The following is a 53393-nucleotide window of genomic DNA, read 5'->3' as shown; positions in this document are numbered from 1 at the left end:
CACACTGGTACATGGCGGGATTCGAACCCAGGACCTGTAGATTGCAAGTCAAGTGTGCCACCGACCTTCTCAATTTTTCGAAATTCGTATAGCTGTTTAAAAAAATCTTATGATTTTTTAATCTTTCGCCCTGAAGATGGACCTCCGACGGGTCCGAAACTAGTCGGTACCGTCACCGGACGATCATATAGTTGAGCCGTTCAAATTTCGGACAATGGGCGACCACTAGTATATTTTAAGCCAAGTACTACGACAATGGTATCTAAAGGTTAGAAGACTTACTATCGTTAAAAGACTAAGTAACATGATTGCCTAAATTAAAGTGATAAAGGTAACAATACAAAAATATTTCTATTGTAATTATTTTTAACTATTCATTTGATGGGGATCATTTCACAACTTTAATTTTTAATTGAAAATTGTTAGTTTCTTTGATTTAATTTCTTAGTTTATAGTAATACGCTTGTCTCTATTGTGTGTTTTTGGGAGAACGGTAGATTAAGAAGTTTTAAAAAATGATTTATACCCAAAACTTATATCAAATTATTCTATAAAAGTTCAAATATAAAGTGTTTTCTTAAGCAAATCTCTTTGAATGCTATATAAATTTAATGTTTTTTTTTCTATCACATTGGATCGGATTTCCATGGCAAAATATCTGTACAATTCATATTGTTATCACTGATATTTTTTAAAAGAGAATAAAAGAGTTAATACGTTTTTACTGTTCCACAGCAGTGGAGTTCCACCGTTATAATGCATTAAATTGGCAGAATGTTTAATTTTTAATTCAAAATTTTACAATTAAATCTTCTGTAAAGTCAGCTGCATAAATATGTATAAATTTATAAAGTTTCAGAAAAATGTATACATTTTTATGCAGCTGACTGTACTTGTGTTTTATATGTTATTGTTATTATGCATATATGGTTTGTTGTAATTTTAATATACATTTAATTTTTTATTCACTATGGGTATTAAAACTGTATATGGATAAAAATGTATTTTAATTCGTAATAGTAAGTATACTACCTAGGATTTTAGTTGGCACGTCATGCAAAAGATTACTCTTGTTCCAGACGTGCCAATTCGATTGCCGGGTGTTACACGCAATTTTGCTCAGTTATTATTTAAGAATTATGATTATGGAATATTTAAATAAGATGTTGAATAATTTGCCATCGACAAATAAAGTTTTTTTTGTAATAATTTGTGAGCCTTTTATTTAAGTCAAGTTAACTTATTTTTATATATCTTACATTATTAATGTTTGCTTCAATTTTATTATGTATGTATATAAGTTAAATAAAGGAATAAGAAATTTAACTTATAACTGCTAAGTCGGTAATGAGTACGTATTGAAGGTGGTTTGTATGAAATTGACAGCCGAAACAAATTTGTGATTTTTTGCTTTCGCTACGAAATTAATTCATTGTTGGTTTGTTGAGTTTTACTTATTGATGTGAAACATCGATAGGATCACTTGTAAACCGAATTGTTGGCGTGACGACGCTTGCCGTGGCGACGGGTCGCCACGCTATACTAAGGTATACATATATATATAACATATACATACATACATATATATATATATATATATATATATATATATATATATATATATATATATATATATATATATATATATATATATATATATATATATATATATATATATGTTTTATTTTAATATATTATTTATTATTATTATTGTTATTATGTATTTATTTAATAATAATATTTAATATTTTATGCAAATTACTTGTACACACACGATGTTTCACATCTGCCAGGCGTCCCATGACGGCTCACATTTTTTTTTGTTAAAAGTATTTTTTTAAATAGACAAAAGTATGATTTAATGGACACTAATGATTTAACTATACTTTTTGTATTAGTTTAATTCGTTCGTTAAAAATTAAGAATAAAATAATATTATATATTATATTAACACAAATACATTGAAACGAAATTTTTTTGGTAGTTTTATGTAAAGTACATTTTTTCTCCAACTTTAGTTACCATCGATGCGTGACATCACGAGGCTGTCAGCAAAGCTTCTGCGCTGGTGTAATAAATAGCTCTTATTGTATCCATTATCGAAACACGAAACACTTAGCCCAATCTTGTACGATGATCCAAAGTAAGAGCTAATTTTTGTAAATAAAAAATACCAAATTGTAGAAGGCCGTCAGCGTAAGCTGACGCCATCGGAAATATTGTAATTTTATGGAAATTGATATGAAGTTATTTAAAGAAGCAACAAAAAAGTTACAAAGCAAAAAGTTTACATTAAGGAGTAGTTAATATTGCACATATTAAAATATCTGTGGATAGTAAATTGTCTACTGACATTTCAATATGGTTTTGAAATGACAACAGATGAATTTTTACAAATGTATTTTATTTATAATTTATATATATTTATCTAAATTCATTATCGCTTTAGAGAGTGGTCTTAAATTGTTAGGTACAGGTCTTGAGTCTGTTTCTCCGTGCGCTATTGGATTGCAGTTTTATGTTGTGATCAACAACACATCGGAAAGAGATTACGAAGTGCAGTTGTCATCTGAACAGTGCTGTTTGAAGTCTGATTATAATTTGGATTGTGATACAATTAATATTGAAGGCAACTGTCTAGATAATATTCCAAAAGGTAGGAGTTTTAAGTATTTAAAACCAGTAGTACATAAAAGTTTAACTAAAAGTTCCAAGCGCTCGTTCGTTCTGTACCGCTTGCCCCTAAGTTGTCGAAAGCGAGTTATGAAATAATTTGGCAATTATAAGGAATTCCAACAACCTTGCAATAAACATATTCCCTTCTGCGATTCCATTGATTAAGTTGTTTAAAAAATTTACAACCACACTTGAAACACCATTGCTGTATTCATGTATGTTCATATGCATATTCATAAAAATAAATCTTCTGATATGTTTGTATGTACAGTCTAATAGTAATTATAATAAATGTTTGAAGGACATCAAGTGCCAGATGTGAATTTATTCCCTGCTATCGTCGGAGCCCACAACAATTTTTTTTCCTTCATAAATGTAGTTAACTGCGGTATTAAAATCAACTAACTGATTAAACATATTATTAAGATCAATATTTATTCATTGCAGGTACAAAAAAAATATTAAAGCTAGTCGCTCCAATCTTAGGACCCTATCAACGACGTGGATTTTGCATTATAAATTTTGATTCAAAATTAACGAACGAACATAAGCGTTTAGAAAGGCAAATAATTAAAATTGATTTTAATACTTATGTAGAAAATAAGAAGCAGTCAATGGATCTACCTTATAATATTAAGATATGTAATAATGTCGATGAAGATCCTTTAAACAATTGTAATCCAGTAGAATGCGATAATTATTATAATGGAAGGAAACCGTATTATTCTAAAAGAACAAAGCAATGTATACAAAGTCCTATCTGTGTTTCCAATTTCATATCGGAGTTACCAGAAGTAATTTTAGATCCAATATCAAATACATGTGTTCGAGGTCGATCTATTTTAGATGAAGATATTGAATTCATTAAAAGTTTAGAAAAACCGAGAAATTGCTCCGCAGGAACAACATCGTGTAATGATAAGAATAATTTAACTGAACAGAACCATAATAAAGTAACTGGAAGCAAGGTTTCCAATGATACTAGTTGTACAACTAAATTCAGCATCTGTGAAAAAATACATAGCTACATGGTAAATAATAAATTAACAATCATAGTTTTAATCACCGTCGTCTTTATGCAATGTTGTTTAATATGCGCTCTTATATTTTACGTAACAAGTAAATGCGAATGCTTTTCAAAGAGAAAACTTGTGAATAAATTGTATAATTTTACTACAGATGTATCTATGACCACTCCTTTAATTTTTAGTAATACCGATACTGAAACTACAGGTTATAAATATGTAAGCGATTCATCTAATAATATTGACAAAAGAATAAAGAGTTACAAATCCTGTCAGAAGGATCGAAACGGATTAAAAGTGAGTATGTCCGACGACATACTTTCGAAATGTTTAACCAGAAGAGACTGGATAGATAACAAGTATACTAAATCCGAAGCAATACCAGAAATGTCACAGAGACTAAACGCAGAGACTTCCAACAAAACGGGGCCAACGATAGAATATGAAGCTAAGAAAGATGAGAAAAATGAAAACGATGAAATTGTACATCGCCCTTCACGAAAAATAAGTGAAGCTAAAGTTGTCTTCGAAGATGAACGTTCTGACAAAAATCAAAATAATTTAAAAAGCGATAGAATTATTAAGAACATTGTTCAAAAAGTTGATTACCAATGCGATAAATCGAGCAAAAAAAATGATAAAAAAGGAAGCGATTCATCGGAAAGAGAAATCAAATGCCACAGTTACGATTGCTTAAATACAAGTGATCCTAAAATCACTAAAAGGCATGATTTACATTCTGCAGGAAATAAAAGAAAGGGAGCAATATCCTTATCCACCGATAAAGGAGCACAAGCTTGCTTTTCAAATGATTCTATAGATGATTTTCTTTCAGAAAGAGGCATGATGTTTCTTGGGGGTGATGATATTTCAAAGTATACATTTTCTTATACATCCAATCAACCTAAGCCTACATCGTCATCAGAAGTATCGAGCAAGACGTCGAAAAATAATCTTGTTAAGAATATGTTGACAATGTTGCATAAACGTTCTAAACACGGTATATCATCAGATCCAGGAATATCGATGACGGACAACATAGATATTGAATTATTACACATGTCACATGCTTCTGTATTCACTTCGAGTAACGAATCCGAATGTATCAAAGAATTGACGAAACAGCACGACTCAAGAACTTCATTGTAATTTAAGTTTTAGGATATATTTAGCAATTTAGACTACCTTTTTATTGTTGTAGGTGAAATAAAGCATTTTTAGGATCAACTTATTGTTTTTATTAAACAATTGGAACGCCAAAGTACAATGAGATATGATATAATGCTTTTTATTTTAGGTTTATATTAATGTAATTGAATATTAATATTACAAAATACTTAAGAACAATATTGAGTCTTAATAAAATAAACCCTTATTTCAATAAGTAGGGTATCCCCCCATATCGGAACTCTTGATACATGACGGGCAAACACAGGGCGGGCACACGGTAGACATTGGTTCAGTCGGCAGGGACACGAAGGTACCGGGTGTTACCTGAAAAGATATTAAAATAACTTAAAAACATTTTATATCTTATTAAATTAAATTACTTAGTATTTGCATGGATTTGGAAGGACATCTTTCTACGAACTTTTCTTTAAATGGAACCACGAAGAACCATGAAGTGTTGACTCTTGACAAATTCGCAGATGTTTTTATGTATGCAAGTTTGAATGGAAGTATGGCAATTTTATTAGTAGCCTAAAAGGCTACATGAACTCACAATAAAATTTCCAAAGGTAAAAAGTTAATAAAACCTTGTGCGCCGACCTCATGTCAGTGGGATAAGCCCAAGAAGATGATGTAGCCTAAAAGACTGAACCAATTTTTGTGAATGAGATGTTTTTCAATTCGTATTCTTACTAATGTATATAGTACAGTACGCGATCATATTTTTTTGTTTGCATTAAGAACTTTTGTAATGTATGAGACAACTGTCGTAGTTACCTTTATTTTGGGAAAGTGAATGTTTCCAATCAACTTGAATCTCGGTAATGGTCCTCTTGTGACACACATACACTGTGATAATAAGACAAAATAAGAACAATCACAAAGATTATTTAATAGTGTAAAGACAACGAATTAATACTTACGCCAACCTGTAAAAACATTTCATATATTAGATTTTTGCATTATTCCGAAAGAGCGAATTAACTTTACTAAGTATGAAACTACTTACTTTCTGTAAAATAAATCAAAAAAGACAATTTTTACTACCGATAATTTATAAATAATACATCAAATAAATGTAATTTGTAGTGAACTTACTGTTGCAGGCTGTAAAAAATAATATATTGTAAATTATATGTTGTTATTCTCATTTTTACTCCACGTTGAACAAGTTTACAGCGTAATTTTGAACTAGCGCGTATCATCGTTCGACCACATCACCATTTATTAAAGTATTGGTTTATAAAAAAATATATTCCTGGGGGTAGTTGTTCCGTTTATTGTTTCATTTCTGAGTAAGTAATTTTGATTCTTAATAAATTATAGAAAATAAACTCAAAACAAAACCCAAATACTTACTCGAGTCTGAAAAAATATGAAATTAAATTAAACGCTACTTTGTTTTTTAATTATCTATCATTTATCGGTAATAAATTTTACAATATAAACTAAAAGTAATATTAATACTTACAAAATACTGAAAATTAGAATTTAAAATTTAATTAAATAAAATTCTTACAATACGAAACTACAAAGGAAAAGGATTAAGTCATTTTTTTACTATCTTTCAGTTACATTTTACTAAAATTGTAAATAGAAAGTTTAGATAGATGGATGGATATTTAATAGCAGTTGACTCCAATATGGTTCATTGGATTTGTCACAGCTAGACTGTCTAATGGCGCATAGGCTATTTATTGACTGAGTTGTTTTTTTATTCCGCGCGGACGAAGTCGCGGGCTAGCGAAATACATTATATATAAAAATAAATGTTATGTGAACATATATAGTATATGTCTATACTTACTGTCATCTGTAAAAAATAATATACATGTAAATTTAACTTTAAATATATGAAAATTTAATACTAAATTGATATAAAATAATGATTTACCCATCTCTGAAAATAAAATAAAACGCTTAGATTCTTTGAGAAAACAAATTAACAAATAATTCAAGTCATTTTATAAATCATTTGATGTATTTACCTCAGTCTGAAAAATATTTTAAAACATTATTGTTATATATAAGCAAGTGAGCACAAATCTATATAACTATATAAAAGAAAGTCGTATTAGTTACACTATTTATAACTCAAGAACGGCTGAATCAATTTGACTGAAAATTGGTGGGCAGGTAGCTTAGAACCAGGAAACGGACATAGGATAATTTTTACCCCATTTTCTATTTTGTATTTCGCGCGGACGGAGTCGCGGGTAAAAGCTAGTCTATATATATAAAAGAAAGTCGTGTTAGTTACACTATTTATAAATCAAGAACGGCTGAATCGATTTGACTGAAAATTGGTGGGCAGGTAGCTTAGAACCAGCAAACGGACATAGGATAATTTTTACCACGTTTTTCTATTTTTTATTCCGTGCGGACGGAGTCGCGGGTAAAAGCTAGTTATGTATATATCAGTTCTTAAATACGTACGTAAATTTGCTAAAAACAGAAAGTAAACGGTAAATGTTTTAAGAAAAATTAAAAATTTTGTAGAAATGTAATCAACCAGAGCTTATATTACGATATACGCAATTTAAGTCTAAGATATTATGCGGAGAGCGATTACATAAACAAGAAAGTAATGAGATTGTATGTAGAAAAAGACTGAAGAACGTATGGATGGATTGTAAATGTGGACATATGTGCAAGAAAGACGTGAATTCAGGAATGATGGAAGAATAGTACATACAGTGCCGACCCTTGGTAGAGAAAGAGGCAGGTTGTTGATGATGATGATAAAGATATTGAAGGCTACTTTTAATATTTTAATAATAAACTAGCAATGAATCAATATCGTTGATACTAAAAATAATTATTTGGTTGCCAAAGTATAAACACTCACCAGAAGCTGCAAAAGATTTTTTTTTTACATTAATTATATGAAACAATAAATTTTTAAACTTTATTTTGATTCTTCTAAAATAGCTAATACGTAGATAAAATATACTCACTCCTCCACCCTGTTGTTAGAAAAAGTAAAAAGGAAAAAAGTTATTACAAATTCAAAATAAAATTGTAACATAAAATAAATATGAATGTGATACTTCATACAGACCTTTAACTAGAATAAGAAATTAATTCATCAATCAGCAATTTTCATGTTTTTTTATTTTAATTTCAGTTCATGGTAAAATTGAAACTTTTATTTCGTGAAATTGAATGCTATACTTACTGTTACCTAAAACAAATATTCATTTACTAATTTTTTATTAGTAATTTTTTACTTCACGTATATTTTTGTATTATAAATTTAATAAACCAAAAGATTTTTTGTATGTTTACAGGAAATAGTGACTTACGTTCATCTAGAAAAAAAATATCAAATTATTTTTAGTATCTTTTATCGGTATTTCATTGTCATTGATTTGATTTTAAATTTATAAAATACTTACAATAAGCTGTAAAATAAATTCATAAATCTAAATTACGATTCAATTAAGTTACAAACGTTTTATATGGTACATATTCATTTTCAGAAAAAAAATCAGTCGAAAAAATATCTATATATAATTAATAAAACCGGGATCAATGAATTTCATTAATTGATTATTGGGGATTAAATTTCCGAATATCAATTTGAAAAAAAAAAGACAATTATTTCTTTGAGACTGATAGAATTGAAAGTAAAATTATGTTTAACGCCAGTTATACTTACATCTTCCTGAAATATACAATTTGATAATTTATGTTGTAATAGTTTAATAGATTTTTTTTTGTAAATTTTTAGGTTATATTATTTATAGGTTGATTTTGAAACAATACGTGTAATGGGTTACATTTAATTCCCATGTGTTACTAAGTACCTGAAAGATGCGGTTAGAGAGTGTTTTCAAATAAATAGACTACATTAATTATTATTTGTAAATTTACCTTTACCTAGAATAACAAAGATAATTTGTTTATTTTACATTTTATTATTGAAGAATAATAAAAACGTTGTGTATTTAAATACAATAAATTTTACTTACTGGTTGCTGTAATATTATATTACGATAAATATAAATGGTATTGTTTAAGCATAATATCAAGCATTGATTATATTTTTTAAATTTTATATTTGTGTTTATTTGATGTTTATTAAATAAAATGTTTACTTACGCCCTATAACTGAAAAAAAAGTTATTTAAAATTTTGTTTAATGCATAATTTTCCTTTAAATGAATTTGTTTATAATGGGATTAAATGACAAGTAAAATGTTAATTGTATAAAGCGACACAAAGCTAAGGGAAATTGGAACTAGGGTCAAAAGACAGAGATTTCCCTTTTTTTCCCTGTATATTCAATACGACAGTATACTAACCAGTAAATAAGGCGGAATTATCAGTGAGCATGAAAGAAAAAATAATGAAAATGTAGTAAAAAATGTTTTTTTTTTTTTTAACTAATAATACTAAAAGGTAATAAAAAAGAAGTAAAATAATTTTATGTTTTTAAAACTCGTTTTCGAATAGACTTATTTTCGTTAAAGTGGCTTATCGAAAAAATTATATCTTTGTAATAGTGAAAAATGGACTTACATAGCGATCCTGCAATTAAATAAATACGAAAAAATAGAAAAGAATATATCCATACGTTAGTTACAAAAAAATATAATATTGTTATCTTGTTATGATCTCATACATGAATTTAAATTATTGTAGTTTGAATAGACCTCACCGTAAACTGAAATAAAAAAAAAACATATCAACAAAAAAAACATCATTAGTGCTAAAAGAAAATCCGAAAACTCGTATAACATCAATATGGAAAGTCATATAATGTTCTTGAGATCTCATATCTTTGAAGATAACGTGTTAGTACTTACCACATTCTAAAAAAAATGTTAAAGGTTATTATAAAAAAGGAACAACGACTAATTAAGATAAAAGTTTTTTTTCATTATTTAAAATCTTTAACAAACCTTTGGCTGAAAGAAATGAATTTTGGTATGAAGGAATTTATAATATTTCTGCTAATGAAATTAATAATAAAATAATAAAAACTTACTGTTGTCTAAAAACAAAAAAAAGTACAAAACTTTAATTTTCAATCGCAATATACCTTTTATGGCTCTTACACGACGCCTACAAGATTGAAATGAAATATAAAAGTCAAAAAGAAACTTACGAATTCCAGCTAAAATTTAATTAATTCAATAATTAATAAAAGTTGATCAAAATAGAAAAATCAGATAGATTATAAAAACAAATAATATTTAAAAAGTTATTTTTTTGCGTCAAACCATCTTTTCTATATTTAAATTTAATTTAGAACTCAAACACTTACCGGTAACTGTAAATGTTAAGTAAGCATTTTTTTTAAACTAGTCTATATTTTTACTTAATGTTTGAAATTCGAAAGCAGAGTTATCTAATTATAATTATAGTAGGGGAGCCCAAGCGGGGATTTCGGGATTTCCTAAAGCACGGCAGATTAATATACAGGGGGATACCTTGTACCCGGTTAAGTACCTCCACAAAACATGGGGCCCATGTATAAGGCCGAACCGTTTTTCTAATTTTTTTTTGTCAAATCAGGCGAATCCCTCTACATAATCGTCAGATTATGAGACAGTACGTTTAGAACATAAAGATAAACCATATATATCTTAATCTGACGCGCTTGAGTATTTCAAAATGGCGAATTTTTTTGCACATTATAAAAATGACCGCGAGTTTGCGTCCCATCGAAATCGTCAGATTAGTGAATGAGAGCTTTTTTTGGTGCACTTAACACTCCCTTAGAAAATCTGACGCGCTCGATAAAAAATTTTTTTTTTTACATTTTTAAAAATCTATAGCCGCTTCCCCCACTGATGTAAAGGTATATATCATATAACATTTTTTTCTTCTTATCATCTAAGCTTTGCATCCCAATAGGTCTCTACGATGCTCGAGTAAATCCCCATTTAGCCTCGTGGGCTCCCCTACTATTATGCACTATACTTACTGTAAGCTAAACAACAAAGTTAAAATAAACGTAAATTAAATATGCCATTGTTCGAGTTATAAAATTGAAAAAGAACGTTTATTTACTTACCACAACAGTACTGCCCTGAAAAGAAATAAAACTCATGTCAACAAGTGAATAACATTATGGATCTGTATGACATAAATATTGGCAAAATATATGAGTATGATATAAATATATATATGTATATAATATATATTAGTGTCGAAAGTATTTATATTCCTTAAAATAATGAAAAAAAAGTTAAAAAATCATAAGATATAAAATCAATTAAAAATATACCACTTGATCTGCATCTCCCTACAAAAATATACCAGAATTGATGAAAGCGCAATTGTAAACGTAAATAATTTAATAAAAAAAATGAAAATAAAACAACATTTATTGTGCTCTGCTTACCGACACAGTCGAACTTTCAGCCTAAATAAAATTGTACAATATATTTTTTATTTAGTATAACAACTATCTAAATTGGTAAGACAATAATAAATAAAACAACTTTCCTAAATATAAAATACTCACCGCTGGTTCAGATTGCTCCTAAAATATATAAATGTAAGGTAAAAATAGACTTAGAATATTATAGAAAAAATGTAACTGAAAATGAAACGAGCGACAATGTATAATATATAACCTCCTTCTTTTTGAAGTCGGCTAATAAATATGTAAAATACTTACCGGTGAATTAGTGCTTGCCTAAAAATACATAAAAGTTAACAAAAGGTCCAAACAAGTCTATAAAAAATCTAACTAACTAGTTTACTATAAGCGAGCTAACATAAAGTCAAGTAAATATTAGGTCCTTACATATGAAATTGGCGTTTGTATGGGAGGAACAAAAAGTCGAATTTTTTTTAATATAACATATTTAATTAATCAAAGTATGAACCATTATTTTCTATGCACTTTTGCCATCTCATAGGTAGTTCATTGATCCCTTTACTAAAAAAACCAGTCGGACGGGAATCAATAAAATCTTTGAAGGCGATTTGGACTGCCCCATCGGAGTTGAATTTTTTCCCTTGCAAGAAGTTATCCAAATTTCGAAAAAAATGGTAATCTGTTGGAGCAAGGTCCGGGGAGTACGGAGGATGTCTTAGACTTTCCAATTGAAGCTCTTCTAATTTAGTAGCCGTCTGTTGCGCAGTGTGTGGTCTAGCGTTCTCGTGAAGCAGTAGTGGCGTGGAGCGATTGACCAGCCTAGGTTGTTTAGCCGCTAGCTTTTCCATCATGGTTTGCAATTGCTGACAATAGACATCAGCCGTAATAGTCTGGCCAGATTTGAGAAAACTGTAATGAACAATACCGGCACTAGTCCACCAAACGCTTACAAGTAACTTTTTTGGGGTTAATTTTCGCTTGGGGCAGGATTTGACTGGCTGGCCAGGATCCAACCATTGCGCTGAGCGCTTCCGATTATCGTAAAGAACCCATTTTTCATCACAGGTAATGATTCGGTTTAAAATACCTTCATTATTGTGCCGGTTTAGTAATATAACGCAACAGTCGACGCGCGTTTGCCGGTTTGCTTCAGTCAATTCGTGAGGTACCCACCTTTCAAGCTTTTTAATCTTCCCAATTTGCTTCAAGTGAATTAAAACAGTTTTATCACTAACATCGCAGCCTGCAGCTAACTCGGACGTGGTTTGCGATGGATCCGCTTCCACAATAGCCTTCAACTCTTCATTATCAACTTGAGTCTCAGGCCGTCCACGGGGCTTGTTCTGCAGATCGAAATTTCCAGAACGAAAACGTTGGAACCAAAAACGAACTGTGTTTTCTTTTGCAACACGACCGCCATACACATCATTCACCCTTCGAGTCGTTTCCGCAGCACTAGTGCCACGGAGGAACTCGTACTCGTAAATAATGCGATATTTTAAGTTTTCCATTTTGTAAAATGAGTGACGCAAACAGAAAAAAACAGAAGAAAAAAAACAAATGAATGACGGTCATCGAACCACAAATACATGAGTCTATAGCTGTACAAATTTGAATTTGGAATTCCTTACCAAAGAGGAGAAATTCGTGATTAAAGTGGCCAGTACGAAAAACGCCAATTTCATATGTAAGGACCTAATATTTACGTAGTATTTTTTATTTATTAATATCATGAAAGTTATTAACTTGAAAAATAATTTCACACAAATTTAAAGTACAAGTATGTTTTATTACTCACAGGTTCAGTAGTGCTCGTTTCTGTCTAAAAATTTATATTAGCGTAAATAAAAAGCCAAATTGACTTTCTGTCACAATCAAACTTTAATGTGTCCTTAAATCATACCTAAGCGATTTTACCCAGATTTCCCCGACGAGTACTTACACTGAGTGGCGTTATGTAACAATTAAACGACTGTTACTATGCTAGTTAATATTTTAAAGTTGACAGTATTACTATAGAGTTAAGAGGTCTCCTATGTTTACCCCATACACAACAGCTTACTGTGTAACTATCTGTGGAATTCAAGAATGTCTTTTGTTCTGATATACTTACATCTTCAGCAACAGTAACAATGGCACATATCCAAATTACGTAGATAAAGGGTTGGAGCCACATTCTGCAAGGATGCGTTATATTTATTTTAAAATAAATGTATTAAAAGATTCAAATTTTATAGTAACTTGTAGTACGCTATAAGAATATGTATTCCAGGGCACAATGCAAGTGGAAAAAAGTGCGACCTGTGATTGGCTAGATTGTGATTCTGATGTGATCTAGATTTATTTTTTCGTCAGAATTATTGTATATTTAGTTGGTAAGGTTCTAAAACTATACCTAGTTTTTAACCCAATAACAAGGAATACAAATTTTTTGTATGATTTTTACTTACTTCGTTATTTTTCTCTTATTCACTAACTGTTTACGATGTAATGTTTATGTTGTAATATATTGCGATATATATTTCCACTTTTATAGTTTTCAATTTAAAATAACAGCAATGTTTTCAAAAATAAAAACTGGCACATTTGACAAAGTTCGCTACATATATACCAACATATATAGGGTTTTGTAGATTGTGCCAAGTATTAATCCATAATCTCTACCTACCTAGGTACCTTGCTAGGCTAACATTTTTCCGATTTAATTCCGAATACTATTTAATAAAATTATGTGCTACTAGTTGTCGCCTGCGACACTGTCCTCGCGGATATAAAAAAAAAACTACATTAGTAGCCTATACAATCTTCTAGACTATGTTCTACATCTAAGCCAAATTTTATTGTGATCTGTTTAGCATTTCTAGAGATACCTTCTAACAAACATCCATCCATCCATACATCTAAACATTTATAACATTATTAAGATATTAATATCTATTTTGGCAAACTTAATTATAACATGTATTAAAAACAAAAAGTGACAAAAATATGTTATTCTTTTTTATTATGTAATTTCTGTACAAAATATTATATAATCTGTTGTCATTTACTCTCCTCAGATTTTTCTTGATAAGTAATTACACCCTTTTCTATCAAGTCTGGAATTTCAACTGCCAGCCAAGGACCCAACTGAAAATTAAATAAATCCATCATCAGGTGGGATTGTGATGAAGCAAAAGTTTATTCTTTATAAAAAATAACACTTAAAGGTTACAATTAAATGAATATAAAGTGTATCTCAATGTCACCACTTAGATAAAAATGTAATAATAATAATAACTGTACTTTTTTTATAAATTTCCATAACAAGATTATTTGATTGTAAATTCCAATTTCTTCACTCATTTTTATTAACAAAAGAAACAAGCAAATAGACTTGTTACTTTGTTTAAATGCTAGAATCCCTAGTAAATCTATAAATTTGTAGATTTTTCTAACAGCAATGGTGACTTCAATATTTTAACAATATCAGGTGGCCATTGTTAAAAAAATACTTACCCCTAAAGCCATAGCATGCGCAATACCAAATTTAGGTACATTCCTGGCCCACAGAGGTTTGAAATGATCGGTGAGACAAATTTTGCCACCCCTATACATTTTAGCTGTCTTCCCATCTAGTCCTGGAAGTGCTAACTCAGGTGCTGTTGTTGGGTATGTCACCGGAATCTAGGAAAATATATGAATTTAATGAGAAAAATTAAAAATAAGTTAATACTTATAAAACAGATCATATGAAAGGAAAAGTTATTTTCTAGAAGGAAAAATGTTAAAAGCAAGAAATATGATGAGAAAACATACAGACCAACATTTACTTGTCAAACTATAACAACTATATGACTAAAATCAGTTTAACTTTTCTTGTTAAATGTATATATCTATATATATAAAAGAAAGTCGTGTTAGTTACACTATTTATAACTCAAGAACGGCTGAATCGATTTGACTGAAAATTGGTGGGCAGGTAGCTTAGAACCAGGAAACGGACATAGGATAATTTATACCCCGTTTTCTATTTTTTATTCCGCGCGGACGGAGTCGCGGGTAAAAGCTAGTTTAATATATTTAAGTTACAATTTTTTTCTTCTAAAAAGTCATTTCAATAAGACTAAATGAACTCTGTCTTCATTAGCAAAACTAGATGTAGTTTCTGTATGTTGCTATATGGTATACATAGCAATAATATAGATGATATTAGTAAAATATAGTGTTTTTTTCAATAGACTTACATCAAATTCCAAATCAAACTCATATTTGAGTAGATTATGGACATACCAACATTTGCCAAACCATCTTGTGCCTGTTTTATCAGACTCCAATCTAAACCAGTCATTGTCTGCCGATTTGTTGTTCTCTACATACTGGAACGTAGAAAAATTTTATGCGTCAGTGATACAATCAAAAGAAATTATAAAGTGAATGCATTCTTCTTCGTGATATCTGTCGTTATATAATTTCAACCAATTTCTAAGAAATTTACTCAACAATAATAAAAAAAATCGTACATTTCTGGGTTTTGTATTATCAAACGTAAGTATATTACCTTAATTAGAGCCTGATATTCTTCCTTTAATCTATTAACCCATAACTCTTTGTCTCTCGGTCCTGCCTTTGTTTTCAACAAAGGTATACTGCTGAGAGTTTTTCTGGTACTTTCATCTACCATTATTTTACTTTATTTAAATGTTTAAAAGAACATAATAAAACTATTACTTAATAAAAGTAGTGTTGGGAATGGAAAAGTGTTTACGTATACGTAGACAAATGTCAAATATGTCATTGTCAAAGTCCCACGTGTCAAAAGTTGACTACTAGAGTCAAAAAAGTTACCATTAGCAGGTTTCCCATTCACGTGAGTTTGGCGCATAAATTCCTAACTCCCACGTAAACCGGCTAAATTATTATGTGAAGTAATTTAAAAAATTTGCTGCATTTCCTTTCTCATCAGTTTACAAATTAATTTTTGTGATTTTAGAACCATATGTTTGTTGTTTGCCTGCAAACTGACGGAAAGAACAATTGTCAATTGTAAGCATAACTGTCAGTTATGTCACTCTTGTCATTGTTATTGTCAATATTTTATCAATATCAATAAATGTTTCCTAAATTATCTTTGTTCTTATAATTTGAACCGTTAAAAACTCAAATTAAGGACGGAGATTATAATTTTCGTACCATTTACATATTAGGTATATATGTGACATTTATGTTTTAAAACTTTACGAAGCTCATAATATTTTATCTAATGCATTCTTTTAACTATATTTCACAAAAAACATTGAGTTTTACAGATGTTACAGATATTAAAGAAATGCATATTCACAGATAGTTCAAAATGGGCTCTGAGCAGTCCATGCCTCCTAAGAATCAGGCACAAAGGGCCCCACCTGTTAGACGAGGCTACACGATAGCTGGCACAAATGTACCAGGTGATATTAATTTTATTAATTACCGAAATCTATGTGCGTCTTTGTTATAGTACACAGTGGTAAACAAGCAAGAAGCCATCTGATATCTCTCTGAGTATCCCTGCCCTTAGAAATCTGCAAAGGCCATTGCAATAAACAGTTTCTACATGTTTAACTGTCTTTTTTTAACAAACTAGCTTGATGGCAATCCCACCTGATGTTAAGTGTAAATGAGTTAAAATTTTTGTGATTTAAATAATGTTTTACTTCTTACGTTCTTAGTATGTTTACATACGTACATTCTAATGTTATAAGTTCTGTTTCTTACAGATTCTCATAGAAGCGGTGATGCAACAACCAGTGGTAATAACTCTCCCGGAGCCAGCATATGTTCAGACTCTGAGTTACCATATATATCATATACTGTTGATCGTCCTATTGGAGGTATTTATTTAATAACTACATAAGCATATAGATCTATTTAATGAAAACAGTTACAGCTCTAAAGGGATCATAATAAGAAATGTAACTCTTCATAGCATGAGTCAATATTTTCATTACTGATGTAACCAAAGGTGGGCATTAACTCGTTAATCCGTTAATCGTTAATTAACGAAGTTAACATTTTCCTTAACGGATTAACTTTTAAGTTAAATTCAAAAAGTGTTAACGCTCTTGTTAACTTCCGTTAAATTCTACTTCCGTTAATTTAGTCCGTTAATTGTTACAATAGACACTTATTGACGTGTTGTCATTTTATTTAAATTATGCAACAGGCTACATTCGTAAGTTCGGCTATGTTCGGGGATCGTCGGCGAGTCGAATGGTGAACGAGAACGAGAGAGAACGAGAACGAGCGAGTGTGATGCATGTTATACAATACACCGAGCGGCCGGGATAGACGTGATCAAAAGAGTACTACAGAATCCTTGTTAGAAAATAGTGACGATTTAAACAAACTTACCTCTATCAAACATTGCGAAGTTTAGGCGCTAGACACCTTCAAAGTTTAATAATTATTTCACATTTACACAAATATCTCGAAAAGTCTATTACATTTTATTCACATTAAAACTGGTTTTCATTTATTTAACATCACTTTTTTAGAACAAGACTTTGTTATAAAATCAACATAAGGTTCGAAAACACTTTACTCTTAATACAATAATTGTTATACGTGAGACGCAAAATCGATTAAAAAAGATAAACTCTGCGTTGAATAGCAATCAAAATAATCGAGTGTGCATTACTCTTCAACGTCGTACCTAAAATACAACTAAACTTTGTTGCAGACAAAAATGTTTATTTTAATGTTGGAGTTTAAAGACAACAAAAAACATAAAAAAATAGTTTATGGTTCATTTGAAAAAGCGTACAAATAGGATTTTTTTGTCATTGCGTAGATAAGAAACAAACAATGAAAAATAAATTTAAAAATTCGAAAGACGAAATGTGCACGCAATAAACGTTCCTCAAAAACAAAAGGGATTTAGGTGTTTATTACCGTCGTTTGTTTTTTTGGGGCTTCTTCATATTCTACGAAAAATAATTTTAACAACAACAAAAATATGAACAAAGGATCAAATGGACAGCCGCACAGAGAATGCGATAACGAACTCAATGGATTTATGGCCCCAACCCTTCTAATGGTCGGGGATGCACGTGCGCTGCGCAAAGACAATAGCGAAGATAATTTGTTTGTTTACAAAAAAAAGTATACGACAAAACGAGAAAGAATGAGGAAAAAGATAAAATAATTATGTTAGTGAAATAATGTTAAACTGTGTTATACTAAATTTAATAAATGAAATTTCGCCACAAGTGACCTTTAGAAAAAGACATCGATTATTTACGTATATCGAAAGTTTACTTTTAAATTAATCGAATGTCGTTGAAAATAATTCAAAACATATTCTTACTAATTAACTATAACGATTTTATAGGTGATAAGAAAAGGAGAAGACATCACCCGCGATCGGTTGTTTTCGTTATGTCGTGTAACTTATGCTCAATACACTGAGAGTAATTTAACTTGATTTAACATATAACAATAGATCGGACGATAGATCATTAGATGATAGAAGTTATCGAAGGCATCTCAGTTGTATAGTTTGATGCGTTGAGATGTATCACTGGATTGGTTTTATAGTTTATTTATCAATGTTATAATAAGTTTCCTCTGATGTTAGAAGTTTTATTAATAAATCTATATTAATTAATAAAAAGTACGTGAAAAATGATAAGTCTGTTCGTGGGCCCTTAGCTAAAATAAAATAAAAAATATTACCAAATTATACATAAAATTAAATGTTCAGTTGTTGGAGTATGAGCAAATGAATATCCGGGTGCAAATAGTAACAGATAAATGTAAATACTGCACAAAAGTTTTGATTGTTTTCTTTTGAATATTATCACATGTCTTACTGTTTAATAGAAAATTTATGTTGTCTAAATTTAGTTAGCTCTCTAATTCCGTGACGTCGAATTGTCGATAAAAAAATTGACTGAAAAAGTCAATTGTCCATCATTGTCAGTGTAGTATATAAGTGTGTGTAACTAGTGCATGCTATGTCATTATTATGGTACAGGCATTAGTACATCGCTCCAATTGTCTAAATTATATTTTAGTATATTATATAACTAAACTATAGATAGGATTAGCGATCGCCCGAGATTTCGTAAGCGCAGTAAAAAAATAGCCTAAGTTCTATTGAAAGTCTCGACAAAATAGGTCCATACGATTCGGAGATTATTCATATGGCCATTTCCCGCTTGCGCCTTATACTCGTAATATAAACAAAAATTAACTTTAACTGTTAACTTTAACTTGCGTTAAATTTTCGTAAATTAAACGCTTTAACGATTAACGAAGTTAAATTTTTATTTAACGAATTAACGATTAACGAAGTTAACTTTTTGATTAACTGTGCCCACCTATGGATGTAACTCTTTTCTCTACAGATTAAAGGGACTGAAAATATTAATTTAAAATAACCAATAGTACTTATGTTACTGATATTAGTAGATCATAGTCTGGAAGAACACATAGGCTACTCATTATGTTTTTTTTTTTAATTCCGCACGGACGGAGTCGCAGACAACAGCTAGTAAATTTATATAACCGTTATATTTAATTTAACAGATTCACCAAAGCACTCATCAAAGAATCAACGAATGGCAGAGAATAAAAAGTCTCTTCTCCAGCGGCGCCAGATGAGTCTCCAAGCGCGGAAAAACAAACGCGCCCGTGATATTGTTGTTGTCAAACCTGCATCTGATACACAGTTGGATGAAGATATACAAAGATTACAGGTATTTTGTTAACACCATTTCATTGTTAAATGTATCTAGTGAACCTACTCACGGTAGTGTGGACTAAGCCTAGTCCCCCCTAACATAGGGTAGGCTCAAGTCCCTAGCTCGGAATGTATGTAATGAACTTCAACTTTCAAATACATTACTAGTAGTCACATAAATATAGTGCCTCTATGTTTAATAAATTTATATTTTTAGGAAATCCCTACATTCCTCCCAATCATGAGGGGTACTCTAGGTTTGCCCGGTGCTCGTGATCCAGAGGTGATAGCTGGTGAGTAGGATATTTAAGTCATATTTATTCTGCAAATAATTTTTGCTTTTATACTATGTTTAATAATATAATAATGTAAAGTTTTTTTTAAAGTAATTAAAATGTTCCGTGCCACTGATTCGTGATTTAATTTACATAAAACCACAACATGTTTATGTTAGGATTAGATTATAGACCATGGGTTCGTATGACGACCCGTCTGCAAGCACATCTGTCTGCCTGCGCACAGCCCATAGCAGCAGATCAAGTCACACTCGTCACTAAAGTAAAAGAGGTATGTATATATACACTACCAAATCATTAGATATATTTAAAGTCAATTTAACTAGACCAGGATTTCCCAAAGTCCAACTTAAACATTGCTAATTCTCACTCTGTTTTCTTCTATTGACCTAAGTCAGAATGAAAAAAAAAATTGATCTTAAAAGAAGGTAATTTGGCCATGTGGGAGTCTTAGGTAATGGTTCATTTTGGAAAAGGGGGTCACTTGTCCAAAATAGTTTGGGGATCCATAAACTAGACCATTATCTGTGGTATATAACTTATTTTAAATTAGTGCGCGATAAATAAAGTACGAAATAAAAATATTAAATAATAATTTATTTAAATTGCAAACATCCCTTAACTCGTGTATATTAATTATTTAGAACTTTTAAGAACACTGCATATAATAGAAAAATATAGGGTGTTTATGTAATTTAAAAATTAATTTGAATAGATCGATGCGGAGATCTCCCGTCTCTATTCATTGTTAGTGGAGAGACAGAGAGCGAACGCGCGGCATGCAGAGCGCCTGTCACGGGTACGGGAGGTGGCACACCATTTATCTAGATGCAGGTCTCTGGTCAACCAGGTCAGTTATCTAGATCATTCTAATTAATATACATGTTTTAAATTGTTACTTTTTACTGTTTAAAGTGTTGGTCTAAACTTACTTGTGTGAAAAAAGATGGGAATTTATTGGAGAAAAGTTTCCATTGCTATTAAATTTTACAGTTAACAAAATGTGAACCCGAAAAAATTAACAGTAGATGAAAATTTGGCTCATTTTAGAACATACTATATTTTACATATGTATGTTTTTAAAACTTCAAAAAAAATTAATGATACATTTTTCTTTACAGTCATTACAAGATATTGAAGAATTGAATCTTTTACTTCCTGAGAACAAAAGATTGGAACCTTTTGTATGGAACGAAGAAAATAGCTCATAATTGATATATTATATAGCAAAGTTATATATAAATAAAAGCAATTAATCATGTGAATTATTTAAAAAAAGTCGCTTAGATCCCGCACCGTGGGAAGATCTCATCTCGTTGTTTAAATATCTGAATAAATTATATTTAATTTTTGATTTTTTTTTTATTATCTGTTGCCCGTGGCCTGTCGACCGTGCGGATTAAAAAAAAACGTAATTAGTAGTCTATGAGTTAGGCTACGTTCGTGTATGCCAAATTTCGGCGAGATCCATGCAGCCGTTCTAAAGATACCTTCTAACAAACATCCATCCATACATCAAAACAATTGGATTTATAATATTAGTAAGATTTATATTTTTTATAACCGTTTGGCTACATAATTAGTAATTGAATAGTAAGCATGTATGAATTTGGATGAAGAAAAATACTTGATTTCTGTCTTCTACGGTACAGGCGTTATTTGTATAGTAAATTTTTACTTATGTGGAAACAAAATGTCTCTGATAAATATTTGAAGAAGAATTTTCAAAACAATATTTCTTTAACTCGTAAGACAAATTTACACAATGACAATACACAGTTTGTGAACATTGTCGACGCGTAATAATCGATTGTTCCGTTTTTATGTTGTATTCTTAGAAGCTACTTTGAAATGCGCTATTCTTGCCGACAACGTATATTTTTTGCAGATTTATATTTACGACTTGAGACTGCGATGTTGAGACAAAATATCAACGATGGATTTGTATTCAAGGAAATTGAAATAACATATTCTATGTGTATGTATTCCTGGTAGATAAAGGGGTAATAGAGGGGGCATGTACACTTGGGTTTGTGTGTATTGTGACCTTGGGTAGGGTAAATGATGTTTACATGATGTCAGTACAGTAGGATAGTAGCGCAGACTGTCACTGGTACCTAATTGGTACACCAATTAGTGTTTACATTAAGTCAGCCAGTCAGTATGCCAGCGCAGATATTGAGCACTGTCCTATTGTAATTGTAATGTAAACCAGGCAAAACTGATGAACCGATTTTGTTGAGTGAACTGCCGTTCTTCTATGGGTTGAGTTAGGTGCGCAGGAATCGAGCTTACTGATTTTTAAATATTAATCACCTGTCTTTTATTACATCATGTTTATTAAACGTTATTATTTGGCTTATAAATGGTTAACAAATTTTGAAAGGTGTAGGTACAGTTTCTAATGACCCTCCTGTCTAACTTTAATAGGTGTTACAAAAAATGTTTGAACACATTTTTGTCCTACTTACCTATTTCGCCTTAACCTTAGAATTATTTCGACAGTGAGATGATGATAAAATCTGCAAAACGCAAGCAAACACCTCCGGTTAACAGCACGGCTGCGCGCAAGTAAATACGTTGATTCGAGTCAAGTTACCAAACCTTGCAAAAGCAATGTTTTGCAATACGCGCGCTATGGCCCACTCAGTTCAGATTTTCCTTGCAGTCCAGTTAAACGTGTCTATAGATTAATCGACCTAGCAGGTGAGTACAGCTTTTGTTTTTATTAACATTTTTAAAAATACGCTATTCCTCGACGTTCTTTTTTCCTTATGTGCTAGCACTTCATTAAAGAATAGGTCATATAAGTATATAAATAATTATAACGGTAATATATTTTTTTATTTTTATTAAATAAAACCTTATGTAATGATGATGCTCCAAATGCTGGAATGCATGATACATAACTCTGACCAGTTAAAATTTTGCAATTTAATTTATTGGGTAAATAGACCGAGAAAGAACCAATCGACAAATTATACAATCTGATTTGCTGCTATTTCTTGCGTGTTTAGAATTTAAATATCATATATGAAGTCAATACATTTTTTTTAACAAACACCTAAGTAATAATATGGAGTCTAGAGATTCATCGAAATAGAGTTATAAGTCGAAATCAAAGCCCATTATTTAGATTTGACCTTTTAACATTTAAAATCTGAAATCTAGTAAACAAGCATTAAAAAATTCACCGGTTTTTGTCGGTAACATCGAAAATAAACAACTCAAACAAGACAAGACAAAAAATTCTGAATATCAAACTTTAAATATTCTAATAGGTTGGCAACTAAGTGATTGCGGATTTTTTATAAAAAATCAAAGACAATTTTTTCATGGAACTAAATAACTTTATTCCGTAATGTATTACCCATTTTCATCAATGACCTTTTGACATCTTTCAGGCAGCATCATAATCCCACGTTCATAAAACTTCTGGTTTTTATTAGCAAAAAACTGAATCAGGTACGATTTGACTTCATCATCATTATTGAAATTTTAACCATTCCAGGAGTTTTGTAAAGATCGAAACAAAAAGTAATCCGATGGTGCAAGGTCAGGACTATATGGTGGATGTGGCAAAACATCCCAACCAAGCTCCAATAATTTTTGCCGAGTAACCAAAGATGTGTGTGGTCTTGCATTGTCATGATGGAATACAACACTTTTTCGATTTGCCAAGACGGGCCGCTTTTCTTCAACTGCATTGATTAATTTCGTTAATTGTTCAATGTAGAGGAACCCATGTATCAAGTTTTTGAACATAGCCAAGTTGTTTTAAGTGATTTTCAATGCATGTATGTGATACATGATGCTTCTCTGCAATCTCACGTGTTGTACTGTGACGATCCGAATCGATTATTGCTTTGATTAGGGCGTCATCAACTTCAACTGGACGATCAGCGCGTTTATCATCTTTGAGTGAAAAATCACCAGAACGAAATTTGGCAAGTCAATTTTGACACTGCCGTTCTTTTAAGGCTTCGTCACCATAAACAGCACATAACTTTTTATGAGCTTGCAATTAGTTTTTCCCCTTGCGGAAATAAAAAAACAAAATATGATTAAACGTCCCTGTTGATTTTCCCTTTTTCAATGAAGACCAAGCGAAAACTACGCAACCGATCAAAAAACTTTTTTTACTGATTGACAGCTGAATTGCCAACTATTAAATAACAAAATGTGTTTTACATTTGTACTACGTCTACAAACCTAAAAATTCAACTTAAGCCATGTATGAGTGAAATCCGCAATTACTTAGTTGCCAACCCAATATAATTTATATATTAATAGAAATAGTTTGTATATAAGTTTAAGTACCAATTTTTATATAATATGGCTCGGTTTTGCGAGTATTAACTGTTGGTAATTCGGGTCACCGTGGAGCCAAGGTTGCGGAAGTCTTGGTATGGATGTGTATTATCATTTCAAAGAATTCGTGATGAGCGTACTAAATAAACAATTTAATAGTTTGTTTATTTTTCCTTTGTTTTGTTTCTCTTTCCCTATCTCTCAGTCTCTACTTCCTAGTAGAAGATTCAAAAAAATATATTAGGAAAAAAGTCCGTGTTCTATTTCAGGATGTTAAAAAACAAAATCTATATACAGTAAAACCCGCTTAATACGATTTCTCAGGGACCCCACCTAAAACGCGTCTTAAGCGAGAAAGCGTATTATGCGGGATAGGGAAAATAAACAAACTTACTACATATTATTATGTATTTTGTTCTTATTATTTTAAATTATGTACATTCAATACATTACATATTACAATACATATTGTATTTAAAATAATCACTTATTTTGGTTTGACAGAAAGATTTTGATGCATTAGCAATTAAAAGATTTGCAACATAATGCAACTTTTGCAGTGCGTCTTCACTTTGATCCAAAGAAGCAACATAGCATCTTAAATCATTAACAGCTGATAATGCCCGGGCGTTTGATAAAACCGGAGTCAACTCATTTTCGTCTTCATCATTATCACTTATATAGGCCTCGATTTGTGTGTTATTCACATTCTCAATAAGATCTTCAATTTATTGAATTTCGTACGGTGCTACATTGTCGTCAATGGAAGAATATCCAGGAAAACCGTGCAGTACATGGGGTTCTTCTTCTTCCAACACGACGGCTCATCCTCGCCGTTAGAGCGGTCTCGGCTGGCCTCGAGTGCGGGCGTATGGCCTGAGCGAGGGCGTATTAACCGGGATGACGAATCGTATTAAGCGTTAAGAAATGTATGAGAATATGTCTCAAGTTGCAGGGACTGGCGTAAAGCGGCGTATTATGCGAGAAATCGTATTAAGCGTGATCGTATTAAACGGGTTATACTGTATATAAAAGAAAGTCGTGTTAGTTACACTATTTATAACTCAAGATCGGTCGAATTGATTTAGCTGAAAATTGATGGGGAGGTAGCTTAGAACTAGGAGACGGACATAGGATCTTTTTTATCTTGTGTGCATTTTTTTATTCCGCGCGGACGGAGTCGCGGGTAAAAGCTAGTATCTTCTAAAGTGCAAGACCCGGCTTGTAACAGTGGAGGATCTAGGATTGTGATTTTAGTGCGTTTAAGGTTGATGTAATAGCTTTCTAGAAATTATTTAAAGAATAGTATTGCTACTATTCTTCACTATTTAAATTACTCGAGTAACAGTACCAATAATCCTACAATGAGACAAGTGTGCATTTCAAAAAAAAAAACTGCTGCATTTGTTATGTATTCTAACTCGCCAGAAGAAATCAAGTTAGGAAGTAAAAAAAACCATTGGTTTCTGACACCAAAATCTCCGTTTAAAACATATTGTTATTTCTGTCTTAGATAATGAAAGGGATTACGATATGTTTTACAAAGATATTTTGGTGTCAGAAACCCACGGTAAGCGTACAAATAAAGCCTTCAGTTAGGCAAAGCTTGTAACGGCTGCGAAGGACATTTAAAGGTGACATTTAATAGACTATGCAATGACTTAGATGAAAAGAATAGATACAACACATACGGTGTATCATAGCTTGTTAATTTCTTGTCCGACAGAAGTTTTGCGTAATCTTAAAATCTCGACGCTGTGACATGATATGAAGAAAAAAATGTCGCAATCAGTTTCAACAAACATAATGTCAAGGTCTGAGCAGTTCTTTGCTACATGCGTTACCTGTTAGTGTGCGCACTAGCCGAATCCCACAAAACGTTGTTGTTTGTTGTGGACATGTTATTAGAATGAAAGTATAGCATATAATAAGGAGATCTTAAAACTAAATGTAGGATGATGATTAAGGAATAGATGAAATGGTTAAGAAGGAAGTACCTATTTGTATTTTGAATTTAGCTAATAACATTGTATTTGTTGCGGGTTATACAAAGTTTATTACTGGACCACGATAACATCAAACCTAAGTCTAATGACGTCAAGGGTCATCTAATACAAAGGTACAACAAACAAAGGAACAAAGATAACTCATTTATATGCGAGCAGGTACAAAGATTTGTTTTTATCAATTTGTAATGTTTTTACCAGTACGAGTTCCAAAAAATGGTTATATAATTTTTGCGTTATTTGTGTGGTTCACGGTCTCTAGGTGTAGTACATCAGTGAAAGATTCGCTCTATTTGTTATATAGACTAATACTGTTGAAACGTGCGAAGCTAAATTACAACAACGTTTGGGCAACAGGGAGTTACAATCCTTTGAAATCAAAATCCTATAAATACAGACTTAATGATATATTATAAAATATACCACCGGGAAGTACACACACCGGGGAAGAATACGAATAAAAAAGATTACGTGAATTGCGACTAGGGATCTACCTGTAACCCCGTACCACCACCACCATGCGCAAGAACCAGAGGAACCAAAGGGGTTTAGAGTTTAGTGGGTATGCTCCCTGTCCTCTAGTGGTTGGAGGTATAGCAAAAATAGGGGTCGACTCCAAAAAAGGTGGAAAAATGTGGAAAAAAGGTGGAAAAACGAGCTTGTATAAAATTGGCAGTCGAGGACAAAGCGAAATAGAAGAGACTAACAAGGAAAGCTGACCCCACCACAGTGTGGTAAATTAACTAGTTAGAGAGATAGATACTAACGCAGAAACTGGTGTGGTAAAAAAAAAGTAAAAAGTGTACGTCTATGGTATGCCGTCTTGACTAATCAATTGCCCCTAATATTTTAAAACGGTTGTTGCATCAGCAAGATTACGATGGACTCTATTAATACTTTCAATTCCGTCACTAACTTTTTTATAGGTAAAGCTAATATTTGACCAATTACACGCGAATAGGAATTTTTGTTTGATAATATTTGACGGTCATAATATTGTAGATTCAAGCACAGTCCAAATATTGCATAAAGAAATTTTACACAAATTACGTAGCATTGTTTGATATTTACTAACAGAAATCTCAGTGCAAAATTTATAAAAATATATTTGTACACAGGCGAGTATTTAAAAGACGTTTTTCAAAGTTCCAACTAACTAGGGTAACGCAGTGACCCGAAGTGGGCCTTGGCTCCGTCTTTTCCTGATGTTGAATTACTTGAAAAGAATTAAAAAAAATTATAGGACTAGCTTTTACCCGCGCCTCCGTCCGCGCGGAATAAAAAATAGAAAACGGGGTAAAAATTATCCTATGTCCTTTTCCTGGTTCTAAGCTACCTGCCCACCAATTTTCAGTCAAATCGATTCAGCCGTTCTTGAGTTATAAATAGTGTAACTAACACGACTTTCTTTTATATATATAGATTTTAAAGTTAAAAATGGAAATATCATCTTACATTATGAAGTTACTAGCTTTTGCCCGCGACTCCGTCCGCGCGGAATTAGAAAAAAATATAATAATTAGCCTACGTGTTCTTTCAGACTATGATCTACATCTATATCAAATTTCATCGAGATCCATTGAGCCGTTCTGAGATACCTTCAAACAAACGTCCATCCATCCATCTAAACATTCGCATTTATAATATTAGGTAGTAGGATAAACGCGGAAATGTTATTATTAAATCGAGAATAAAAATAACATCTTCACGTTCTTACACAGTAAAAACAAAAGCCATTTACAAAAACCTATTTAGTTTATTACCAAATTACATGAGATTCCACAGCAAAATTAGTGTTCATTGTATGCAAATATTTCAATGTGATACTCATCATTATATCCACATTAATACGGTGTTTTTGTTAGATTTTGTATTAATATATATTAAGCTAGTTTTTTTATTACATGAACATGTAGTTTATATGAAACAAATGAATCTTATTTAAATTGTATAAAAAGGTGTTAGTTAAGTATAGATTGTGTAGTTTTCCACAACTCTGCAGCTGCGTGTATTTATTCGTGTGATATGTATAGTTAAAACTTGACAGATATTTCGAGTATAAAATTTTGGCACCCACTTCGTATTACTTAGTAAAGCAAGAAACCTCAATAAGCGAGAGTCATTGTATAGTACCGACGGTCGCACTCCATAAGCGAGAAACTGGCATAAGAGAAATAATAATAAGCGAAAAAAATATCGTAGTACCTTGGTCCCTCGATTATCCAGGTTCGACTGTAGTTTGAAATTTAAAGTTACGGATTGCTAATTTACTTGACTTGCTATTTAATTTTCAGCCTTCAAGATGTCTTCAGAAGGCTTTACGGAGACCGAGGTGGAAGCGATGCCGGACCGGCTCGCTGAAACTTTCAGCGGCATGAACGTCTTCATCACTGGAGGCACTGGCTTCATGGGGAAAGTTCTTGTTGAGAAGTTGCTCAGGTACAGTTAAAGAAGTAAATTCGCTTCCCACTAAACCACTTAGCACAATTGATTGAAATATCTGTGACGAGAGCGTCACAGATATTTCAATCAATTAGGTAGGAAATAAACATCCTCGACTGTGCTTTTGTTCATCCTTCGGCTTTAATATGGTCTTTTACAAATAATTATTAACAGTATGTAGATCAGTTATAAATATAAGACTAGGATAAGATGCAAATAGTAATCATAAAACGAAACGCACTTCACGCGAGTAACATTTTTATAGTCATAATACTTTCTCAATCTTAGCAACTTTGTATATTAACTGCATCAATAATGTATTTAAGTTACAATACAAAAAGAGATAAGTTATGCATTGAAAAAACACTAAAAAGTATTAAATTATTCAAACTTTCGTGAGACATTATCATTAACTAGTCGGTGCCGACACCGGACATATGTACGTGAGTGTTTTAGTCATTCCTATATTAGTTAACAATAAAAAAAAGTAATTTGAAAAGTAGGTACTTTAAAAAAATATGGGTAATTCTGTGGGTAATTTATAATTAAACAATTTTGACATTTCAGTCTGTGGTCATAAGTGTGACAACTCGAAATATAAAATTAACAAGATAAAATACGTAAAAGGTGTAGTTTTATCGCGTAATAATAAGAAATCATTAATTAATATTGGTATTTATGACTTGGTATTTACTGCAACTGAAATAAAGTGAGATTTTCTTATAATAGTCGTGAGCATTATGCAAATAATATCCTTGAGAGCCATGCCAACAAGTTGACGAGTACGGAAGAAACAATGGAAAGTTAATTCTATGTCAATGTACACAAAGTTCAAATCAATTGTAGTGCATAATTAATATTATTGACAACTTAAATCAATACCTAGTAAGTAATCTCGGTAAAGATATTACTTGGACAGAAAAGTATTCAAATCTTACGTTTTTGTACTATTTTAAATATATATCTTTGTTGTTGTTAATTTCATTCAAATATTCATAGAATTTTATTTTCAGAAAATGTCCAGATATTGGAAAAATAATTCTGTTCGTGCGAGAAAAAAAGGGAAAATTACCAAAACAACGACTTGAAGAAATGCTCAATGATGACGTGAGTATTATGTAAATATTATTTTGAGTGTTTTTAGAGTAAATACAAATTTAATTTACATCTGATAGTAATTATACTTTGTAGCAGTATACTTTATTATACAAGCTTTATCGCTAAATCACAGGACAGTAATTCATCAATTGTGAATTTTCACTGCTGAAACATTCTTGAAAATCTTACGTCGTCTCAGTTTATTCATAAAAAATTAGAGAAATGACATGATGAGATGTTGCAGTGCAATCCTAGTTACCTTTAACGTAAAGCTTCTAATGTATGGAAAGGTATTAAAAAATAGGTGAATTAGGTATTAAAAAACTACCGATGTGATGAAAGAGGTGATTGGAGCGGGTCTAGGCCAGGATTTATATTCCTGATTAGACCCTATATTTAATAAATTCTTTTAATAATATACTGTTGTTAAAAAACTATCTTAGTATTTATGCATAACGACTAAATAAAATAATTGTGCTTATGATTTGTTATGCCTCATTATTACGGAGGGGATTCCCAACTACGTAATACTGTTACATCAATTAATATTAAGGCTTTAAAACTTAGATATTCTTTCACAATTCATCATCTCCCTGGCCTTTTCCTGGCCACTCAAGTGGGGTCGGCAAACAACGTTTTATAAACCTTAAAGTTTTGGCTTAAGTTTTTACGGCTGGCCGCCTGCCTGCCTGTCGCCAACCCTACAAATATTTTAATGCAACGATAGGAATAAAATGAATGCATAAACGCTTAATGAATCGTCGCTGAATCATAGCATCATTGCATTATAGGTAGAGAATGGTTGCGACGAATGAAGACACGCGTTAAGTGATTGCGAGAGGATTTGTGGAAGGAAATACTTCACCACGTGAATTAGACCGTGCTTGTATTGTATTAAAACGCATTTGCGTGATGCTTTTGTAAACAGGATTTTTTTTAAAGAACATTAGGTTCATTAGAAACGGGATTGTGGTAACAATTTTCACCCGTGGCAACTATCGCTAGCTCAAACCACGTAATAATCACGAAAGTTTCAATTTTATGTATTCGTTTAAATTCATTAAATTGATTTTATAGTAAAAGTAAAATAGTAAACATCCGCAATTTATCAAGAACCTAGGAGAGTCTAGGACCGTGGAAAATTAAAAATTCTGTCTGTTAAACCTCTGTTAACCTCATAAAACTTAGTGACAATTGTGTTTAAATATTTATGCAAATTATTTTTTACATGCGCACGACTTTTTTGTGCGATTTCAAAAGATCGCACGATCATGAAATTACAGTACTTTAAAATGAACGTCTTTATTAAATCTTTAAAAACTTGTAACAAGAATATAAAAACCCGGAACATTAAAGTATATTGAATCTATTGCAACGTATAATAAATCATACACTTATTTTTTTATTAATGTATATAAATATAAAAAATAGTATTCGTACATTAACGATTACAGAGTTGAATGCACTTTCAATTTTGCAACATACAAGTGTCGAAACAATGTGATTGTTGTTCTTACAGTGATTTTCCCCTACAGAAAAAAACTGTTCAAAAACATAGTTTTCTATGAGGATGATAATATTTTTTTTTTGAATGTATCATAAGTGGAAACGCCATAAACCAACTGCCTACCCACGTCAGTAGTACAATTTCTTCACAGCGGCGAAATGCCTAAACGTTTCGTAAGGTGCCGCGGTTAGGCAATGTTTTATTTCTACTACTTCATGACGAAAACATATGACATATGTGTTCAATTACATATTTTACTAAAGTATATATATGTTTATATACACTTATATCGCTATCAGTTATATACTCAGAAGTATTATGAAGATGATTTCTCTTAGCAATGAATTATTTAAGTCAAGGATATTTACTGCGTAGCTCGCTAGGCTCCACAAGAACTTTCTATCAACATTTGAAATTCTATGGAAGGCTATTTTTAACAGAAATTTTGCCTTTTTTCTTTTATTATTTTTATAGCAGCTATTAGTATAGTAGCTATTCTTAACACTGATATTTTTTGCACTTAATAACTAAATTACATCAAAATCTGTACAGCTTGTAAATAATGTTCATACTGTTGATTCTTTCATTAAATTTTAACGGCAATGTTGAGTAACAATACCAAGCGAACATTCTAGGTCAGGCTCGGTCACAATATTAAATTATAATTAATGTTAATTTTAATTATCTGTGTGTTACAGTTATTCGAAAAGGTACGTAATCTACGCGGAGGCGTAGTTCCACTCTTGGAGAAGATGCACATTGTGACCGGTGACGTCATTGAGCCCGACCTCGGCCTGAGCGATGGTGACAGGCAGTTCATCATCCAGGAAGTTAACTTCATCATACATGCTGCAGCTACTATCAGGTACAAGTGTACTACTATTTATCACGTATTACTTTAAAATGGTCATAGATTGGCATGCTGTGAAGAGTTTCTAAAATTTTGCTCTCAAATATCCCGTCCTATATTTAGTTGTAATCTGTTTCCTCGATTGATGACAAAGTTATTAATTTTTGTAACATATAGAGGTGTAGTATTACGATCAGAATAATCTAGTAATAAAATTGTTGTTTCTTTTCAGTCTATTTTTACTTACACCATTGGAATTGTGTTTATAATATCATTGAATATGACTGATTAAACTAATCTAGTGACGTTATTTATTACAGGTTCGATGAAGAATTACGTAAAGCAGTTTTACTTAACGTCCGAGGAACTAAATTGATATTGGAACTAGCGAAGGAATGTAAGAACTTAAAGGTAAGTTTAGGAACATACTTCTATGTGTAACGTTTAATATTCAAGTTAACAACAAGAGTACCAGGATCTCAGCCTATAATATATCGGTACCGGAAGATAACCAAAAAAATACTTTGTGCACAAATTACGAGTTGATTGAAATTATGGAGCACTGATCTTTTTGCATACTACTTATTCGTTTTCTCTCTCTGCATCTCCTCTATGCTCCAAGGCGACATTTGATCCTACTTCCGTTGATGGTCAGTTCCCATAACACATAGTCTGTCATGTTATTATTCAGGTTTGAACTCTTATTTACAGCTCTTCTTCCACGTATCGACAGCGTATTGTCATCTGCACGAGAAGCTATTAGAAGAAAAGCCTTACCCACCGCCGGCTGACCCCCACAAGGTCATACAGATCGCGGAATGGATGGACGAAGAGTCCATAGCATTGCTAACACCAAAGTAAGCACTATCTTGCTATTCTATAAACATTCAATAAACACGCAACGTATTCAAAACCACTGAAACTTAAGATCTAAATTAATATAATCATCGTCCAAACAAAATAAGATGTAGTGTATTTAAACTCCAATTTAGCTTAAATTATTTAAGCATCAGTTACAAAAATAAAAACGTTTTATAGCCTTTCTACATAGCTGTTCATATGTGTGTTAGTAACTTTTTTGTATCGTAATTCTAGCTTTAGTACTTTACGAGATTCGAATTTTAAAAGTATTACTTTTGTCGTCAAGTTTTTCTTTCTTCTTTCAATATTGTTGATCATTTACATATTTCTGAGTAATTAAAAAATAGATAATCGTATTCGACTGACTATTATTTTGCAGATTACTGAGTAAGCTACCTAATTCGTATGCCTTTACAAAGGCGTTGGGAGAAGCTTTAGCTGTGGAAGCTATGGAGCACATACCTATTATCATCTTACGTCCTTCTATCGGTAAATCTCATCAAATTGAATATCCAGTTTTAATCTTCTTACTTTAAATTATTTACGGTGGGTCTCTGATATCAAAATCTTCGTCTAAAATAAATATAAATATAATAAAATAAATATAATAAAATAGCTTTATTGTTTTCCCTATGGGTAAGGGACTGGTGTCCAAACTAGGGTGATACCCTGTGTGATGGATCACCAGGCGCCCGCCCCGCAGACCACAAAATATACCATTCAAATCAAACATAGAACAATCAAATTTTACAAAGTGTTTATGATTTTAATTAGTTATGATAACAATGTTTATATTTTTCTACAGAGGTTTGCTATTATGAGTTAAAGTGTAATGTGTGTGTATGTGTGTGTATGTGTTAGGTGTATGTTATGTTCTTATTAAGGTGAATGAAAGGTGAAAAAAATATATTGTTATATCTGCTTTGTCAGAGATTATGATAGAGTTTCTGATCTCAGAAACCCACGGTTAGTAAAATTATATGAATAATGCTATTCAATTGTTTTGTTTCGTCGTACGTTTAAGACAATTTAAAGTTTTTTATTTTAATTTTGACAGTGATACCAATTTGGCAGGAGCCCGTACCAGGTTGGACTGACAATATTAACGGCCCTACGGGTCTTCTTATTGGTAATTATCATTATTTATATTTTTAAAGTATGTATTTAAAAATTAAACAGTGATATTCTGATGTATATAAAAATTAAACACACGTTTTTGTTGTGAAATATTAAAAAAAATGGAAGAAATGTAAGTGGGAAATGCTGAAAATGAACCTTTAGTATAATGTTAGTCTTCTTCCCTTTCCCAAACTTTTGATATAAGGAATAAGGGAAGGGTAGGTGGACTTGGCATAGGAGGGGAAAATATCTTCCTTCTGGCTTCCTTTATCGATTAAAGGTAGTTAGTTGCCCATAGACATCTGCAAATGCAGATTTCTATGGGCAACGGTCACTTCGCTATATTGACAAATCAAGTGGTTTCGCTCGTTTGCCACCTTTTGCTACAAAAAAAAAATGAAATATCTATTACATTCCAAATAATATATACAGAACTTATGTAAACGTAAATAATCATCAAATCTACTCTAAATCTCTGAGTATTACTGTGCGTTTCGACTGTATTGATACTTGTATTGTTACATATTGTTATCCCGCACATTCAACAGTTATAGAAACATATACGATGTAAGATTGACTGAACTACATAATTCATAAGACCGGTTACTGATGACGAAACGAATCGTTTACCTTGGCCTATACGAATCACCATCACGCCATAGTCGCTGTTAATTAAAGAGATTGGTATTTCGTAAAAGTGAAAACAGGACTTTTTCTTAAATATGTGTTAATATTAATTTATGTTACGAGTAAATAGCCAAGAACATATGGTATGATGGTCGATAGACATTTTTTCATAACTTAATTAAAATGTGAAATGTTTTCATAATTTTCCTAAGTTCGAATTTAGATGAAGGAAAGATCTAACTTGGTTTTCTATATTTTTTTCGTCGAAAAAGCATAAATTTTGTTTATTGTTTATCACTGAGTTTATTCTACTGAATCACTTGTATAAAACATATCATTTTCTGTACATTACACATGTATTACGCAGGTGTATCTGCAGTGGAAACATATTGTGTAACATGTTGTATGTTTGTCAAGGTGCTGGCAAAGGCGTTATCAGATCTATGTATTGTAAGAGCAACAGTTATGCTGACTATCTGCCTGTTGATGTTTTTATAAACGGTATAATGATAATGGCATGGAACTACTTACATTACGGGTAAATATACACTCTAGTAGTATAGAAATAGAGCTTAAATTTCATTTTATATTTTGAAAAAGTACTTAATATAACAAAATACTCCTCGTATGAAGTTTTTTAAACATCCACAAAACCTTTTTCCTTACACTCACGGAACATTGGTAAACAAATTGTTACCACACTTACTATAGACAATATATTTTTGTTTAAGTGTTTGCGCAGTATCTAGTTAAGAAAAAAATATAATTTTCAATTGTTTCAATTGTGTGTGTCCATTTCGCAGTGATAAAAAATCAAATGTGGTCAACTTCACATCTTCCGCCGAGATTAAAGTTACATGGCTGGAAATGATCAATGCGGGCAAAGATATAATAATGAACCGTGTGCCTTTAAACGGTGTAGTATGGTAAGTATAAATTCTTAACATCTTACAAAATTAACTGAAATATATCACAAGGCAATGTAATTTTTACATTGTAAGAATTTTTAAATACTCTTATATTAAACTAAAAGGGATATTTACTACCTTGTATCAGACTGTCAAATAAAATCTTTATCTACCAATCGGCGTAATGGGATTTTTTTTTGATTTTATAGACACAATCGGCCCTATGGGAAATTTATCCTGTTAGACGGATTGATTCCATAGATTTAATAAAATATTCCCATTACGCTGATTGATCGGCTTAACGGGAAACACTCAGTAAAAAACATGTTTATCATCATCTCCCTGGCCTTTTCCCACTCACGTGGGGTCCGCACACAAGGTTTTATAAACCTTAAAGTTTTGGCTTAAGTTTATACGGCTGGCTGCCTGCCTGTCGTCAACCCTATTTCGGAGGAATTAAATAAATATTTATATAGACAAATATAGTTGTTATAAATATACAAATTCACACGTACGTACAAACTGAAATGTACAATTTTTTATATGTAAGTCAGTAACGAATAAGGAAAAAAATATTTTTATTTCACATTTTCATAATTATAGTTTCTAATAAATTTTGTTATTTTTCAGGTACCCAGGTGGTTCTATGAAACATTCCAGACTATATCATAATATTTGTGTTCTGTTCTTCCATTGGATACCAGCGATAATTCTAGATACACTACTCTTCTGTCTTGGTTACAAACCAGTGTACGTGCTTTAATTATTACATAATCAGTAGTATAAAATTAATTATTCACTTACTTTTATTTTGTTTTTATTCGTTAAATGCTATTCTAAATGAATGCATGTCAAAGTATTGTTTGCATTTTAAATACGACTTTCAAATGTCCTAACATAAGGAAATGGAAATTAGGTGTCTTATATGTTAATTATTTTTGTATTTAAAAGAGTATAATGTTATACATACATATGTATAACATGAAATTGAAATTGAAATTTTAAATATGTAAATTTTTTACAAAACTCTTTTAAATTATTCATTAACCAATACTCATTTGAAATAATAAATAAGATGTATTATTATTTTATTATATAAAATTATTTGCGTTTGACAAGGTTCTAATTAGTTAAACAGCCGGGGATTGAGCTAAGATTAAAAAAAATGCTTTTACCACAGATTAATGCGCGTGCACCGTCGTATAAGCAAAGGTTTCGATGTCTTCGAGTACTACACCAACAACCAGTGGGACTTCAAGTCTGATATCGCACAAACTGTACGACAAAGACTCAACACTAGAGAGAGACGGGATTACAAAGTTGATGCTATCGGTAAGAATACATAATTTTTCTCCCTTTTTCCCCCTACACATTATTGGCACAGAACTACTCTGCCATACATATCTGAATTCCCTCCTTACTTATATGCTTTTAATAAAATCCATCCATTCTTAATTCGGTAATAATAACGAAGTAACAACCCGAGCCGAGGCTTCTGAGGGAGATCTCGAGCCTAGTATCTCTTGAACGAGGTTTAGGCTAAGCGCCATCTACGGCCACCTCAAGCCCGGTGAAGCTGTAAACGCCTGTGCAAGGCCAATAGACTACTCAGTCACAAAAAAATACTTAATTCGGTTTACTATTGTAACGGTACAGGCTCATTAGTTTCTTGTACGTATAAATGTTTATAAAATGTTATCTTCAGGTCTCGATATATCGAAATATTTCGAAGATTGCATCAGAGCTGCTCGTAAATATATCCTGAAAGAATACGACGATACCCTTCCAGCTGCACGAAGGCACATGAAGATGTAAGTCGATATTTTACCTAACTTAATAGGTTAAGTAAAGTGTTTTATAATCAAAATATTTATAATTGATTCTCATGAACTCAAGAAGGTTATTTTTAAATTAAGTGTATAGATTTCTTAAGACCTGGAAAAGACTATTTAGCAAATCTTTAAACAAAATTATATTAACTATTGTATTGGGTCCTAAATTTGTAATTCTTAGCCAATGTAAAGTGCAAGAAACTAATTAAAATCCCCCTGTTGTTATATTGGGATACAATCACTAGTTTTTTTATAAATCTTGTAAAAAGTATTATTACATCAATCATAATGTTTTTATTCCAGCATGTGGTTCGTCGATCTGGTCGTCCGATGTCTGTTTTGGGGATTGATTCTCTATTGGCTGAGTGGTTGGTGTTCTTCTTTATACACCGCAACGGTCGGCTTCAAGGACACCCCTGCGGTAGTTGGTACCAGTATATAACTGTTACTGTTGGCACCAGCGTTTACTATTCGCACCAGCAGTGTTGATGGCACCAGCTCTTAACAGCTTTAAATTATGATTTATCATGTCAATTTATAATGTAGATTAGGAATATGTAGAGGTATTGTCTTATAATTGCTAACACGAGCAAAATTTTTGTCACTCGTCCTCTTGTATTTCAGTCTTGTGTGTCTTACAAATTGTATTGTATTGGAATATATAACTTAAGACTGATAGTCATTTTATATTATATACATATATACATAATATACATATATAAATATTACATAATTAAAACTAAAGTGTTTAATATTGAAAGAATGTAAAGGAAAACGAATAAAAACATATCATGACAATTTTAGCAGTTTTAAAATTGTTTAGCTGTTAATGTTCGTATATTGCTAAAGTATTGTAGTTATATCCACTTTCTCTCAAGGTTTAATTGTATAAAATTAGTCTTATTTTTAGACATGCAGTAAAACAAAAAAAATATTTTGTAAACATTAAGATCTTTTATACATAGGTGGGCACAGTTAATCAAAAAGTTAACTTCGTTAATCGTTAATTCGTTAAATAAAAATTTAACTTCGTTAATCGTTAAAGCGTTTAATTTAAGAAAATTTAACGCAAGTTAAAGTTAACAGTTAAAGTTAATTTTGGTTTATATTACGAATATAGGGCGCAAGCGGGAAATGGCCATACGAATAATCTCCGAATCATATGGACTGATTTTGTCAAGACTTTCTATAGAACTTAGGCTATTTTTTTACTGCGCTTACGAAATCTCGGGCGAGCGCTAATCCTATCTATAGTTTAGTTATATAATATACTCAAATAAAATTTTGACGATTGGGGTGATGTACTACTGCCTGTACGATATTAATGACATAGCATGCACTAGTTACACACACTTATATACTTCACTGACAATGATGGACAATTGACCTTTTCAGTCATTTTTTTATCGACCATCCAACTTCACGGAATTAGAGAACTAACTAAATTTAGACAACACAAGTTTTCTATTAAACAGTGAGACATACTCGTATTATGGTAATATTCAAAAGAATATCAATCTCAAATCTCAAACAAAATGCAGTAAGAAGGGACATAAACGTAAGTATGTTTAATACATCTCAAATATAAAATGTCACCTATTTACTTCGGCCGACACCGACTGCGAAATAACAATAATTATACACACACTAAATGTTACAAGAAAGAAGAGAACTTTCTTTAGAGTTTAGAGGGTTTTCATGACATTATTTTGTTACTTTTCAGTGCATTTTGCTTGAAATTGTTTTTTATGTTATTGTAAAGGTCACTTGTGCCGACGACATTTCATATATTAATTTTAGTATAACACAATTTAACATTATTTCACTAACATAATTATTTTATCTTTTTCCTCATTCTTTCTCGTTTTGTCGTATACTTTTTTTTTGTAAACAAACAAATTATCTTCGCTATTGTCTTTGCGCAGCGCACGTGCATCCCCGACCATTAGAAGGGTTGGGGCCATAAATCCATCGAGTTCGTTATCGCATTCTGTGTGCGGGCTGTCCATTTGATCCTTTGTTCATATTTTTAAAATGCAAAATTATTTTTCGTTGACTATGAAGAAGCCCCAAAAAAAACAAACGACGGTAATAAACACCTAAATCCCTTTTGTTTTTGAGGAACGTTTATTGCGTGCACATTTCGTCTTTCGTATTTTTAAATTTATTTTTCATTGTTTGTTTCTTATCTACGCAATGACAAAAAAATCCTATTTGTACGCTTTTTCAAATGAACCATAAACGATTTTTTTTTATATTTTTTGTTGTCTTTAAACTTCAATATTAAAATAAACATTTTCGTCGCCAACAAAGTTTAGTTGTAATTTAGTTACGACGTTGAAGAGTTATGCACACTTGATTATTTTGATTGCAATTCAACGCAGTGTTTATCTATATATATAAGTGTACAATTATTGTATTTAGAATAAAGTACTTTCGTACCTTATGTTGGTTTTATAACAAAATCATGTTCTAAAAAAAAGTGATGTTAAATAAATGAAAACCAGTTTTAATGTGAATATCAATGATATGCTGCAATTTAGCAACATTCATTGTTATGCAGACGATAGCACGTGTGACGCACTGTATACGGCCCGTGCCAATGTTTCTCGGGCTACTGCCGATGAGAACCGGACCAAACTTGTGTCTGAACTGGAGACCCTACTGGGTGAAGTTTCGGATTGGGGTCGACGAAATCTCGTTGAATTCCCAAATCCCAAAAAGACACAAGTGTGCGCCATTACCGCTAAAAAACAACCCTTTGTCGTAGATCTTCGTTTTGAGGGCACTCCCCTGATTGCCTCAGCCAGTATCGGTATTCTCGGCGTTGACATATCGAGTGACGTTCAGTTTCGCGGTCACTTGGAAGACAAGGCCAAGCTGGCCGCCAAAAAGCTGGGTGTGCTCAGTAGGGCGAAGCAGTATTTCCAGCCGGCCCACATGGAATACTGCTCGCACCTCTGGGCGGGAGCACCCCAATACCAGCTTCTTCCATTTGACCGCATACAACGGAGAGCGACTCGAATCGTCAACGACCGAGCTCTTACCGATCGGCTTGATACTCTGGCCTTGCGGAGGGACGTCAGTTCCCTCTGCATCTTTTATCGTTTGTATCACGGGGTGTGTTCCGAAGAACTGTTTGGAACGATTCCTGCCGCCGAGTTTCGTCATCGGACGACCCGACAGACCGCCAGGTACCATCCATACCATCTGGATGGCTGGCATTCCACAACAGTGCGGTTCTCGCGAAATTTCTTGCCGCGCACGGCCGCTTTGTGGAATGATCTGTCCTCGGCGGTATTTCCAAACCAGTACGACTTAGGGTCCTTCAAGAAGCGAGCGTATCACCATCTCAAAGGCCGGCAACGCATTTGCGATTCCTCTGGTATTGCAGATGTCCATGGGCGTCGATGAACACCTTGGTGTTCCCGCTGCTCGTTTTCCCCCTTCTCTTATAAAAAAAAATATATATAATATAGACTTTTCGAGATATTTGTGTAAATGTGAAATAATTTAAAAACTTCGAAGGTGTCTAGCGCCTAAAGTTCGCAACATTTGATAGAGGTAAGTTTGGTTAAATCGTCACTATTTTCTAACAAGGATTCTGCGGTACTCTTTTGATCACGTCTTTCCCGGCCGCTCGGTGTATTGTATAACATGCATCACACTCGCTCGTTCTCGTTCTCTCTCGTTCTCGGTCACCATTCGACTCGCCGACGGTCCCCGAACATAGCCGAACTTACGAATGTAGCCTGATGCATAATTTAAATAAAATGACAACCCGTCAATAAGTGTCTTTTGTTACAATTAACGGACTAAATTAACGGAAGTGAAATTTAACGGAAGTTAACAAGAGCGTTAACACTTTTTGAATTTAACTTAAAAGTTAATCCGTTAAGGAAAATGTTAACTTCGTTAATTAACGATTAACGGATTAACGAGTTAATGCCCAGCTCTGCTTTTATATATCATAGGTTATTGTAAAAACTTTTGTTATGAAATAAATATCTATGTATTTTGTATATTTGCGTTACGATTTACAGAAATTACCTGAAAATAACAATTGAGATTTCTAAAAAAGGAAACAAACGAACTAAAAGTTTATCTTCCCCTTTTCTTATAATGAATTAATTAGGAAATTAGACTTGGTGTAGGAGAAAATTTTCAGAAAGAAACACCTCTGTCTGTATATTATCCTCTGTCCATGTAAGATAGACAACACATCGATAACTTAGATTAGAAATGTCTAGGAGCAGCTGTCGCTTTGCTGTTATAGACGCTAGCCGCTTTTTAGTTTGCCACCTTATGCTATAAAATCAGAAGACATAAAGAAGTATAAAATATATTGTATACTGGAATAATTAAAAAAAAAACAAAATATTTTCTTATATACAGTATATTCAAGACTTACATTATAATTTTTATCATTTAATTAAAATATACAAATTAGACACGTCATGTAAATTTTAAAAGATTCATCTAAAAAATAAAATAAAATCCAATAAGGTACATTCATTATTTTGTTGACGTTCAAACAAAACAGATTAGATGTAAGAAGATGGAAAAAATAATTAAACTACACGTATGGGATATTTATAAATAAGGTTGGATATGATTAGGTTTAATATTGAGGTAACCAATAGTGTTAAAAATAACTTAGCAAAAATTAATCCATACACAACTTGCACCTGAAGGTTTTTAACGAAGGAAGGTAGATCTAAAGTTTAAAAGTAACACGGATCTTTATTTTTATGTAGACAATGAATGAACAACTCAGGTTCACATTCATATTATATACTTAGTTATATTATAGTAAATTTTACTATTTATTTATCTAAGTTCTTACATTTTATATGTGTGAATCAATAATGATGTATAAACATGTCCGTATTATAAAACAATTTAACGACATCATTACATATTTCTGCCAACAAGAATTAATTTTATCAATCTACTTATACAATTTTTATTTTCACAATAACGTTGTGGTTAATCTTTGGATATTTGCCATTACAGAATTAATTTTATTATGAGAATGGGTATTCGATATTCGCCTTATATAAATTAAGATTAATCAATTAATACAAAAACTACAAAATACGAATATAATGTAATTTTATTTGTTTGATTTCGAAGTTATTACAAACATTCTTAAGACTTAGATTGGTATCTCTTAAACTATCAATTATAATTCCTACTGCAATGCCATCAATTACGATATACAGATGTTGGTACTACTTATTTCTACCACATTCTACCGTAAACGACCAGCTAAGAATCTGAATAAATAATATCCTGTTGCAGCCTGGAACATTCGATGCACCCAATACAATCTGTTTGAAAGTACAGAGTACATTAATTATATTGAAAGAAATCATGAAAGATAAGGTATATATCATCATCAGGTCACTATACATCCCCACTGGAGCTAGAAGCCTACCCTTAAGTTACGGGTTACTTAATTAACCACTCTGGCCCAGTGCGGGTTGGTTGATATGTGCAGGTTGCTTCACGATGTTTTCCTTCACAGTAACAATGTCAGATAAATATACATATGTAAATCGAAAAACACATTGGTACATGTCGGGATTTGAACCCAGGACCTGAAGATTGCATATCAAGTGCTTAACCTCTGAGCCACCGACGCTCTAAGGCTAAGGTATAAATGGTCGAATTAAATGCAAATGAGAAATTATAATGAACCAATTTAAGAATTCGACCCTTATTAGACTCTAATGACATATTAACAAAAAAAACAGACATATTTGTATGAATATAAACACTAAAACGCTCCAAAATAAATCAATAGAAAATAAATGACATGTCAGCTAGTGACATGCGTGAATAAAATTGCTTCTCTCCATTGAACTCGACTATAGTTAAAAGTGCCAAAAAATTTGAATATATCGTAATTATTGCTTTGACGTGGATCTTTTAAAAGTACATATACCATATCCAATGCCAAAACATTTGAACAAAAACACATACTCGTAGTACGAACTAGTGGTAATAAGTCATAGATATTATTTGGTGGTTTCATATTGTTCTGTAAACACACAAACGTTTGCAATATAAAATACTTCAATATATTTACCTTTTTAACTTTGACCTAGCATTGGGCAGTGATTCAACGCTGTCCTTCAATATGAATCGCCGTATCCCCAACATGTAAGCTCCGATGTAAGTGTCCCAGTTGAACTGAGCAGGCCAGTGGGGGAAGGCGCTGGAGTCGCTCGCACAGTTCGCTTCAGCGTGAAGAGCTGTGAGTTCCGATATACCGAATTGCCATTCGTGGTTCGCAAAGTATTCTCCTGTAGCTGCCGCCATTTTGAATCGACGAGCTAACTTCATCATTCTGTGGGTTAAAAAAGTTAATTAGTTTAATTTCTAAAGAGCTGAGTTAGTTATATAAATCAGAGTTCCGTGGTACAGTCAGTAAATAAAGAAAATATAGTCTCTGGTTTAATTTAATTAATAAAAAATCAAATATATAACAAACTAAATAATATAAAAAAAACCCTTAACACTTTAAAAAAAATGTCTTTTATACATTCAACTGGTAAATATTAAATAATATCAATAAAATTATTGTTTCGCCAAAGATCTGGCTTTCACTAACTTACATAGCTTTCCTGCCCTGTGCTCGCAGCAAAACATCATATAGGAAGGCGGGTAAGAAGTGGCAAGATATCTCCCAAAACGTATTCATAAAACGGGACTCAGTAAAGGAGAAATTCGGATACCACATGACGTATCTGCAAAAATAAAAACATTTATGAATCAGCAATATCAAAATCTGTAATAAATAGACATTTTTTATAGATTATTCATTAATACAATTTATTTAAAATTAAATGGAATTCATAAAAAAAAATGACGAGCAAATAAAGCCCGATTTTTTTAAAAGGTCGCTAGAGTGTGTTTTTTAAGCAATTTCATAGTAACACTGCGATCAAATTAACAGGAGTCTTAGTTTAAAAGTTGAATTTACGAATTTCTTTAGGTTATAAAAGAGACGTATGTCGTATTATTCTGTACTAAAGAATATTGATCAATATTACCTAAAAGGTAACTTACTTGGTGGGATTTTCCCTCGCCCATTTAATGCAGAGCCTTGTGAATTGACCCCACTGCAGAGGGTTGATGGATCCAGACGTTACATTATAAACTGGACAGCGGCCCGGTCTGAAACAGTATTATTTACCGAATTTTACGAGGTTCTGAGAAGTTACTAACATTTATGAACGAAATAACGGGTTTTTGTTATCCTTCATATGCTGTATTAAGATGAAAAGTTGGTGTTAAATCTGAAGCTTCACACGCTTCATTCAAATAGCTTTTGCTCGCGTCTTCGTCTATGCGGAATTAAAATAGTAAGTAGCATATATGTTCTTCCAGACCACACGTTCAACATATGAAGATACCTTCTAACATCCATCCATCCATTTAAACACTTATAATATTACTAGCTTTTACCCGCGACTCCGTCCGCGCGGAAAAAAATATAGAAAACGGGGTAAAAATTATCCTATGTCCGTTTCCTGGTTCTAAGCTACCTGCCCACCAATTTTCAGTCAAATCCATTCAGCCGTTCTTGAGTTATAAATAGTGTAACTAACACGACTTTCTTTTATATATATAGATTAAGATAACAAACATAATAATAACATAAATAACGACGCTATTTATACCATTTATTCCAATCAAAACACTAAACCATAGACAAAATTCGATTAAAAAATAGTAGGCGATTCTTAGACAGTTGGTCTATATGCATATAATCTCTATGCATAATAATATAAAATATAATGTAATAAAATCTAATATGCATATAAAGTTTCATAAAATCAAGCCGTTTCGGAGTAGTATGGTAACTGATATTACGGACACGAGAAATTTGAACATAAGATTCATATTGCTTATTTTACAATATAGACTTTAATTTCATAATATCTTACAATCTTCACAAAATAAGTAAAAAAGTATAGTCATGGCCGTCATGTATTGAAATCATTTAAGTATTAGTTTGACGAAAATATAAAATTAAATATCCGTAAAATTAGTATCTCAAAGGATTATCTCACTGAAACTAACTGAGAAAAAGCATAAGCAGTATACAAGTTACTTACTCTTTACAACCTTGTCGCCAAGCAGCTAGAATACAGCTATTGACAACTAAATCAACGGGCACCAGATCGACCACGTACCGCTCTCTACAGTACCCGGAACGGTAGGTACCACGAGATATCTCCATTATTATACCTGAAATATAACAAGAGACAAATCATAACTTGCATACGAAGCAAATTGTCGTCTAATTAAATATGAATAACGCTCATGAAAAAAAGAAACGTTTGAATGCCGAGGCGTTATTTATACGCTTTATTACAAACCGACCAACATTAGTAGCGTTGTATTTTACTAAATCAGTCTATCCTATGAATAATTGAAATCAAAACATTTTTATATCACTTGGTACTTTTGTATTCATGGAGAGATTTTTTCTTTTTCTTTGAAATAGTTTATTATAATAAACAGTAATTCATTTTCAATATAGTACAAGTCCCATAAAACGTATTACTACCACGTAATAATTCCACTTTCTATAATTCTGACAGATAAGGTTTGAAGTCGGGAAGTCGTAAGTTATCCATGCAGACTTTCCAAACTGGATGGCTATTTATGTACGTTGATTGCTTACTATCGGCCAAATAAATATCACTGTACTTTATACATAATTTTAGTTAATAATAACTGAGGAAAATCTAATCTTAGTAACTGACCTATATTGAAAAGAAAAAAAAATCCTTCAAAAAGATTTAGATTTTAATATATCGAGATTAAAACAAAGTCAACATAGTAAATGTTTTGGCTTATATGTAATCTTTATTAAACTAAATTAGTAGTAAACTAGGCTCCGTAAAAGAAATTAAAGGATCTGGTGTTTTATTCACGTGATCAATCTCTTACTTTTCAGTGTTCTCAATATAAAAAAAAAAGATAAAAATATACTTATTCATACCTGTAACTCCGTAGACATTATCTATCCATCCGGGGAAAGGTTCTTGATAAGCTGCAGTAACTGAAATATTATAAACATATACATACAGTAATTATAATTACTAGTAAGAACATAAATAATGCACAGACAAAATCTATTACGATAACTAAAGTTAACTTAAGTATGTCATGTCTTAAATATGTACGTTTGTAACTCTATGTTTCATAAATAGACGACACTGATGATATAATTGCGTGGGACCGGCCATGTGGTAGTCGATCGATGGTGACCTAATGATTATTTTATTAATGCCATGAGAAAAAGTATCGGTACAATATATGTCTTGAAAACAACTGACTGCTATCGATTTTTTATCGTAGGTATCCTTCAACACATTGAAGGCTTTTCTTTAAGTACCTATGTGATACATCAAACGTAATTTTTTTTAAGTTACATTTCGTTGACTGTCTAAGAGAAAACCGGAGTTAAAATACGTGAGTTATATCAAAATACATACTAGTATACATATATATGAAATGTTTTTCTCAAGAGGTTTTATTTATAAAGTAGTGGTAGTAAGGACAGAAAGATATGTATGGAGTTTACACTTGTAAACTTGTATAGAAACACTTGTATAGATGCCATATACATAGATATATGCCAGATTTCAGCGAGACCCATGAAGCCGTTCTGGATACCTTCTAACAAACATCCATCCATTCATTTTAATTTATAATATTAGTGAGATAGTAACTATGCATTTCTTGGATAAATAACACGAATTACAAATTAAGCAGAACATAACGCAACAGATTCTCGTTAGCAATTCTTGTTGTCATTTGTTTGCGACGTATATAAAATAATTTTTGCAACATCTTATACGAATGTTGCAAAAATTATGATTATATTATGAAATGAGCTATGACTTTAAATTAAGTTTTGTAAGAGAGGTATAATTTAAGTATGGATTTGAAATAATGTCGTAAAATAGTTAATACCATCACTAAGTAATTTAATGAAGAAACACATCACTTAGTTTGTAATATTTACTTATCTGTTATGATATCGCCACATCTTACTATCTTACTTCTTACTAATATTATAAATGCGAATGTTTGGATGGATTAATGGACGGTTGGATGGATGTTTGTTTGAAGGTATCTCCAGAACAGCTCAAAGGATCTCGCTGAAATTTGGCACATATGTAGAATGAAGAAGAAGATGTCTGGAAGAACACATAAACTAACATAAAACATATCATAAATCGATCATAAACTTACCTATAGAAGGTCTGACTATGCAAACTGGTAGATTTGTATGACTGAACACAATCGATTCAGCCAACGCTTTGGTAAGTGTGTAGGGATTAGGATGTTCTCCCTGAAACAAACGATTGATTGAATTATGGATTTCTCCTTGAACTGAATCAACATAGAAACAAATGATTTCAAGATTTTAAATTCCATTCATCGCGTTAACTTCTTTTGTTCTTTTTATAATGTGGGCTTCGACCACGTTGGCACTTGTATCGATACATTTTGTCATCCCTTACACTATGTTTGAAAAAATAGAAAAAACAATGTGTCAATGCAAGTGTCACGACATTTGAAACCCATAGTGAAGCCGAAGAGTATTTAAATTCGTTGAATGCCGAAAACATAGTACCGCATACTGTAGAAGGCATTGGAAAGTTTTAATAAAACTATAGACTGTCAAAAATAAGCAATACCCTAAAATATTCTGTTTTTTTTTAGTATTATACAATTTACCTGTAAAGTTTCCGCTATAGTGTCGACGGTATCTGGCGGCAGCATTTTAGTGCACCGTACTATGCTGTCTGGGTCGTACGGCGGTGGATACACGCGCTCTTCGATGTGGCTACGCGGCGCGTTGCTATATGCTGTAGACACGTGGACTAGAGCCTAAAAGTTTTAATACACATGAATATATCTCTGGAAGGATGAGGTTTGAAGTTATCTCCAGGACGGCTAAACGGATCATGATGAAATTTGGCATAGATGTAGATTATAGTCTGGAAGAACACAAAGACTACTTATTATGCTTTATCTTAATTCCGCCCGGACGGATTCGCGGGCGACAGATAGTTTTAAATAAAGATAATTATAATTAAGACCATCAGGACTTGATGGACCATACTTAGTAACTTGTTTAGAAATGTTATTTTCACGAGTTATCGATGTTTGTTACCTTAAGCAGAGGCATATCAGAAGCCAGTTTCAGCAGATACGCAGTACCCTGCACATTCAGCGCTGTGGCCGCTTGCAACGGTTCAGTGAACTTGACGGTAGCCGCTGAATGGAATACAGTTGTCACCGAGCTCAGCAGCTCTCGTTGTTCAGCGCTGACGCCCAGGTTTGGCGCCGACACATCGCCTGTTATTGGAAACAGCTTCCCGAGACGCTCCGGCCAACGCGCACGGATACGGTCGAAAACCTGTACGTTTTAGTTATTAGTGATATTGCAGTTATCATTAACCGCGCTGTGAGTTTGATAATATTAAGACAAGTATGCTTCAACTGGTGTAAAGTTTATTAGAGTATCTTGATATTCAGAGAGAAATGAAATTAAAGTGCCGATAGTCCTAATTTTTGAGTGACAGACTACTAATTTAGCGCTCGTGTATTTAACCTTTTAACTTTATATTTATAGCTTTTAGCGTAGCACTTTATTTATATTTATAATCTACGTTCATACATTTTGAAGGAAGAAGAAATTTCACATAATATCAGGATGAAAGCCGAAAATTAAGTACACGCGTAAGGAAAATGAACGCATAAGATAGTAAAAAATAAATGTCAAATGTATAAATAAAAAAGCATACAAACCTTCAAGTAGTAACAATACAACATCATACCTGGTTTTTCAGCAGTTCCTTATACCTTTGTTCGACAGACAAGCCTCGTTTTGGTCTCATCAAAACGTAGATAGTTTCAATGCCAGCACAACTTCTTAACAGTTTTTCTAGTAATGCTTTGCCTACGAAACCTGTGCCTCCCGTAACAAGTATAACTGCGCCATCGTAGTAATCCGATATCGCCTCATTGCTTTGGTTATAGGTACCGAAGTTACATTCTTTATTTAAATTTGGAGTAAACGGATCATTGCCGTTTAAGCAATCCATGTTTTTCCTGTATGGAAAATGATAGGAAATTATTATTACTATGTTACGCGATACGACGATAATTTAGGTCAAAGGTTAAAATAAGGTAATAATAGCATTGCGTCTTCAGTTGTTTTACATGATATATATAATACTTACTGGTATATATCCATTTTACTATTTTTTTGATATTAAAAATTCCAATAAATTCCAATGTTAGCCACTGCTTCCACAATATTATTTCTGAAAGAAAATACGTCCAAGTTTATTTTTTTGCATTTCATGCGAAGTCCTATCGGATATCTATAGCGCTTCTAAAAGCTAACAAGTTTTTTATCATAAAGCTAACAGGAGTCAATCTTACTAATATTATAAATGCGAAAGTTTAGATGGATGGTTGATTGTTTGAAGGTATCTCCGGAATGACTTAACGAATCTTGATGAAATTTGGCACAGATGTAGAACATAGTCTGGAAAAACATGTAGCCTACTTTTAAAGTTTTTTTATCTGTGCGGATGGAGTCGCGGACAAAAGCTAGTTTATTGTAATGACTACTAATCGTTTACATAACATTTAATCACCATACAAGATTCGCCATTCATTAGACATCAACGCGTTACGGGACAAATTACATGAAAATTGATTATTTATGCATATTACACAGTTTCTGAGTCAAGGTAAATCAGTCGTTCGGGCAATATGTTAAATGGGGAGATTGTAAAAGTAAAGTTTTGAGAAATTTCGCCACTGAAATGTTGTAATGTTTGCACTTTGTGTTGTGCTTTTGTCGATTCTATAGGTTGTAATGATTTCGTGATATCAATTACGACAACTGTATACGATGATGTTGCAGATTATTTACTATCATAACAAAGGTCAGGTTTGAATAAGCGAGTACTTGTGCACTACGAAATACGTTACTTGATCATCGTTGTCAAACTGTCTGAGTACGCGAAAATACCCCCGTAGAGTCGAAGACAGTTTCTTGCAAATCGAATTTAGATTTTTTTAAGTTTTGAGTAGTAAACATCATAATTTGCTTTGTAAAATGTAGAAATTAATTTGCGTTAATATCTAAATTTGAAGTTAAAAATACTTAATTACCTAAATAATATCTAAGCCTTTATAAGTTTTTAATTTTTGAAAATTTACATCAATATTTGAATTGTTAATTGAAATATTGCGTGAAGTAACGTTTCAAACAGATGAAGATTTTTTGTGATACAAATCTGATGCACTATGACAGTCTTGATGACAAAATTTGTAGTCGAAGAAAGATCTAAATGCCTCTAAATCTACACTAAAAGAAACGATTTTAAGTGCGTCAAGTCAATTCTGATTTTAGTTGGCGTTGTCGCCGAAGTCTAGTATTAATTATTAACACGGTATTCTAAAATTCAAATCTTTTCAGCTAAGTTTCTTTGGGAATAACAGAATTTGTTAAGGACAACACTGCGTCATTTATTTCTCAAGGGAGTAATTTATAAAAGGATTGCGCTCCGATTCCAATTGTTTTAAATAATTAAGTTAAAGATGAACTTTAATTGTATTTTTATTGATTGAGCTTACTGATATTGTAAGTGTTTTTCTCCCAAGAATATTTGCCTTTAATATTGCCTTTAATTTTGCCTTTAATCATGGATTCTCATGAAATGCACATATTTATAAATGTTACATACACATATTTATATGTGTTAATTTGAGATTTTAGAAATAAAAATCTTCGTTTTCAAAATATATTTCGTAAAATACAATTTCATTCGTGTATATTAATTTAAAATTAGAACAAAATCAATTTATAAATAAACTATCATTTTAAACAATTAATTAGTTGGTTTTTTTTCAACTTAAAAACATATTTCAAAACAATTTCTCCAATAAAAAACACTAAAAATAGCACTCACCATCAATATTGGGAAACACTCGACTATGAACGATATGAAAAAAAAATTATATCATTTTTTTTTAATCCTCGCCGCACTACGTTTGCGAGTTAACCGGCTCGCGTCGCGGCCTGGCTTTCACTACTGTCGACTGGTCACGTAATAGCCCCTGTAATATCAACAGAACATACGGCTCTATATTGCACGCCGGCAAACGTTTATAAACGTACAAAATTTTTGTTTGCACTATTTTAACGTTTTATTACATATATTTGCAGTAGTGGTGCTGTATGTATTTATTTTTGACAACATTAATTAAATCAAAAATTAATAAATATGTTGAAACGAAGATTTTATTTTATTTCTGTGATTTCTAAGCAAACATAGGAATTATTAAAAATTTTACTCGAAAATTACGGAAATGGTTGTTAAAAATATTTATTTGTTAAATGAACAATTACTCAAATTAAATTATTATTTATTTACTAAAGAACTGTATTATTTACATAACCGTGGATAAAAAAAATCAAAATAAAATAAAATCACATTTTATTGCTTTTATATTTTCTAATAATCTGTATTTGAGTGTATTTATTTAATTAATACATATAAATTAGAAAAGGAAAACTCTATGAGTGTTTATGCGTAATATTGTTACGTATGTTTGTTAACGTAAGTTATGTACAATGAAATGTTTAGCCATCCGTTACAACGCATGAATTCATTTAAAAAGGACTTTTGATTTATGAACTATTATGAAAATTATCACAGAGTTATTATCACAGATTATGGACAATGCTTTAATATATAAAAATTAAAAAATAATAATATAAAGTTGTTGTTGTCGATCAATATCAATCGAGATCCGGGCAACGTAATATTTCCTGTCCTGGTTTCTTTTAAACGTTTTTTTATTATTTAAAACTTGCATTCCGGTTCATTTTTTTTTCATTTTTTCCCTACTGATAAGAGGGTAATGTTCTCGGATATGTAATTATATTTTTTTGTGTTTTATACATTTTTCTACTTCATTCCGACCGCGTATAGTTTGAAATGTATACAGTTATTCGTATTAAATTAAAAAAACAGTAATGTTTGTTTTTTGCATCTTCTGACAAATGTTGCAAATTATTTCATTAGCAAATAATCATAATTGTAGCAAATATAGTTTCAATGCCACACTATTTGTGACTATGATATGCTCGTAATGTATGATTAATGCTTTATTCTATTCCGACATGTTTGAAAGTTATTCGCTTAGTTTATTTCTGGATGATCATCATATCTGGAAGAATTTATCATATATACTTAACATATAATAAATTTAGATTTTCTTCAGTAACTCTTTTTTATATTGTTATCTTTGTTATTGTCAAAGATAAGACAAGGAAGATATATTATAAGGAAAGAATGGGAAGGGGAAGTGGATTTAACGGAGGAGGGAATGCATAGGAAGGGGAATAACTCTCTTTCTATGCGTTCCCTCATCCGTCGATTAAAATTGGGAAACGCATCTGAAATTGCGGATATCTATGGGTAGCAGTCGCTTTGCTATTTCGGCGAATTCAGGTTGCCGCTCGCTCGATTGTCAAAAAAAAAAAATGTATGTTTACGGTAACAG

The 53393-nt window shown here is 31.9% G+C and overlaps 5 protein-coding genes and 1 long non-coding RNA gene across 6 annotated transcripts; 3 read left to right on the top strand and 3 right to left on the bottom strand.

Moving 5' to 3' along the window:
* The first annotated feature begins 3939 nt into the window (after positions 1–3939).
* On the top strand, positions 3940–4850 carry LOC106721257. Its single transcript, XM_014516163.2, has one exon. The coding sequence runs from the start codon at positions 4005–4007 to the stop codon at positions 4848–4850; it is 846 nt and encodes a 281-aa protein (XP_014371649.2). The 5' UTR covers positions 3940–4004.
* Positions 4851–11348: 6498 nt separating this feature from the next.
* Positions 11349–13399, bottom strand: LOC106721291. Its single transcript, XR_006756421.1, has 4 exons — positions 13322–13399; positions 13007–13030; positions 11506–11523; positions 11349–11367 (listed from the first exon to the last, which is right to left on the bottom strand). It is a non-coding gene; the product is annotated as an uncharacterized LOC106721291 (long non-coding RNA).
* An 820-nt stretch (positions 13400–14219) lies between these two features.
* LOC106721289 (ubiquitin-fold modifier-conjugating enzyme 1) lies at positions 14220–15981 on the bottom strand. The gene is made up of 4 exons (XM_014516206.2): positions 15749–15981; positions 15435–15566; positions 14707–14874; positions 14220–14337 (listed from the first exon to the last, which is right to left on the bottom strand). Exons 1-4 carry the CDS (start codon positions 15869–15871, stop codon positions 14251–14253), a joined length of 510 nt encoding a protein of 169 aa, XP_014371692.2. The 5' UTR covers positions 15872–15981; the 3' UTR covers positions 14220–14250.
* A 290-nt stretch (positions 15982–16271) lies between these two features.
* Positions 16272–21449, top strand: LOC106721288 (BLOC-1-related complex subunit 5). Its single transcript, XM_014516205.2, has 8 exons — positions 16272–16394; positions 16531–16634; positions 16944–17057; positions 19756–19925; positions 20127–20202; positions 20364–20476; positions 20921–21055; positions 21327–21449. The coding sequence occupies exons 2-8, from the start codon at positions 16541–16543 to the stop codon at positions 21414–21416; spliced, it is 792 nt and encodes a 263-aa protein (XP_014371691.1). The 5' UTR covers positions 16272–16394; positions 16531–16540; the 3' UTR covers positions 21417–21449.
* Positions 21450–22827: 1378 nt separating this feature from the next.
* On the top strand, positions 22828–38460 carry LOC106721290 (fatty acyl-CoA reductase 1). Its single transcript, XM_014516207.2, is given in 15 exon segments — positions 22828–22911; positions 28817–28961; positions 29978–30071; positions 32268–32434; positions 32740–32830; positions 33131–33276; positions 33660–33769; positions 34338–34409; positions 35444–35564; positions 35830–35952; positions 36565–36684; positions 37115–37266; positions 37640–37745; positions 38070–38122; positions 38125–38460. Coding segments are annotated over 14 exon segments (1623 nt in total). The 5' UTR covers positions 22828–22911; positions 28817–28824; the 3' UTR covers positions 38256–38460.
* Positions 38461–42890: 4430 nt separating this feature from the next.
* Positions 42891–51903, bottom strand: LOC106721258 (putative fatty acyl-CoA reductase CG5065). The gene is made up of 12 exons (XM_045682337.1): positions 51794–51903; positions 50048–50131; positions 49643–49916; positions 48976–49221; positions 48537–48689; positions 48048–48147; positions 46789–46848; positions 45896–46028; positions 44844–44951; positions 44390–44521; positions 43861–44121; positions 42891–43099 (listed from the first exon to the last, which is right to left on the bottom strand). Exons 2-12 carry the CDS (start codon positions 50059–50061, stop codon positions 43021–43023), a joined length of 1560 nt encoding a protein of 519 aa, XP_045538293.1. The 5' UTR covers positions 50062–50131; positions 51794–51903; the 3' UTR covers positions 42891–43020.
* Positions 51904–53393: the final 1490 nt, after the last annotated feature.

The sequence above is a fragment of the Papilio machaon genome, chromosome 19 (genome assembly GCF_912999745.1).
Source record: "Papilio machaon chromosome 19, ilPapMach1.1, whole genome shotgun sequence".
Lineage (NCBI taxonomy): Eukaryota > Metazoa > Arthropoda > Insecta > Lepidoptera > Papilionidae > Papilio > Papilio machaon.
Note: the sequence above shows the minus strand (reverse complement) of the source record. Positions and strands in the feature narration are given on the sequence as shown.

Bases quoted from the DNA above. Each gene is read 5' to 3' on its own strand.
- LOC106721257 (XM_014516163.2), top strand. From the start codon at position 4,005: ATGTCCGACGACATACTTTCGAAATGTTTAACCAGAAGAGACTGGATA.
- LOC106721289 (XM_014516206.2), bottom strand. From the start codon at position 15,871: ATGGTAGATGAAAGTACCAGAAAAACTCTCAGCAGTATACCTTTGTTG. The intron at 15,567-15,748 runs GTAATATACTTA...TCTACGTTCCAG, and splicing joins AATATCAGGCTCTAATTAAG to TATGTAGAGAACAACAAATC. The intron at 14,338-14,706 runs GTAAGTATTTTT...TTTAATTTTCAG, and splicing joins CGCATGCTATGGCTTTAGGG to TTGGGTCCTTGGCTGGCAGT.
- LOC106721288 (XM_014516205.2), top strand. From the start codon at position 16,541: ATGGGCTCTGAGCAGTCCATGCCTCCTAAGAATCAGGCACAAAGGGCC. The intron at 20,203-20,363 runs GTGAGTAGGATA...TGTTTATGTTAG, and splicing joins TGATCCAGAGGTGATAGCTG to GATTAGATTATAGACCATGG. The intron at 20,477-20,920 runs GTATGTATATAT...TAATTTGAATAG, and splicing joins TCGTCACTAAAGTAAAAGAG to ATCGATGCGGAGATCTCCCG.
- LOC106721258 (XM_045682337.1), bottom strand. The intron at 49,222-49,642 runs GTATGATGTTGT...TAAAACGTACAG, and splicing joins AGGAACTGCTGAAAAACCAG to GTTTTCGACCGTATCCGTGC. The intron at 46,029-46,788 runs GTATGAATAAGT...GTTATATTTCAG, and splicing joins TAATGTCTACGGAGTTACAG to GTATAATAATGGAGATATCT.